Source organism: Myripristis murdjan, chromosome 8 (assembly GCF_902150065.1).
Source record: "Myripristis murdjan chromosome 8, fMyrMur1.1, whole genome shotgun sequence".
NCBI lineage: Eukaryota > Metazoa > Chordata > Actinopteri > Holocentriformes > Holocentridae > Myripristis > Myripristis murdjan.
The window spans coordinates 18,963,057-19,035,145 of record NC_043987.1 but is presented as its reverse complement, the minus strand read 5'-3'; the positions used below and the strand labels follow the sequence as shown (position 1 = coordinate 19,035,145).

The 72,089-nt window shown below is 40.3% G+C and overlaps 3 protein-coding genes across 5 annotated transcripts in view; 2 read left to right on the top strand and 1 right to left on the bottom strand.

Annotated features, from left to right (window-relative positions):
- The window catches only part of LOC115364488 (guanine nucleotide-binding protein G(o) subunit alpha-like), a 13,676-nt gene extending 10,313 nt beyond the window's left edge, over positions 1-3,363 (top strand). For 2 of the 3 annotated variants that reach the window (XM_030059079.1, XM_030059080.1), the window contains exons 9-10: positions 992-1,079; positions 2,956-3,363. In XM_030059079.1, the coding sequence (XP_029914939.1) occupies positions 992-1,079; positions 2,956-3,146 (279 nt within the window). In that variant the 3' untranslated portion in view covers positions 3,147-3,363. Of the gene's footprint in view, positions 1-969; positions 1,080-2,955 lie in introns of all 3 variants that reach the window. The other variant, XM_030059081.1, reaches the window with a different exon arrangement.
- Positions 3,364-4,702: 1,339 nt separating this feature from the next.
- LOC115364143 (neuropeptide B-like) lies at positions 4,703-6,048 on the bottom strand. Its single transcript, XM_030058589.1, has 2 exons — positions 5,754-6,048; positions 4,703-4,856 (listed from the first exon to the last, which is right to left on the bottom strand). Exons 1-2 carry the CDS (start codon positions 6,009-6,011, stop codon positions 4,728-4,730), a joined length of 387 nt encoding a protein of 128 aa, XP_029914449.1. The 5' UTR covers positions 6,012-6,048; the 3' UTR covers positions 4,703-4,727.
- Positions 6,049-14,156: 8,108 nt separating this feature from the next.
- LOC115363079 (E3 ubiquitin-protein ligase rnf213-alpha-like) lies at positions 14,157-51,982 on the top strand. Its single transcript, XM_030057153.1, has 67 exons — positions 14,157-14,301; positions 16,336-16,454; positions 17,322-17,482; positions 17,990-18,709; positions 19,000-19,181; positions 19,279-19,449; positions 20,452-20,654; positions 20,799-21,088; positions 21,190-21,449; positions 21,624-21,836; positions 22,001-22,193; positions 22,278-22,333; positions 23,456-23,630; positions 23,722-23,892; positions 24,042-24,140; positions 24,228-24,350; positions 24,724-24,907; positions 25,768-25,941; positions 26,070-26,222; positions 26,318-26,934; positions 27,295-27,454; positions 28,060-28,277; positions 28,371-28,508; positions 28,585-28,749; positions 29,391-30,660; positions 30,768-30,949; positions 31,066-31,221; positions 31,314-34,922; positions 35,012-35,136; positions 36,592-36,693; positions 36,773-36,888; positions 36,981-37,103; positions 37,231-37,295; positions 37,611-37,764; positions 37,853-37,994; positions 38,114-38,305; positions 38,435-38,565; positions 39,123-39,280; positions 39,408-39,617; positions 39,819-40,006; positions 40,131-40,251; positions 40,350-40,450; positions 40,536-40,718; positions 41,974-42,140; positions 42,835-42,937; positions 43,040-43,154; positions 43,329-43,536; positions 43,704-43,900; positions 44,029-44,151; positions 44,301-44,411; positions 45,041-45,283; positions 45,373-45,448; positions 45,542-45,576; positions 45,903-46,003; positions 46,096-46,252; positions 47,240-47,414; positions 47,873-47,967; positions 48,062-48,313; positions 48,576-48,708; positions 49,003-49,086; positions 49,177-49,357; positions 49,652-49,853; positions 49,956-50,033; positions 50,175-50,372; positions 50,556-50,645; positions 50,876-51,054; positions 51,829-51,982. The coding sequence occupies exons 2-67, from the start codon at positions 16,355-16,357 to the stop codon at positions 51,980-51,982; spliced, it is 15,711 nt and encodes a 5,236-aa protein (XP_029913013.1). The 5' UTR covers positions 14,157-14,301; positions 16,336-16,354.
- The last annotated feature ends 20,107 nt before the right edge of the window (positions 51,983-72,089 follow it).

Genomic DNA, 72,089 nt, shown 5'->3' with positions numbered 1-72,089 from the left:
TCAGTGAAAGGTCTCCCATGATATCCATTAGGAAACAATAGTAAAATGTCATATTTAATGCTTTCATGCTGAGTCCGCCTGTCACTGTTTTAGTGCCAGGTAGTCTATGTTTCAATCAACTCCAAACCATTGCAAAGTCTGAAACACAAGCAGTAAGCCTGATGAAAGAGACGAGTGGTGGTTCTTTACTGTCTGTGTTTTGGCACTTTTCTAATAGTAGATTATAACTGATGTGTCTCTGCATAGCAGGTAATGGGTTGTATTTTGTCCTGTGTGAGCGAACAGATGCTGAGGAGAACAGGTTCTTACAGAGGGGGTTCTCAGTGCTAGTGCTCTCAGATGGACCAGGATGAATGAGTTTAGATTCAGTCTCTGTCTGGAGATGCACAAAAAAATAGCATTTGTTTATGATATTATTTCTGTTATTTAAATTCAGTATATTGATGATGGTACCTGCAAACATGAGTAAGTCACAACTTTGCAAAACATAAAATTTCACATGATCGTAGATGGAAAAGATCAAATAGCGCCAGTATTGTTAGTGGAATAGCATAATATGACTAATGTTGCTGGGCAACAGTCACAGAAATCTAGTGATTTAGTTGAAATAGCATAAATCCTTAATGTTTGAATTAGAATATAATAGAATGGCTTTGTAATTGTACATATTCATTGTACAACGAAATTTAAAGTGCAATCCTTTCCAAAGTGCCCCAGAAGATAAAATCAGTATGCTACTTAGTATACTAATTATATTATATACAGTATACTAATTACTTAATACTTAACAAAAACACAAAAGGAATCTTGTATGTTTGCTGTTATTTTGTATTTTTATGTGTTTATTGATATTTTAAGTGTAGACTTGATGCATTTTAGAGTCATAATTCATGCTGTGACAAACTGCAACTGAAAGGCATTGACAGGTGGTTGATTTGAATGTTGTCTCTGTCTGATTGTTGTTCAAAGTGTTCATGGTATCTTTCTCAAGATTCTGTTCATGAACAAAACCGACCTTTTCCGGGAGAAGATCCTATACTCTGGGAGACACTTGCGATTTTACCTTCCCAGTTACAAAGGTATGCTTGTGTGACTTTTTCTGCATTGATTTTCTTGTATATGTACATACAGAGTTGAGTGGGGTCCAAAAGCCAGGATCTCTTTTGTATCATCATTTCTAGAAAGCTAATTTGCAACAATATAACATCATTTTTCATTAAGTAAAAAGTTTTTATTAAAAGTCAGCATTTCTCCACATTTAAGCTTGCCACCCAGAATTTGAGACTTTGCATTATTTAAGCTGTCTTTTAAAACATCCCAGAGATTACCTTTTGATGTTTCAGTATGCTTCCCATTTCTTTTCTCAGATGTTCCCAAAGTGGTTTAGCATGGTTGGGAAAGTCATAAAAGCCACTAGTCCTTCCTTTCCCTTCAGACAAGCCTAGCACAGCTTCAGTGCGTGTTTAGGATCATTATCCTGCTGAAAACATCTTCCTCCTCACAACTTTGAGCCAGAACGGATCACCTCCCTGTAGAATAAAGAACTGTTCCTTTTTAATCAGTGTGTAATTGATCGCAAACTTCACATAAGGTGAAACGACCCCACATCTGAATATTCCCACCACTTTGTTTTGCTTTATGCACTGTTCCTTTAAACTCTCATGCAGCTCCTAACATAAATTCTCCAGCTGCAACTGTAAAGCTCCAGCTTTGATTAATCTATAAACAAATATTCCCTCTAGTCTTGAACAGTTCAACAGTTGGTCCTCTCCCACTAAGGGTGCACTTTGCCTTTTGTCTTTGGACTGTATTCTCTTTATTCACTAGGCTTTATACCTTGAAGATGCTGTTCAGTGTTGTAACGATGTTGGCTTTATTCGCTGGTGTCTAGATGATTTGGTCACTTTAGATCTGCCCAGTCTTGCTCTGGATGAAAATGACTTGGTTTGTGAAAATGTCTCCAGTGTGTGTTGAACTGCCCCTTTAGAAACTCTCAATTTAACTGCATTTTACTGCTGTGATCGTTTTCAGGGCTCAAGAGAGCAATTTGATCACAAACTGCTGAGCTCACTAAGCTTTGAAATTGTTAGGAACAACTGGAAGATATTTTTCACTGGGAGTCCTCCAATCACAGTTACTTCCAGTGCCGACAATGATGCATATTAATTTGGATCATATTTATGTGGTGTGTTAGTGTCTTATATTGGTTGTCAAAAGACTAAAACAGTTTATACAGTGTATTAGGAGCAGACATTCATTGATACTTGAATGAAATGTATGGTGTGAAAACAGTCTGAGAATCCTTGCCAAGGAACTTAGCAAGTGTTTTTTTTTTTTTTTTTTTTAACTGGCATTTTTGGTTTGTAACAACCGTAAATAACGTTCTTGAGTGGACTCAAACTTTTGGACCCCGGTTTATGTTGAATGTGATTCTGATGTAGGATTCTCCAGTGAGAACTGCTTTCCCAGAGTAAACAGTAAACTAGGGGAAGTGTTTCCTAGAGCCTTGGCTTCCACAAGGAATTATTCATATCACTGTTTCTTCTTGTTTAGACTGACATGGTCACTCTATCCTCTCTTTTCACCAGGGAATCAAAATTCCCTCCTGCCAGACTTTTCACAGTATTCATACAAGGTCCCTCAGTGGCCAGATCATGCTCATGCATAATTCAGTCTCTTTTGTAGCATCATGTTTTTGATGTGTGTGGGTGGGGGGTGATGACAATGTGGAAGCCAAAGCCTTGTTTCATTAATATTGGATGAATTTGCTAATTAAATTGTCTTGATGTAATTAGGACTGGAAAGTTACTGTGAAAATGTTTCACTGGTGTCCACCTATTTAGCTCATGCAAGTATCATTCAGAGATTGCCGCCCAGTTAATTGAGTGTTTATATCACTGAACTTATTGGACCCTCTGCAGATGTTATGATCTCATCTTCCTTCGTCCCATACAGGAGCAGATGGTGAGGTGGATACTGCGGCACGTCACATCGCTGCCATGTTCGTGGCGTGTAACAGCAGGCCAGACCGGCCTGTGTACCAGCACTTCACCACTGCCACAGACACCTCTGACGTCCGGTTGGTCTTCCAGGTGGTCATGGATCAGATTATCGGGGATAATTTAGCGGCTGTCCCTCTGCTGTGAAGGTGTCCTGAAGACTTCAGCTTGTGTAAAGTGTTTTTACTCATGGACCACTGTAATTCAGTATTACTCAAAGCTATTTTTCCATGTGACACCCTCCCTTCTCCAGTTTAAAATAGCAAACTTTGAGAATACTTAAAGGTTTGGTTTAGGCACTTTCAGCTGCAGTGCAGTTTCGCCATTGTATTTTAAAGCATTCTTATTTATTTATTTTTTTAAATAAAATAATTACTGATAAATTTATCTGGTCATTTTGTTTTATATTGTTAAGTGAACACGTTTCTTCCCACCTTTAAGATCAGCTCCTGAATGATTATTATTTTCTCTGATCAGAAAAAAATAACTCGCTCAGCAGACAAATTGCAGTAACTCCTCAGTGAGATGTTGGCACACTCAGTGGCCACTTTATTAGGCCCACCTGTACAATTGAAAACAATCAAGTACAACTGTCCTGCCATAAAGTTTACTTTTATGATGCCTGTAATGTGCAGGTTTTCTTTTTGTCACAGTAATAGAGGTGTTCATTCAATTCTGTGTTTGGCATTCAGCTCATAGTTACTGCTGCTGTTGTACAGGACTGCGTTTTATTGAGAGCTGTTTCTAATATTCTGTCCCCCTTGTGTATATAAATAGGGAGGACAAAAAAATTAGAAACACCTCATTATAATGTAGTCTAGTACAAGACCTCTGCAAAATACAACCTCTGTAATAAACATGGGAATTAAATTAAATTTTTCTCCACAGTGTCAGCATAAACTGAACATTATAAACTTTCTTAAAACTTAGAATTCATGGCAGAGCTGTTGCTTTGAATTGCATTAGATTGTACAGATGGACCTAAGAAAGTGGCCACCGAGTGTATAATTGCTATATCTTTAGAGAAGTGCATCCATTTGCAACTTGAAAGTGATTTTTATGATGGAAATCCTTTCTTGAAATATAAAATGCCTATGCATTACCAACTACTGAGTTATCCAGATATTCCTGCTCAGTGACTGAAATGTATGTATGCTGAAAAATGCAGTAATAAATAGCACATTAGATTTGTTACTTCCAGCTGTTAGTGCAAAATGTGCTGGAGAAAACTGGAGATTTCTTGTTTCATAAACTTGTGTTAAGGTGCACAGGGGGTAACACTTGATATGTGATATTGTCATAGTGTTTGTTGTCATTTGCTCATTTTTATGGATTTTATTGAAGTCAGATATTCAAGTACATTGAAAGTCATGTCTGACTGTTAAAAACTGCATTTGTCTTTCCTGCGACACCTGATCTTGAAGCCAACTTAGGCAAAAAATGCTGTTTTGTGTATGACAAAGAAGTAATTTGTTTTGCAGAATTTCAACATCAGGCTGCAGTGTGATTAATTTATTAATGAAATCTCAGATCAAATATGTACATTGTTTTACATTACTTATAAGACAAATATGATAAACGATTATTCTGGTAAAATGGAACATGAAAAACAGCACATCTTTCATCCAGTGCAACAAAAGTGTGTAGAAATATAAACACACAACTTGAAAGGTCACATGCCTTCATCAGATAGACCACATCATCCAGTCCAGATTTTGACTACACCGGTCAGTCTTCCGTACAGTCAGAGGAGTCCAGAGAGAGTAAAACATCTGCCTTACACTTAAATAATCCCTTGATGTCCTGGAAGAGTTCACAGCTCTGCAGGTTCGGTGTAATGTCTTTGAAACAAATGATCTGTTGGAGAAGTGAGAGAGAAAAAAAATAACTGAGAAATGTGATGCATCACGTTAGAAATTTCTACTTATTTGTCTAATGGCTAATACTTGTGTTAATACTTGTACTAATTATGAAGGTAATTCTGCATTCCATACAAAAACACTCCACCTATAGTCCTTTTAGTCCACTGGTACTACCTATGGTCCTATGGTACCACTACAGCATTTAGATAGGGACTTGCACTTTTAGTATTTTATTTTATTTTATTTATTTATTATTTTTTATTTTTGCTTAGGTTATTCAATCTTTCATGATTTCTTGTGGTCTCATGCTGAAGTGGTGCTGATTGGACAGCTCCCTTGTGGCTTAGGGAAAGCTAATCAGCCTTTTCGGGTTTCATTTATTTTATTTTACGCTATTTTATCTAACTATTTCATTAGCCAAACGATGAAAAAAAACTTTTTAAATACCAATGTCACAATAACACCATAAGCTGAAAGAAGTATCATATAACATGAGGTAAAAGGTTTGTGGAGTATAACACTATAACTCATTTTTGGATTAGTATGGTGATGCTATAATAGATACCAAAATAGATAAACACAGATACAAATCTCCACACTGCAGAAGGTATTAAACTTATATCTTGTAGCACTTTTTAGTGAAATAATCTGTCTGATGATTTCAGCAGCTTCCAGCGAGTGAACCGCTTTACTTCAGGAGAACCCACTATTATCTTACGTTTGAGGAAACTTTCCAAAACGGATCAAAGTTTATTGGAAAGCTACTTGTTTTAAGAAAAAAATAAATAAGCCTGTCAAGGTGGACATTTTTGCAGAGTATATTATAGTCTTTGTAGATCTCCAAGCTACCAGGCAGCGTGCGTAATGCGTAATGGCAAACCTTTCCACTGACCATTGTCTTCAGGATGAAATTATGGGCATTTGAATCAGAAACAACGTTGTTGGCCGCAGATTCTCCGCTGTCAGAAGATTCCGGGTCGGCTCTCCTCATGGACGACGACCTCCGGATACCGGACAGCAAACCAGACGCCCTGCCCACCGAGTAGTAGCTGGGACCGGCCACTTGCTTGTACCAAGCCTCCGTCGGGCTGCAGGAGATCAGCATGGAGATCACCACGATGAGGGAAACAAGTCTGGCAGGCATCTCCATATCGAGCACTGGGGCTTGTTCTTGCACACAAGTTCAGCTGGTCCTGCTTGTCGGCGGTGCTCACTACTGGCCACCTGGCTTCCACTGCCTACTTATAGGAACCCCGTGATCATACTCAGAATTTCGTCAACGAAAACTGCCTCGGACTGGGTGATGCACATTTCCACCACGGAGAAGTCACGTGTACGGAGTCTGTTGGTTGTACGTATTAGTGCCTATGTAATTCAGTGGAGAGGCAGAAATGGCTAAGGACACCTAAGCTACTTAGTCTCAAAATTAAACTCTTATTTTCCATTAAGTAAGTTAAAATCAATGTTATAGTTCAATGCATATATTGAACATGAAGCAAAATATGGCATTTGGCAATATGGCATGAAAGTCTGGCATGAAGATAATGACCAACTTGATCTTAAGTTCAGGTTCAGTTCAACAGCTGGAATTATCACCACATTGGCTAGCCACAATTAATGGCTGAAGATGTTTAAGATAACGTAATTTGTGATTTTAAGACTTTTAAGAAGTGGATGTGTGTTTTATCTTCCTAATAGCCCAACTTTTGGTTCTTTCTCCATTTTGCTGCAGATGGGGAAAATGTGACAGTAGTAAATATGTGTGTTGCTGAAAAGCTGCATGACACCATTACCATTCTCTAACAGGCCTCTGTCAACTAAATCACTTTGAAGAAAATCATTGTATTTGTTTTCAGGATGTGTGTGGTGCAGTTCTCTAAAGAACTGACAAGCGAAGAAAACCAAACTGTATGGTGGATTTCAGTTGTTTTTTTTTTTTTTCTTTTTTTCTAGAGGATTGTGTGGTGGACGTATTGGACCAATCGGGGTCCTGCCTAGATGGTAACCCTAGATCTGAAAAACTCGCTAATCCAGTTTGGAAGTCTTGCAAATGCAGGTAGGGTTACAGTTGGGGTTATGCAGAGCTCTGGGGTCATGGTTAGGGCAGAGTCAAGCACCACTGTGCTGAATCAAGTGTGCATATCCAGAGTTACTGTCTAGACATGACCTCAACTTGGTTCTGTCAGTCCATTACTTGACTAACTTCCTTATTTTCATGCTACTTAGCCACAAAAGCTCACAGTGTTGTAAAGTTGTTAAAATTGTTTTTGGGAAGCCTTTGGCAAAATGGCCAGCTACGACATGGGATCCCCAGTAGAAGATATGACAGACTGAAGTGCAAAGTCGGCGCATTCTTTTGCCTCATAAAACACAATATCCTTTTTGAATTTGGCCCAAAAACTGCTGAAATCCAAACTCCTCCTATCTCAGACATCTTCCCTGCTCACTGTCAGCTTATAAAAATAATAATGCATAATATACAAAACACACAAACTACTTAAACAGCTGCCAAAAATGTGCCCATTACTGAATACCATGACCACATTTCTTTTTATGTTAGTGGGATCCAAGAGCTGACTTCTTTCTACAAGAAGCTGTGTAAAGAGAAGACACATTTACCAGATATTTGTTTAGGGAAACCATAAATTTGGCTTAAAGGCCCTCTCTTAAATTCTTTGTCACCTGTAATCAAGATGGAAAAGGAGCTTTACTTCACTGTAACTGTCAAAAAAATACCAAGATGGATGATGAGCACACAAACTTCACATGGGCACTAATTGTCCTTTGTCTCTCTGGTTAGAATGATTCTTAAATCTTATTTAAGGTAACAGTAATACAAAGATTAAATCATATATGCATGAATCCATCTCTTTCTGGTGTTTTTGCAGCAACTTGAAAGTGGAATATCAGCAACAAGTGAAAGGGTCATCTGTTGTCATTCTTTGTTCATATTTCTATTTGAAGTCTCGCGAGGGCAAAGTGAGTGTGATAATGTTCTTGTGGTTGAGGATGAAAGGCATCATCCTCGTAATGGACCTTTCTTTTTTTGACAGCAACTTGATAACTGCCGCCACAAAATTCCAGTATATTGGCAACAAATACCACAATTGTTCTTTTAAAATACACCCTGTGGAGCACAGTGACACTGGAAAATACACCTTCAGATTTATCACCAACTCTAAGAAAGAAAAATGGACTGGTACCACTGGCTCAACATTAAAAGTTGTTGGAAAGTTATATCTTTTCATTTATTTATTTTTTCATAAACAAAAGAATTGTGAAAGTTGCACTTAATAACAAAATATTTAACATAACTCTTTGCACTTTTAGATTTGACTGTTTTGGTGACAGCACCTACTTTCAGAGGTGGTACATTTCGATGTTGAGTGTAAGTACAGTACACAATCTTAATATTGGTCTTCACAAATGGTCTTTGTGGTAAATTGCAACATAATCATGTATAGTGCTGCAGATAACAGATAACGAGTTCTCCAAATGAATCATCTGGTAAATAACAACTACACTGTTATTTCAGATGGTGCTAAGCACACACCATTCTCTGTCAGGCCACCAGCAGATGTAGGCACTGGAAATAACGTCACTCTGATTTGCAGCAGCCATGCAAACCCACCAATGGAGGACTACACTTGGCTTGCAGTAAATGTTGACAATGTTGTAACGGTTGGACACCAACATGCATTACACTTAAGTGGCTTTGTCTCTGGTGATAGTGGCCTGTACCTATGCACAGCCACCAACAGACATGGAAGTTAAAATTCTGCTCTTGTGACTTTGAAGATCAAAAGTGAGTAGAGCGGGAAAAGGCAGGATGCTTATTACACAATTTACAATTTCATGAGATTTCTTTGTACTGTAGGGGCGGCGTGGCTCAGGAGGTAGAGTGGTCGTCCGGTAACCGGAGGGTTCCCGGTTCGATCCCCGGCTCCTCCAGAGTGTGTCGAAGTGTCCTTGAGCAAGACACTGAACCCCTCACCGCTCCTGATGGACAGCTAGGCGCCTTGCATGGCAGCCTCTGCCATCAGTGTGTGAATGTGTGTGTGAATGGGTGAATGTGAGGCAAACCATTGTACAGCGCTTTGAGTGGTCAGTAGACTAGAAAAGCGCTATAGAAATGCAGTCCAATTTTTTTTTTTTTTTTCTAAAATTGCGAGACTAACAGGCTAAATACTGTGTAACCAAAATTTTGACTACAATAAGAAACCACTGTTATCTGTATTATTAGAATTAAATCTGTTCTGCTTTGGTCAGTGCACATAGCGTTGTTGTAGCAGAGATCCTGAGGTTTCCCAAGATACCAAATATGTCCTGCTGAATTACAGGAAAATGTGTATAAAATGATGCACAGGATTTTTGTCTAACTTTGAAGCTAAGTAGGGGGACGTTTGAAGCAAAATCAGAATTCAGTGGTTTAAAAGTAATAGTCTAGTGTTAAATCCAAGTTGTTTTCAGTGACTCATCTGAAGTAAGTGTTGAACGATAACAAAATAAGTTGATGTCATTTAACAAAATACTATCAATTTATTGCCTCTAAAAATCTGTTTGCATCCTTCCATCATTTTTAGGTGTCAATGTTTCTTGAAATCATCAATTACCTTTTTCTGAGTAAACTGCTGTAAAAGAATACTTTCCATGATTCTGTCATGCTCACAAAACCAAAGTGCTCTTTTGTCTTGTGATGCAGGAACTGAAGGAACAATTACCAGGAATGTACTTGTTGCTGCTATTCTCATGCTTTTGACTGTGACCATTGGTATTGCTATCAAAAGGTACAATGAATTCACAACCCACTGTATTATTTATAATATAAAAGTCAAACTAATGATCATGTGATTTCAGACACCACAAAAAGAGGATAGAGACACCAGTGACAGACTCTGAGGAAAATGTTCAGGTGCCAGTATTATTACTTACCAAATGAAAACAATGGTTTGCTCATTTTTCAAGGTTACACTGTATTCTGTGTTTGCCAGTAACTTAGAAGTGGGTGTTGTGTGTGGGGCTATGCATGCTGCCGATTTTGTTTTTCAGATTTTGTATATTTCTGTGTTCATATGTTTTGTATGGTTCAGCGATGTATTCCACTAATCTTTGAACTTCACATTGTTTTCTGTGGTTATGCCACACAGGTCATAACAATACTTAAACTGTGTCAGGAGGAGAAGAGTTGTCTAAAAAAACGACCTGATTACTTTGTGGTACATGGAAGAAACACAACCTGATTACTTTGTGGTAAATGGAAGAAATGCAGCCACGCTATGTTGGTTATCACAGAACAAAGGAAATCTAAAGTAAGAATTAAAGCACACATTGTACCCAGAATACAGCAATCCACATTAACTGTCCCATGTTTGACAATAAACAGTTCCATGAGGGAGCTCAGAGAGATGATGGAGAACCACCAGAAGTCACATATGCAGTTGTGCAAATCAACAGCAATAGAAAGACAAACATGTGAGATGTTTTCATGACTTGACATTCATTTTTAAATGATTTATATTGTATGAGAGGTAAAACACATTGACTATACTTCTTTTACTTGTAGAGAGCAACAGATGGTTGCCCATAATTATGTTGGTCATCCAGTTATTTACAGCACACTATACAGGTAAAATTCCATGACTTTGCAACAATAAATTTCATGATTTATATTTTGCCAGTGCTCTTATTTTTGGTCATGGAGTAGCTCAGTTGTGTGAGAGATGCTACATCTTTAAGTTAAGCACTGGCAAAGCAAGATTTTAATTACGTTAGGGTTTCTAAAGGTGAAACAGATCTTGATTGAAAGAAAAGAAGGTTGCCAAATGGGAACATCGGTCCTAAAGGGAAACCATCCTTACAAACAGAGACGGACCCAGTGCCTGTAATAATGCCTATTACAAGCATGTCATACCTGCACAGTAACCAGGCTGATGCTTTACCTCACACAAAGTCTAGACAGAATGTATTACATTTTTATCTGCTATTAAACACAAGGCAGTTAGACAGCTTGCCACAACTGTATTGTGTTTCTCCCCTGGAAAAATAAATCTGGATGCAACAGTCCAGTTTTCTCAATAATTTCTTCCAGTACAACTGACAAACTGAAAACTTTGGTGATTTTTACTTTATCGGCTGTAATAATGCATTACTGAAGAACTTCCTTATCACAGTAGCTGTCCGAAGGATAGTGGCTACCTTGTTACATTACTTTCATCACGCAGGATACAGGTAGAGGGCATCCACATTTTCTTGTCAAAACTGGGTTTTATCTGGGGAAGACTAAAACTTTTTGCACTTTTTTCTAATCTGTTAAGAACTTTTTTCATAGTGTGCTCTTTTTGAGATAGCAGTGTAGCAGAACGTGCTATTCTATTTTGTCCTCATCTCTAATTCAATGCAAAGAAATGGTTGTGAGGCTCAGACCCGTCTGGTCCATTTTTAGATGGACCAGATCACCCTCCACCATCTGGCTCCCAATGCATCACAAAAGGGTCAAAGGAGCTTGCAAAGTCAAATCATCAAGCATGCTTGTGGGCTCCACAAAGAGAAATAAAAGTCTGGCATGTTTTTTTCTTCTTTTTATTGTGATGCCATGCGTTTGGGTCCACATGCATGGACATTCATGCACTACTTTGCTGTTTGTGGTAACAGTTACCCATTGTTGCTCAGTGATTTGCACATGTACTTGTTTTGTGGTTGTGACATTGTGTATGCTAGTTTTTTCCATAGTGACTAGTGCAATAGATGTGCAAATTCTTATTATGGAAATATGGTTGCAATATTTCTACATGGAAAGTATGCCCTCTGTGCCATAGGAGGGTTAGAGTTAGCGTTAAAATAACCCTTTGCTGAAGGAAAATTGTGGATACTGTAAATTCATAATACATACCTAAATTACTGCCCTGTCATAAAAGAACACTGGGTCTACTTTCTTTTCACTAATACAAAGAAACTGTGTTGTTAAAACATTAAGCATCTGAAAAGACCTTACATTCACAAAGTCTGCCCCATTGTCCACCAGGGCTGATGAATTTGTGTCCAATCTGTTGCACCAATCACTTTTAGGAATCCTATTGAAGAATTTCTTTGTATTGTACTTAATATGCAACAGTAAATTTCAGTCATTATTGATAGTGTATAAGGCTGTCTGCTCTTTAAGATTTCAGTGTAGCAGTATGCCAAACTGTTTTGTCCTCATCCCTAATTGAGTGCAAACAAAATAATGCCTGTGAGGCTCAGATAGATGTACTTGACATTCATAAAATACATATAATACTGCTTCACTTGAAGACAGTTATCACATACATTTACAAACTGTCGAGGATTAAATGACACAAGGCTTATATCCACTGTGATCCTTATCTGCTATTTGATGGACGCCCTCTTTTGTAGCTAGTGAGTAGACACTGGCCTACCCTGGTCTCTAATCACTACCATCCTGCAGAGACTCCTTACCCTTAGATAATTCAACACAATCCCACTGTACAGTTGTTTGTGTTACTTGCCTCATTCATTTAAATGTAATGCTTTTGTTCATATATCATATGGTATTGTAAACAGACCTTCTGCAGTAAAGATTGTTTTAACAAAGACTATTGGATCATGTGGGAATTTCGTGCCTTGCAGAGAGTCAAAGACATGCACTTTGAAGTTTGGATCTGAAAGTTTCAAATTAAAATCTACTTTTCCTTCAGCACACCATCACACATGATTGTCCATTTCTGCTAATTTATTGGTTATTCTGCCCTCCAGTGTCGATATGGGAGCATAGCATCCCAAGATCCCAGAGCAGAGCCTCTTCTCCTCCTACACATGCAACAAGTAACACAGTGGATGAGCGGGTGACGTGAGAACTGAAAGAGACACTGCTTGTAAAGAGATAAAAGGTCAGCTCACAGACATCACAGGAAATGAAACGAGGACATTCAGTATAGCCATAAACTTGAGCATTTATGGGAAGAGGATCATTCAGGGCTGCTTTGTGTGGAAAATTCTTTGTGGCAATGCCACATAACATTATACAGTCTTATGACAAGTTATGACACTGCAGGCAATACATACACATCTACATAAAATTTTGGAAGCACAAGGCCTATGGCATCAGAGCAAGAGCTGCTAGACGAGTCAGGGCTTGATTTCTCTAGTGACACAGGGTGGTGACTTGATGAGCACCAAAGCGTGAAAGAAGGAGAAGAGAGAAAGTGGTGCACCACAGGCAAATCATGTGATAGAGAGCATCTGCCATACTACACATAACAAAACTGTCAGTGACAGAGTTCTTGCAGGATCTCTGTCAGAAAAAATGCCCCCGATATTAGGAAATGATGCACATTCATCTTGGGCTGGGCCTGCCCCTTACAGAGGTTGGACTTAAACGCAACCGAGTATAATTGGCCAGTTACCCGGACATGGACAGGTCAACCACTGTCCATGCCTTGTTTCTAGAAACGTGTGATGCTATGTGTGTGAATGTTGACTGGGCGTGTATCTAATGCAACAGACCTAACTAACAAGATAGAGAAAGTACATCTGGCTCCTGCTTTATCTGTCCTCTGCTAGAGGTCAAGCTGTCCTGAACTATGTCGAACTGTAAGGCCAATTGTAACACTATGTAGGCTATACAAGCTAGAAATGCCGGTTAATTTAACTTGACTTTACTTGATATGCCATTCTCAAGGGAATACTGTAGTACACAGTAGTATCTTCTCAGGTTGACTCCCTCCATCGTGCCCTTCGTCATATCAACACCTGACCTAACACCTGCCTAACTTCCTATAGCTGCCCCACAGTCACTGTAATTTAATGTAAGTTCTAAAAGTTGAATTTGTTTTCTGTTTTGAAGAAAAAAATCACTCCTGTGCTAAGGTTATAGTATGAAATAAATACATAGAAAATAAATTTTAAAAAATTTAAAAAAGGGGGAATATATCTACTTATACACTACATTTTGCTTGTATGTGCTTGTAGCACTCCTATCTAGACTGAGAAGGTTCATCATGTTAAGTTTGCCCAGGGTTTTAACGACCATAGGGTTTGCAGTTTATGAAACAATCCAATGGAATTTCTCATGAGTCATAGGGAGAGAACCATATCTCTTTTTAACTACCATTTCTTACAAAACGAAACTTTTGGATGGCAGGCGGAAATGACGGGAGTGGCCTGTCTGCAGGCTGCACGAAACACAACACAGCACCCCTCTCTCGCTCGGCCCGTACACACTGGATCACACCCCTCACCTCAGCGGCGTGGGCGTGTCTTGCCCTGATGTAAGTGGATGTGTCGTGTACCGGCGCAGGCGTTTCTTGTACTGATGCGAGCGTGTTGCTGACAGTTTCAGTGTAATCTCCCGGCATTTTTCTTTTGCAGGAAAGCTGCAAGACAGAGATGGCACTGTGAGCTTCACATGTAGCACCAGTCTGAAGCGCTGCGACGCAACTCAGGTACGACTGTTTACTTTCTTTTGTAAAGCTTTAAGTGCTGTCAGGATCACACACATCCAGGTGGAGGAGCTCCGCTTGACAGACATCACTTATAAGTGGGCCCGGCTCTCCAGTCAAGTCGGGAACTGTGACGCCTTTACCTTTTCAATGTACTGACATTTTTTGGATGTTACACTGCCTGACTGGGCCTTTGGTAGAAACATACACACACCGCACAGAGTTAGTAGGAGCAGCGGTTCCTTTGTGACATCATGTAATTGTTTTGCTTTGTCGTGGAAAGTATGGGTCACTCGGGCAGGTGGACCTGGCTAGCTGCAACTAACGTCTATTAACGGCTATTAGAGGTTTTAAGCTAGGTAAATCATAGCCCAAAGCGCTCGAGCAATGGGGAGAAAAGATTTTTTTTTTTTTTTTTTTTTTTTTTTTGGCGTGACATGGGTTTATAACTGTAGTAACCGCGCCGTGATAGTGGAGTAATATTAAAATTTCTCTGTGTGTGCGTGTTTACTCAGCAGTCGTATCTCTGTGTTAGATTTGGCGTACATTCGTTGCTGGAATCGAAACAGGAAGAGACTTTGAGCCCGTGTTTTTGCGGGCTACCCACGTGAACGTTGAAGTCGAAGATCGCCTATTTTATGGAAGAGGAATCACTCAGTGGTAAAAGAGCGAGCCACCTGCTTTTCAAATGCTAAAGTCTACCTCTTCCTTCCTGCCGCACTCTTTGAAACTGTATCTATCTATCTTTGTTTTGTATATGTTACACTTAATAAAATGCAGCACAAGATACTAACAAGGTTATACTCAGTTTGACTTATGGCACTACAAGGACATTTTTATTTATGTTGCAGCCTGCTAGTAGTTTACCTCATTTCTAAGATTATTTCTACCTTACATCAAAATCATACTTGAAAAATTGTCATAATTCCCCTGGAGAGACATGGCTGACAAGAGCTGTCAAGATCAGTGTAGCGACTATGGAGGGCAGCAGATCTCAAACCATCCTCCCTCACTCCTCTGCCCTCTCTCCACAAATTGTAATATTAACCAGAACCCCAGCTGACCAAACTCCGATCTAAAAGTAGCATTCTTGAGAGAGACAGTGCGGCCTTCAGTCAATTCCATGTGTTTGTTTAATTACTAGTTGTGTTTGAAATTAGTTTTTAGTGTGTATTATGACAATTATAGCTTCTTAATTTCAGCTCAGGCTGAAATTAAGATCTTTGTGTCATGAGTGATATCTTGTCTTAGTGTACATCATGATTGTTTTAAAGGAAAATCTCTAAACTGTGTCCAATATCTGTACCTGTACCAGATTTTTTTTTTTTATTAGCCTACAATAAAAGAGGTGGCCCCAAAATTTGGCACTTTATTGAAAGGACCAGCTTCCTAGAATGCCCATTTCCAGAAGATTCTTCATCTAGTCCAGCAGGGGCACTTAATCTAGATAGAGGACCTTGATTTTGAATGCATGATAAACATACTTTGCATTAAAGAAGTTGTTTATCTCTTGTGTGTATTAGTTTTAGTATCACTGAAAGGCCCTAGGAATCAAAAGGTGGAAAATTGTGATAACACAAATTCCCAAATATATATTTGCGACATCAGACTCAGTTCTGCTAGTCTGCCACTACCAAGATGATGTTTGTGGTAATGGAAACTGGTGCTTAGTGAGACATCTTGCATCTTTGTGTTCTCTTTGTCTTAACCCCTTCACTTGTTATTGGATGTTGAGAGGGCATGTCAAGGCATAGACTGGAAGGAGATCAATATTATACTGGCACAGAGGAGGTGAGCAGCTTGTTGTCTCCCAATTTTTAGCGATTTTGTCACTTTATGATGTTTCTGCAGGTCAATTTGTCAGGCAAGACTATTCAAAATACAAATTACAACAACAGAAATTTTGTTCTGTAAGGCATGCAAAGCCAGATACAGTGCTTTGAGTTGGACGGCTATGGCAGAATTGAAAGTGAAAGGAATCTTCCAGGCTAGGATGTTTAAGGTACCCTCCAGTGATCGTATTTTCCTCCACTACAGAGACTCCTGAGGCCTGAAGATGAAGTGCCCAGTATGCAACCAACCTGTGGAAAACACAGCCAACTCATGCAGTCACTGTGGACACAAACTGGTCATTCAGCCTGCAAACAAAACACCTGGTCAGTGGTTTTTACACTTACAGCCTAAAGGAAGTTCTCTTTTCAGATGTGATCTTTTATCTCATTTATTCATTTGTAGATGTGTCTATTCAAAGGCTAAAAGAGAGTTTAAGCTTCTAATATTTGTTGAAATACCTTTTACATCAGCATAACCATATGTGCTCAGAGACTGTCATTGATTAAACACAATCTAATTCATTTTGGTTTGTAATATTACACATAACTAATGAAGATGAGATGTGATGTAAATTTCCCCCTCTTTTCAAAATGTTCGTATTGTTTTCTACATAGTAATGAGTAGTTGAACTTACTTATCTAATACCACATTTTGAATAGTTTATTCCTCAAGATGGTGCTGTCCCTGCATTATTAGGCCTCCTTTGGTGGGGATCCTAAGAATGGTTGGGATTACGCAAACAGCCTATTCATACACTGATTGAGATTATTTTAAGATCCAGTTAAGAATCACAGCTTGGTTTTTAACAATGTACAATTATAGTTTGTAAAAAATGAATTGATTGATAATTACACCAGAAAAGATTTAAAATATATATATATATATATATATATATATATTGAGATGCTTGTTTTCTTAATTACAGAAGCTGTATTAGATGTATTTATTTTTTCAAGCCTCTTATTGAGTTGGTAATAATTAGGTGAATTCCATTTTCACCTGAGGTTTTAATACAGAATGCCTTTCCATTCAAATCTTTCAGTGGCTGTGAGGTATTGTCTGGATTTGGCTGGAATGCAAATCAGACTAAGGCAGTTTGCACTACCGCACTGATAAGGGTTTCACTGACAGTGGTTTATAGGTGATTGCTTTGGTTTTTGGGGGCTGATTTGTATACCAAATGTTTCCAGAAACAGGAAGTCAGCCTATTTCCAACTCCTTGGTACCAGCCTCGGAATTTACGACAGAAAAGTCAGAGTCACAGAGTCACCCTATGTCTGTGGACAGCCATGAATCCAATATATCCACTAAACGGCCTGGTGAAGACACCAACAACAATCCAAAGAAAAAGGTGTGTTGTAGTCGCAAATCTCACTTAACTGACCCCCCTTTTTTTATTTTTATTTTTTTAAATTGTATTTTAGCATGCACAGCTCCATGAGTTCATGAATTGGTGCTGGGATCTGTAGTCAGATCTAGGTTTTTGTCTCACTGTCATATTCCATTTGGAATATATTTTGATAACCTCTTCTAAAAATCATTGCATTTGTGTATGTATGTACTTATTTTTAATTCCCTTCAGCCAGCAACTGCTAGCTTCAGCTTGCAAAAATATTCGTAACTGTAAAAATCCAGAAAAAAAGAAAATATTCTAACCTTAGTTTATCGGTTCTGCAGATTTTACATCTTGACAGTATTGAAGTGTGTTTTTCATTAATTGAAAGTCTGGATGTATGTATTGAAATGTTAATGTTATGCTAAGTCACATCATTTGAAATAGGTGTTAGAATAGTTTTTAGAGTATAAAATTTTATTCATTCGGTTGAAACTGATGTTATATTACTTCTGGTCTTTATAGAAAAGAAAGAAGAAGAAGGGCAAAAAGAAGAAAGATGGTCGTTTGCCGTCAAACCAAGAACAGATTAACTCTGACCTGTCTGTCTTGTCACTGGGAGACAACCAGGAGAGGAAGACACAGGAAGGAGGAGACTCTTCCGACAGTGAAAATTCAGATAATGCAATGGATGTAACACCAGACTGTTCGCTGCAAGATGAATGTTCCTCACTGGAGAGCCAGCCTCGTTCCTTAATTGCTGACAATGCAACTGGACCATCTGAGAGCGCACCTGTCACTCAGAGTGAAACTGCTTCCACAACAGAGCAAAGCACAGAGAGTCAGACTGCTGTAGCCCCAGATAGCCAGGCCACAGGGGACAACAATAACCTAAAATCAGCACCAACTCAGACATCCACTCCAGCTACCACCAACACTCCTACATCCCACTCCAAGTCAGAGGACAGTAACAATACAGCTCCTCAGGCAGGTGCAGGTAAAGGGGCAAAGGTGGTCAACCAAAAAGACCAAAAGACTGAAGGAAAAAGCCCCAAGACCAAGAGTGACCCACCGACAAAACAGACCAAACAAACTAAACTGGACCAGAATGCCAACGTGGGTCCAAATGCAAATCAGACCGAACAACCCAAGCAGAAAGGGAAAACTGGTCAGCAGAGCCAGAAACCGAAGCAAACAGCCGCTGTCGAACAAAGAATGGTTTTTGGTCCCCAGAGTTTATCAAAGGTAATTATGAAAATGATATATATATATGTGTGTGTGTGTGTGTGTGTGTGTGTGTATATATCTATCTATCTATCTATCTATCTATCTATCTATCTATCTATATCTATAGATAGATAGATAGGTAGATCGATGTATGTGTGTGTGTTTGTGTGTGTGTGTGTGTGTGTGTGTGTGTGTGTGGAGAGAGATTTTTTTTTTATTGTCACTAGTAGGTAAAGCAGTAGGATTAATTTCTTTTGCGTGAATGAGTTAGAGGTGTACATTTAACCTTATTGAATATTACTTTACAGGCTGAAAGCACAGGCTCCAGTGTCGACCCACCAGTGAAGACAGAGCACATGGAGGTTCAGCAGTCCGCACAAGCAGCAGGACAGACCTCTTCTGTACCCCAAACCAAGGATGCTACGAAAGAGAACAAAAATAGCAATATGGAGTCAGAACCCAAGATGCAGACTGATCCTCCACCAAAAAAGTAATCAGTTTTTCTGGCTGTGTCATGCATTTGCACTGAAACATCATCTTCACCAGTTTCAATCGTGTAAACATTTTTTTTTTTTACTGCATTTTAGGCCAGTCAACAGGAACAAGACCATTGCTGCAAGTGAGAGACTCACAATTTACTTCCATGCGGTTCTATCAAAGGACTTCAAATTTGACCCAAAGGAAGATGTCATACTCATAAGGGCTGGAGATCACATTGGGAAATGGGATGAAACAGCAGTGGAGCTGTCCGTGACGAGGTGAATTATTCCTTAATAAATTTTGACTTGAACACACCTTTATTAACTCTAGATTAATCAGGCTATCTGGCTTTTTGAGATAATCGTTTGATGCCTGTGATCACAAGACCAATGCTATTATTAAGTGCACTAAAAATGTATTTATTTTTGATTCATACTTTTTTTTATAGTTTAGTTTTTTGAGTACCTGTGGACATTTATTTAGTTGATTTTTTTTTTTTTTTTTATTTAAACTAAGTGCTCTGCAGTGAGTGTAGATCTGCTTAAGCAAACAAGACTAATGTTATTGTCTGCATTGTCTAAGTGTTCATTCAAGTTCAGCAATTTTGTGTCTCATTATTATTAAATTGTTGTATTTTATCAGATGCAAAGCAACAACAACATGATATTGGCATCATACAGTATATCAGCTATCAGCCACCCTGCTTTCTTATATATTGGCGTTGGCCATTGAAAAACGCATTTCGGTCGACCACTTTAAACAACCCATTGCTTATTGTGTTTTAAAGTGTAGCCCAACCAAGTTCTATGTAGTACAAATGTGATAAGCATGGTAGTCTTTCCACAGAAAGTATCATCTTCAAATGTTATGGAGTTTTCTCCATATTTAGGGCACATATTTTTTTGACCTAAAGTTTAGCACCCCTTACTTTTTTGTGCAAAATATCCAATTTGGATGCAGTGAATAGGGGCGGTCATACATGTTAATGAAATGTTATGTCAACGTTGTACATTATAATTAGTGCCTGGGTTTATGCTTTAAACAGTATGGAATCATGAGTGGTCATATTAGACAAATAAAAACAAATGACAGATGGCAGAATACTGCAGTGAAGGCTTAGTCACAAAAAACATTCACAAGCCTTCCCTAAATCTTTACTGTGTAATATATTTACTGCTTCTGATCTGTGAAGGTTAATGTGCCTTTAGTTTAATAATTGGAAAACAATCACAAATATCTATCTATCTGTCTATCTGTCTGCCTGTCTGTCTGTGTCACAGAGATCTTGAAGAGCATGGGTTTCTGGTTGAGGGCAGCCTGACTACAACAAAAGCTGTCGCTGAAGCTGTGTCAATACCATACAAGTATGTTGTCTACAAGAGAAAAAAGCAGAAATATGAGTTTGAATACATCTACAAACTGGACTCTGAGCAGCATACTAATAGGTGTTTGTTTGTGAAGCCTGGCCTCCTCACTCAGGAAGGTAAGTACAAGCTCCATTTTGGTCAGTCAGTATGTCACGAAATTTGTAAAAACAAACAAACTAAAAAAACAACAACAAGAAAACATGTTTGACCTATATGCATTTTAATGTGTTATAACCTAGTTTTTTTTCTATATATTTCAGGGGACTGGCATCAATATGATGACATCATCTGTGCAGAGCCATCAAAGGGTATGCTCAAACGCATAAAAGAGACCCTTTGGCCTGAGCAGAGGAAGAATGTGGTCCAAGGCAGAGATATTGCAGGGAAAATCATGCTGGACACCATATTTGATCTTCTCAGGAGCTGGTCTGATACCAATCTGAAGAGTTTTCTGGTCCAGTTGAATCAGTTCTTTGACATTTACTCGCACCCCTCTGTGTATGAGGACATAATAAAGAAGTGGACCTCTTTAGGCTACGGAGAAGACAATGTAAATAAGCAAGTTTAACAAAATTTCATTGTGTATGGTCTTGAAACACTTGGGTATTAAAATATTTATGTTTTTTTTGTTTGTTGTTGTTGTTATTTTAGGTGAGGATGATCTTAAAGGAGTTCATGCTGGAAAACGTGATCCCTCAGTTGCTGAAGGAAGGAGACAGGAAGAGCCACTATGTTCAGGATCCCATGAGGGCAGCTGTAATCATGCTTTATGTGTGGAAACAGTATGGTATCAAACTGGATCATCAGGAGCTCAATCGACTCTGCAATGCATTCTGCCTGCCAAAGCTGAGCAAGGATGATTTCCTTCAGTACTGGACAGATTTTTCAAATACTGTGTCTAGTCTAAAAAAGTAGGTTCTTAACATTTTGTGTCCTCTAAGTAAAATCCTCCAGCAGTCATTTTTAGTAATCTTTTCAATTATGGTGACCTGCTGGCTAATGACTGCTGGCCTATGAAAGCACTTTTGTTTTCTTTTTGCTGGTGTTTTTTCTTATCAGAAACTAACAGATTTCTATTTTTCTAGTCTGCCAGACATGTTGGAATCCCTGATAAACAATGTGAAAGTGGGAGGGATGCCACGATGGATTTTGGTGATTCCACTTCTTCACCTCCTCAAAGGCACCACGAAGCCATTCCAGGCACCTTCCTCAGGCAGCTCCAAGTACAACTTATCTTGGGCAGGTTTGCAAGGTCTTAAAGTTGGTAACTCGGCATCCTTGAACAGTCAAGATAGGAGGTAAGAGTTTTGATAAATTAGTTTGCTGTTTAAAAAAAAAATTGTGAAAACTACCCATACAAAATTATAGTTGACAAATGTGACACAATACATTGTTTTGCAAATGGCTCTTCATTTTTTTTCTGTATACTTGGTTACTTATTATCTATCTAATGTATTTTCAGGGCACTTTTGAATTTGATGAAAAATCACAATCATTTGGTGGAAGTGGACCCACTTACAGTCCGATCCTGGATGTGCTTGATGACACTTGATGAACTGGTTGCATGTAGCACCATCATTAACACTGAGCTTTTGGACATGCTTCATGTCTTCAATATTAAGGCTCCACTGGATGTTACCTACAGCAACTTTGAGGTAAAGTGGATAAACTAGTTGAATAAGAAATTGACAGTATGACAGTAAATAATTATTTAATGTTCTTTGCTCTCTCTTTTACAGATCATATCTCAGACTCTCTCATATATTCAAGGGTGTCTCATTGAACAAAAATACAGGTGATTTACTTCCATGATCCTTAAATATTTTTTTGTCAGTAAATGTTGTGGCATTTGACATTCAGCCAATTCAATTTGTGTTTGTAGTTTCAATTGTCTTTGCATATCTTAAGTGCTAAATGTATTCATGCCCATTTACATCTAGTGGTTCAGTGGGTTTTGAGCATTTGGATAGGGTTTATTGTAGGGCTGGGCAATGTGGCCAAAAATTGTATCACACTAAAATATATCACATCAGTGAATATCAATAATTATTTTGATACAGATCAAATAACTATTATGTCAAATTGAAAGGCTTCCTTTGGATTCTGAGTGAAATTCTAAGAAACCAGAAGGCTCATTATGTTAATGTGCTTTAGCTCACCAAAACAACAAACAGCTAGCAGCATGTGTCTGATTTGTGTCTCATCACTTGTAACTGGCAGTGCAGCTGGACGTCTCTCTGTTCTTGCCTCATGGTGAACATTTTCTTATATTTATATTGAGGAAAATTACATTGTGATTTTACTGGTTATCTGTGGTTTCTGTATCTTTCATCTTTTATTTCTCACTTTTTCATCTTATTATGACTGAAGCACATTTACTTAGTTACTTAGTAAGGGACAGGAGGCATAATTACACATTTAACGGAAAGGTAAAGTTCAACAGTAACAATAAAGGACCGTGTGTCTACCCAGGCTGAGTAGGACGAACTAGTAATCACAGGCAAATCATATGTAAATAAGGCACACTGTTCTATGTCTTTTTTTTTTTTTTTTAACAAGAAATAAAACTTATTCAGATCTTCCAAGCTGAATAGATCTTAAGAGTGATATTTGTAGTTTATAGATTTAATTCAAAGTTTTAATTATGTTACTGTCTGTGTCTGGCAAAAAGAAATTATAAATAAACTATGAACCCAGTCTTAGTTTATCAGCAATACAATGCTATTGCTAATGCACTCAAGACACATATAAAAGACTCCACCCTTGTGATACAGTCCTTTGCTGTTTCTCTGCATTCATGTGCGACTGTTCTTTAGCCATGTGCAGATTGTGACATAAAATGCTCTCTTTAAAGAGCAATAGCATCTACCCAGTGGATGCTCTAATCACTCACTCCTGTTTCTTTTGTTCACGACAGTGGTTTCAGCATAGTTTACAGGAGAGAGTGCCTGGCAACAGCAGTGACACTGTTAGAGAAGATCTGCAAAGGAGCCAAATATGGAGTGATTACCCAGAGCTTTACAGAAATTCCTGTGGCTTGCATGAATCTTGTTGCATCGGTGTCCGACTTTGTTCACTGTAATGAGACTGAGGTATGCGAAGTGAAATATTTTAATTTATTTTTTTTTTATATTTCCCAATAGTTAAGTTTATCTTTCTCAAATGACAATAATACTCATTAAGGTGCCCCAAAAAGTGGAACAAGACCAACTCTATGCGAAAGACTTGGAGATGATGAGCAAGGCAATGGACGTTATGAGAGAGTGGATCAGTCAGACCTTCAAAGACAGATTGCTTAATAGGGGTATGACTTCCATGTACCTCAGGGTCAGTGTCACATCTGAAGAAATCGAAGTGAGTGGTATCAATATACTGTATACAGAGTTAAATAAAAGACTTCCTTTATATTCATAAGTACAGTCTTTTATTTATTTTTACAAATTACTGGTGAAGAACATTTGAACATATTGCTCATGGTTCTTTTTCTTGGTTGTGTTTTGTAGATGTGGAACAATATAATCTCACTTCGTTTCAAAAATGAAGATTGGACAAAGCAATGGAGACAGAGATTTACAATGGATTTTGAAGGCAAGCTTAAAAAGGTAAATAATACCTCCGTCACTAATTTTAGTACATTTTTCCACCCGGTAAATACATTTTTTTTTAAATTTGTGTCTATGTCTGTTTAGGAATCGGTGTTGGATCAGATTGAATTCTACTGCTCAAAGATTGAAGAACTCAGTAATTCCCATCCAAATGTTGCTTCTAGTATTGAGAAATGTGCTCTTGAGGCTGTTACACACTTGTGCCAGGTAAGGGGACGTCTTGACATAGTTTAGGATTGTCCAGTCCACATTTGTGAACAGTTAACACCTCTCTCTGACTGAAACAGGAGAATTATAAATTTAACCTCTTTTTGGATACATTTCGAATATATTTTTGATCTCATGTATCAGATTGTACAGTTTAAGATTTATACGTCTTTGGGAGAGATTTTTTCTTACCCAAGTATTGATTGAACTGTCTTAGACCATTACAACAATTATTTCTTGAACTGAGTAATGGTACACTTTTTAATGGGTGAACAAATATAAGGTAATGTGTGAGTCAGTCATTTACAGCTTTGCTTCATGTATTTGAAATAGAAAGAATGATGCTCATTCATTGACTTCTTTTCATGTACAGACCAAGTCTGAGGGCAAATTGTTTGAGAGGCTTAAGATAAGCTGGAAATTTGGGACGCTCATCTCAGCCATTATCCAGAAATCATGGCCAAAGGACAGTCAAGGAAATTATCAAGAAGAGGAAGCGGTGGTCCTCCAGCATCTGCTCTCCTGGACTGCTGCCAAAGACATTTTTCAACTACATGGTATCTCCTCACAACAACACAGTGAAAAGTAGAACATATTCAGTCAAGCGCACACCTCTGCCAATAATATGCAATTGTCAAGATATGCTAATCCCACATGTTGGATATTCTCCAAACATTAATTGCACCGCGTGCCATATCCCCTTTGGCCAGCTGGAGTGAAAAGTAAATCGGTTCTTCATTGCCCCATGACTGACCTTTCCTCAGAGTTTCAGGGTGTTGCGTGAATCCATTCAAAAGTCATATGCATTTTTATGGGAAGCCACACCTATTACTGTACCCCATGACCAGCCTTCCACCAAGTTTCATACAAATCCAAACACAACTTTTTGAGATATCCCATTAAGGTGGTACAGAAAAGACCAACTATATGAAAAAAAGCCAAAAAACAGAACAATGATAGTTGGTTTTGCGTTGTCCTTTATTGACTGTATTGTTCAGTATTGTAGAGGTCCAACTTGATCTCCAATGCCATGTGACCCTGCTTTTTTTAAGAATGTGACACTTGTCTGTTGTTAGACCTGGAGAAGATCCTTATAGGATTGAAATGTTGCCTCCTGTAATAACCCAAACTAAGCCAGCGTGAGGGATTTTTCTCTATTGCCTTTGTGGTTTTCCTCTGCCACACCTGCTTAAAGACTCATTTTTTGATACAAGTGTGCAGAAATATTTTCTGACTTCTGCTCTGAGATATCCCATTAACAAACAAACAGACAGGGGTTATGCTTTCACCCCACTCTGTTGGGTTCATAACTTAATATTCATAAAAAAAAAAAAAAAAAATCAGGTGATCGTTGATTGTAATCATTGATGTGTTTTCACATAAAGCACTTTATAACATTCAGTGTCTGCCACTACAGGTACAGAAGATAAGTTGATTGAGAAGCTCTCATTAGAAGCCAGGGAAAGGATGGCTATAGCAATATCATCTTTCACCACCATCACCAACCAGCTGGTCGATGGAAACATTAGGATCAGCCTGCTCAACTTCATTTTGGAGAGGAGGAATGCTTTCTTAGAACTCCTAAAGATAGGTAAGAAAAAGGCTTTTGGTTTTGTTAAATATGTCTCCAGGGATCTATAGCTTCATTTCTTTATATTTGGTATATGAAGTGGTCTCATGGAAGTATTAAGAGGACAGTATGTTTTTTGACATTCACAGACTGTCTCTCTGAGAATGGCAAATACAAGGTTAATACCAAAATGAGAGAGCTGTTAGACCGGAGACAGGCTGAAGTGAAAGCTGTGTACCATGAGAAGGAGCTTGTGGATGTTTTCCTGACAATGAGCCACAAACTTGAGGAACATATAACAGGTATGTTGGTGGTGCCAGTAGCATCAGTCAGTTCAGTTTGATTAAGTATTCAGTTTTACCACATTTAACAATTACATGTTTAATTTTGATTATAGTTTATGTTGATGACATGGAAGCAAAGCAACAGATCAACATTGAGAACATGACCCTGAATGATTTCATGGAGGTTCATCCATTAGGCCAACCGCCATCCGACATGGCTGGTGTGGTTACGTTCTTTGATCTTGATGAAGACATCAGAAAAATGGCAGAAGTTCTGAACACCTTCAAAGACAGTTATATATTCAAAATGTGCTGGGAGAAACAAGCAAAAGACCTGGCCACCAGTGAACGAGATGATGAAGACCCTGACGAATCTGGAGTAGTTGATATCATGGCATCACCAGAAATGATACACAATGACATTTTTCAGCCTTGCTATGCTGATTATACAGAGATCTACAGTTGCCTGAAGAATGGGAACATTAGGCTTGGGGAGGTTGACAAACTCTTCAAAGCTTACAAGGGCAAGTACCAAGAGCTTACACAGGACTTGGAGATCATGTGCAGGGTTGATCATTCAAAAGAAAATTGGATCCCGATGCGAGTCCAGCAGATTGAGCAGTATCATGAACTTCATCTAGCTGTGGCAGCAGCTAAAATTATCATGATGGTCAAGAGGATACTTTGCCCTCAAGGTGACTTCAAGGTTCTGCAGACGCTGCTAGCAGCTGTAAGTGGTGATGTTCTCACTTATATTACATTACACCATTAATACAATTATACTTCATGTTTAGATGTTTAGACTTTTGAAATGTCAGGGTCAATAAAAGTGAGTCTCCATGATTTAATAATAATTTAATAATTTGGATATTCTACACTTAGATTATATATGAATGTTAGATTATGGATGAATAATGCATTGAAAGACAGTGCATTCACTTAACACTCTAGTATCCTATCAACACAAAATAGGTATCTGTTTTTCTTCATCTGTTAATTGTCAATTACACAGAACAATATAACTTTATTCCAAAATATCTGGAAACATTAACATTAGCTGAGAATAAACATGGATTTCTTCTCTCTTCAGACACATGCAGAGTTTCAGGAAGAACACCTCAATCGGATTGACAATGATTTGATGCAGGCCAAGATGGCTTTGGTGGATATCACTGAGTCTCGCAGACTGTGCCTACAGGAGCTGGGACTTAGAAAACACTTTGTCCAATGGGTAAAGGAAGCCCTTGAAGGTGAGATTTGTTAATTCAACTCAATTCAGTTCAGTGTCATTGAATTATACTATGTCAGAGCACATGTAAAACAAAAACTGGCTTGTGACCTCAGGAAAAACCATACAGAAACAGTACAAGATAAGGAGATAGAAAAACTAGGAAAAGAGAAGAAAAACATGGGCAGGCCCCATGGGAAGTGTAGAAGGGGCACAACATCATATCAAACAAACAACAAATCACAGTCGTATCCACTCACTAAAGTGACGTGAACTGCGAAAAGGAATGTAAGCAAATGTTCACATAGGAGCAAGGGAGAATAGTGATGCACACATCAGACAATATAATGTATATGTGAGGTCAGAGTGATCGGAGATGGTTAAAGATATATACTGGATGTAATGACAATACAAATTGGTGGTGCTGATAGGTTGTTAGTGCAGAGACACTGCAGTGAATCCATAGAAGGGGGGTGAAGGGTGTAGGTGGTGAATAACTTAATGTGTTTGTAATGTATGTTTTTGTGGAGTGTAAGAAAGTATTATTCTGTGCACTCAGCAGTAACAACTGTTGTAATGCTCATTCTGGCAAATTCATACGTGAAAGTGCTACATCTTTTATTTCAGATATCAATGAGCTGAAAGTGTTTGTTGACCTGGCCTCCATCTCTGCTGGAGAGAATGACCTTGATGTGGATCGTGTTGCGTGTTTCCATGATGCTGTGCTTGGCTACTCCTCGGTGCTTTATGAACTAAAACCGGACTCAGGTTTTCAGGCCTTCAGGGAGGTGCTGAAAAAGCTCTGGAGAGCTCTAGAGAATGACTGCAACCTACCAAACAAGCTGGTGAGAGCATGCCAACAGTACTATATACAACTAGCAATTCTTAAAGTCTTGATTACATTTCAACACCTTTGATTACGTTATCTTATATTGCAGCGCGACTCTGCACGCCATCTGGAATGGCTTAAGACTGTGAAGGACAGTCATGGGTCAGTGGAGCTGTCATCTCTCTCCTTAGCATCAACTATCAACAACAAGGGCATCTACCTGATCAGTGCAAAGAATGTAAAAAAGGTAAATAAGATTTTATTATGGTGCTCATATGTCTCTTCAGAATTAAGATTGAGTGTATTTCTACTTTTCAATGCAGCTGAGTCTTGACACAGCATTGAAGCTGCAGATTTTAGAGGAACATGATGATGGCCAGGAGGTGCGCTGCTACTCTCTTGAGGACCTGCGAGAACTACAGAACAAACTCATGCTCATGTCTGGGAAAGGAGATCAGGGGCAGAATGAGGTGGATCACTTTGCAGAGGTATATCTAAGTGTTATTTTTATTGTACTGCAGTTATGTCTTTTTTTTTATCTTGAATTATTTATTACCTTGTCAAAAGCATATACTTCCAAGTTACAGCAATCCATTTTCTTTAAGACATTCACCTTATTCACCTCAGCACCATGTTTGGTTAATTGACATGTTGAGTATTTTTATAGCAGAGTTTTAACATTGGAGTCTGTGGCACTTCACTGTCTAATCACCCACATGATGTTGCTTAACTAAACAAGGTGATGTAAATAAGGTGAATTAAGAGTGTGAATAATAAGCTCAACTCAATAAAAAGATTTTTGCACAGGTTCAAGAACATCCAAAACCTATATTGTAAACAGTCTGCATACCCTGTCTTATAATCAGATGGTATTATATGCACATATTTTTCAGGCAGAGCCCCTCTTCAGCATGCTACAAGTCAACCAACAACCAGCGTGCTGCATGCTGACAAGTAGCTCACTGAAAAGGGTTCTTCCTGAAATGTCCTTGCATATAAATATTGTCTGATTATAAGGCACAATATGCAGACCTTTGTTTTCAGTAGCACAAGTTGTTTTGGTATGTTTTCGACTGGAAGAATGTTCCCTCAGTTGTAACTGACTCTTAGTTTGCATTTATTTTTTCAGGTTTTTGCCAATGTTCAAAGATTATCTGAGGCATTCATCGCTCTGTACACAGCTGGGAATCCACTGTTCAGACATTGGGAAGCCCACATCAGCTGCAGCCTAAGTAGCAAAGAACCAAGCATTACTATGGACTTCAACCTTGGCAGTGTGCTCAGTGAAGTCATTGTGGAGGGAAATGTTGAAGAGCAGCTTCCTGAACTTTGCAGGAAAATGGACAAGTGTCTGGACTATTGGATGGATTTTGTGGACAAACAGAGATCCCATCATTACTATCTGAACTACTTCACAGCAGAACAAATTGTCTACCTATGTAGTGAGCTGACTCAGCAAAAAGTGACCAATCTAGAGGACCAAGTTCTGATGATGCTGTCCTTTGTCAAGTCAAATTGTACAGCCTCAGATTTGAGGCAGGTGTGGCATGTGCTCCAGTATGAAATTCTCAAAAAACCACAAGAACACAATGAAGATGTTGAATTTCAGACTTTTATAGTGCCAAGAAGTATACAGGGAATCCCAGATTTCACTGAGAAGTTGGATCCTCTGCCAAGTCTAATGGAACAAGCAACTGGTCCTCAAAAATTTGAATTGATATGGAATGCATACATGAAAGACATGAAGCATTTTCTTCCACACATTATTGATATGACAAGCCTTGGAAGACTGCTAGAAATACTGGCCAACAAAGATTATCAGAGTGAGGAAGACATTTCTGAAGAGAATGAAGAAAAATGCATAACAAGGGAGATGCCTCAAGGCTTGGCCACTGGCAGTCCAAACCTTATTGTCTGCCCACATGATGATGTCCTTACGTCTTGCATCTCTATTTACATGAACAGTGAACGTCAGCTACTGCCTACTTATGATGAAGTCCTCTTGTGCAACTCCTCAACACCATATGAGCAAGTGGAGCTGTTCCTCAGACGCTGTCTCACTGTGGGCTATAGAGGGCAGAAGATATACTCTCTACTGTATGGGGATTTGCTGACTTATGATGTGAGCTGCAAAGTTGAAAGCTTTTTTCAACGGATGAAAATGCAGAGCAGAAAGGACTACAGACTTGTCATCATCTGTAGTTCAGACAGAGAACATGCCTACCTTCCCTCAGCCTTTAGCCAGTATAGGCTGCACATGGTTCCCCGGGAGCCATTGACTGCAGTACAGAACTACCTCCGCCACCACTACATTGTCCCAAGAGATCAGGGCAGTGCTGCAGCTGTGTTCAAAGACAGACTGTGCGTTGGAGTGGTGTCATCCAAAAGAGCTGGTGTTGGTGCGTGTATTTAAAGTTGTATGCTTCAGATTATTACCAGCAGTGAGGGTCTAAAATGCCAAATTGTTTTATACTTGGTATAATGACTACAGTTGTCAAAATTCCAGGTAAATCTCTCTACATGAAGAGGCTCTATGAAAAACTGAAGCACTCAACCAAAAAGCCCTCAGTGATGAAATGCATTCGTTTGACTGAAACAAATGTTGATGAGAATGTCATCCTGCAGTCTCTTCTTAACAGCCCTAAGAAGAATGAACTCACAATTTTTCATTTCGATGTCACATCATCGGTAATAAATAAATCTCTAATACAGATGATTGCCTTTTTAATTGATGAGTTATGATAATACATATTAAGACTCATTCTGGCTGTTTTTAATGCATTTGTTTCACGGTCATTGTACAGGTGCAGAAAGGCCTCCATGAATTTCTTTTCAAACTGCTGATTCTGCGTTTCCTGATGGACTCTGAGGGGAAAATGTGGAAGTGCAGCAACAGACAGCTGTATGTTACTGAGATTTTGCAATCAACTCTGAAGCCATCTAGAATTTCTTCGTTGCAGGTAAGGCTAACAAGTTATGAAATTTTATAAATTATTTAATTTCAAACATTTTTTGCCTTGTACTGAATTCTCAAAATCTGTTCTCTTCCTAGGCTCAAACTGTGAACAGCTCATTCATAGATTTGTTCCCAAACATTTTCTGCCGACCGCCTAAAGAGGTCTTAATGCTAGAGATGAGGAGGCAAGAAGATCCCACAGTTGTGGGCCCTGATGATCCACTGATGGATGATCAAGAATTCAGGAGTGAAGCCTTCCAAAGACCATACCAATATCTCACACGGTTCCATAACCACCAAGACCTTGACACCTTCCAGTATAATGGTGTTGAAGGGTCACATGTGGAATGTCTACAGATGCTTCTCATGAACTGTGGCATGATGGACCCATCCTGGGCAGAATTGAGAAATTTTGCATGGTTCCTAAACCTTCAGCTGAAAGACTGTGAGTCATCTGTTTTTTGTGATGCTACTTTCACTGGAGACACACTCAAAGGATTCAAGACTTTTGTGGTAGACTTCATGATTCTGATGGCTAAGGACTTTGCAACTCCATCACTCAGCATCTCTGACCAGAGTCCTGGAAGACTGCAGATGGACCTGACTGGTGTCCGTGATGAAGACTTGGCCCCATTTCTGATTAGAAAGAGATGGGAATCAGAACCACATCCATACATCTTCTTCAATGAGGATCATGTGTCCATGACCTTTATTGGTTTTCATCTTCAACCTAATGAACAGAACTTTGTGGATGCTATTGATCCTGCTTCTGGAAATGTGATAAAAAGAAACATCATGACAAAGGAACTGTATGAAGGTCTGAAGCTTCAGAGAGTTCCCTTCAACATTGACTTTGATCACCTACCAAGAGGGGAGAAAATAGAACGAATTTGCAACGTCCTTGGAATCCAGTGGCCTCTTGACCCTGATGAAACCTATGAGCTTACCACTGACAACATATTGAAGATGCTGGCAATCCATATGCGGTTCAGGTGTGGTATTCCTGTCATCATCATGGGAGAGACAGGTTGTGGTAAGACCAGGCTCATCAAATACCTTTGTGAACTGCAGAGGAGTGGAGTGGCCACTGAGAACATGAAACTGGTTAAAGTGCATGGAGGAACAACTTCAGATATAATTTACAACAAAGTCAGAGAAGCAGAAGCCGTTGCCTTTATTAACAAACAAGACTATGGATTTGACTCTGTCCTCTTCTTTGATGAGGCCAACACTACAGAGGCCATCAGCAGTATTAAAGAGGTTCTCTGTGACAAGACAGTTCAAGGAGAAAGTTTGGCATCCCACTCTGGATTACAGATCATTGCAGCATGCAACCCTTACCGAAAGCACACAGATGAGATGATTCAGAGATTAGAATCTGCTGGCCTTGGGTATAGAGTTCGAGCTGAAGACACAGATGAAAAGCTTGGGTCCATACCCCTCCGCCAGTTAGTGTACAGAGTTCAGGCATTGCCTCCAAGCATGATCCCTCTTGTGTGGGACTTTGGACAATTAAATGATCACACAGAGAAAATATACATCCAGCAGATTGTGCAGAGAGTAATTGTGATCAAAGCAATCTGTGCAGATTACATCACAGTTATCACAAATGTTCTTTCAGCCTCACAAAAGTATATGCGAACACGAAAAGATGAGTGCAGTTTTGTCAGCCTGAGGGATGTGGAGCGCTGCATGCAGACGTTTGTGTGGTTTTATGAAAACCATTCAATGCTTTTTGAGGAGCTTGAAAAGTTTGAAAGCAATCAAAATGTTGACAAGTCTGAAAGACACCAGAGATACCAAGAAGTTCGAGACCCTGTTCTGTGGTCTCTGGTCATGGCCATAGGCGTGTGCTACCATGCTTGCCTAGAAGACAAGGAAAAATACAGACAGAAAATCTGCAAAAGCCTACCAGAAGGATACAGCCCAGTGAAAGTGATGCAGGAAATCTCACTCATGCAGGATCTCCTTTTGAGTGGTGTGCCATTGGGGGACACTATTGCAAGAAACGGTGCACTTAAAGAGAATGTCTTCATGATGGTGCTCTGCATTGAGCTACGGATCCCCCTTTTCTTGGTTGGAAAACCTGGAAGCTCAAAATCTCTGTCTAAAACTCTGGTGGCAGATGCAATGCAGGGTCAGGCTTCTCATGCTGATCTCTACAAAAGACTTAAGCAGATTCATTTGGTGTCCTTCCAGTGTAGCCCTCACTCAACACCAGAAGGCATCATAAACACATTCAAACAGTGTGGTCGCTTCCAAGAAGGAAAGAATCTGAATGAGTACATCTCTGTTGTGGTCCTAGATGAGATTGGGTTGGCTGAGGACTCCCCCAAAATGCCACTGAAAACCCTGCACCCACTGTTGGAAGAGGGGTGTATTGATGATGAGCCACTACCACACAAAAAAGTTGGATTCATTGGCATCTCCAACTGGGCCTTAGACCCTGCAAAGATGAACAGAGGTATTTTCGTCTCCCGTGGTGATCCTGATGAGAAAGAACTCATTGAGAGTGCTAAAGGTATATGTTCATCTGATGCAATGGTATTGGAGAAGGTCAGGGATTTTTTCAAACCCTTTGCCAAGGCCTACTTGAAAATCTGCCGTAAACAAGGGAAAGGGTTTTTTGGCCTGCGTGACTATTACAGCTTGGTGAAGATGATATTTGCAATGGCCAGGTCCTCTCAGCAGAGGCCAAGTGCAGAGAAGATTGCAGAGGCAGTGCTGAGAAACTTCAGTGGCAGAGATGATGTAGACGCAGTTCATGTCTTCATCAAGAGGTTGCACATGACACCCAACCTAGAGGGCATCAGTGCCACTGAGTTGGTGAGACAAAACATTTTGGCAATCGGACAGGAAGAAGAGTGCCGGTACTTGCTGGTTCTAACTAAAAATTATGCAGCTCTGCAGATCCTGCAGCAAACCTTCTTCTCAGAAATTGGTCAGCCTGAAATCATTTTTGGCTCCAGTTTCCCCAAAGACCAAGAGTATACTCAAATATGCCGTAACATCAACAGAGTAAAGATCTGCATGGAAACGGGTCAAACTATTGTGCTTCTAAACTTGCAAAACCTTTACGAAAGTCTCTACGATGCTCTCAACCAATACTATGTCAGCTTGGGAGGACAAAAGTACGTGGATCTTGGACTGGGAACTCATCGTGTCAAATGCAGAGTGCACAAAGACTTCAGGCTGATTGTCATTGAGGAAAAAGAAGTGGTCTACAAACAGTTCCCAATACCTCTCATCAACAGGCTGGAGAAACACTACTTGGACATCCACACCGTCCTTACAGCTGGACAGAAGACAATTGTGGATGAGTTGGAGAGATGGGTGAAACAGTTTGTGTCATCCAACAGTCAGCATGCAGTTGTGCCTCACACACACAAGTACTTACCTCCTGATGTCTTCATTGGCTACCACTCAGACACATGTGCTTCTGTGGTTCTTCAAGTAATAGAGAAGCAAAAAGAGGACATGGAAATCTCAGATCCTGAAAGGAGAGTGCTGGATGAGGCTAAACTGATACTACTGAACTGCGCTACACCAGACTCAGTGGTGCGCCTGGACTGCACAGGTCTTCCCATAGTGGAGAGTAAACATCTGGCCAAGGTCTACTTTGAGGAGCTGAATAACAGTTGTTTGGCTGACTTCATACTTGCTCACACAAAGCAAGATGTCCACTGCTGGTCGTCCTTCACAGAGGTGAATTTTAAGTTGTTAAACACAATCAACCTCAAATATAGCCCTCTGTCACTTACTAATTCCTTAATAATTCTAATTTTAATACACAGGTGACAACATTCTCCAGACTTCTGACGGCATCTGACTTGGAACCATTGGAACTGGGGCTGCACTGTGTGGAGCTTCTCTCACTCCAGCAGTTTGACACAGAAAACTCCTTTCTCAAGAAGATCAGGTATGTTGGTATTAATTGGATATTGGTTATTAATTTAATGATCTAATGCCACGGTTCTCAAAGTGGGGTCCGCAGACCCATGGTCCGCAAAAAAATTCCTGGAAATGTATTTTTTTTATTATTAATTTTTTGGGGGGGGAGGGGCATTAAACTGTGAAAAAAACACTGTTCGTTTTTAAGTGTCTCCCATGATTGATTTGGGGAGCTTACTCATGTGATTACACATCAGGCAATCTGGTATGACACCTCACAGGTGCTCGCACAGCTTCACAAATAACAGCAACAACAAACACTCAAGTCCGTCAGTGTCTAGTCAATTCTTCTGGTACACAAAGGGTTAACAGCCGGTCTCCGCTAGAAGTCCCGCCTCTAACCTAATATCGCTCATCGATTGGCTCTGCCATTTCTTGCTAATGCGTGATTGGCCGTCCCCACTGTCACTCCATGTGGTTGTAAAAAGCGCCGGAGGACGCGCACAGCGGAGTTTGTTTTTGGTTGGCCAGCAGCTACGCACACGGACTGATTACTTCACTGTTTATTTTGTCAGGTTGCAGTTAGAGCAATAGTTCAGCATGCTTCTTTGACATGAGAGCTTTTATCAGGCACATTGGCCTGTTGTCTCTAGGGAAGCAGGAATTATCCATTTTTACTAACCATGTTTTAAAATGTCAAGCTTATAGAACTCTAGAGCCTCAACAACAGAGATTTTTTTTTTCCAAATAAGAGCAAGGCAGTGGACACTAATCTGTTTGTATTTAGGTATTTAGTGTCAAACATTTATTTTATTTATGTTTCTGTATGGTGTTGTTGATGTACAGTATGATGCACAGTTGCACTAAAGACAAGAACTCAGTTAAATTGCCTGCTTTCTTTAGTTGCCTTTAACTTACAACATTACAGAATTATTAAAAACTTGTAGTCAGTATAGATATTCATATATGCAGTATAAACATTAATGTCAATCCCTTACTAGTTTTTATTTTTTCTGATTATGATCGTTTGCTTGTTTATTTGATCACATGACATGAAATTGCAGTCATAAATGCAAAAAACATCAACTTTCAGGGGCGCCGCCTTGGAGCGCTTTTACGTCCCCACCCAACCAAACCTACGCCCTTGGATGAGGCTATGTGCTAATGCTGCTAATCAACTAGCTAAGTGTACAAATGTGGTTATAAGTGTTATGCTTATCGGTGTTGCGAGTGTCAGGGGGTCCCCAGAAAATTCTGACCCCTCCAGGGGGTCCGTGGGCCAAAAAAGTTTGAGAACCCCTGATCTAATGATTACAATCATCAGAATATCATTACATGTAAACGTTTAATGTTAATGATCAGTTGGGTTAATGAGTGTAACAGTACAATGGTAGTGTGAATTTATACATTCCTATTTATTGCTTTCATTTTACTTTATATTTTATTATTTCCATCTGACATCATCAAATCTTTTGTCTTCTAGGAATTTCCTTGCCAGAAGTAGTGCCTCCTGCAACAACATCCTCATCATTCAATGTGATTTTGACGAAGGCACTCACAGTGCCAATCTTATTGCATCTGCAAAGTAGGTCCAATATTTCCTGTCTAATAAGTATGTGCAGCAGTGTAGTTTTGCCATATTGAATTTTGCCGTTTGTTGTTAGGTATTCATCCATAAATGAAGTCAACAAGATGAACACAGAAAACAAAGTGTTTGTCTACTTCATCACAAAACTGCCAAGAATGGAAGGAGGGACTTCCTATGTTGGGTTTCATGGAGGTACGATGAACAGAACTTGTGAATCTAAATTTGGAGTCACACTTTTTTGAGGGGTTTGACAACAATAATCTGAGCCATTTTAACATTTACAGGCCCCTGGAGATCAGTTCATATCGATGACCTCAGAAGGTCAAAAGATATTGTTTCAGACATCAAAGCCTTGCGAAACATGACCATCAGTCAGATGTTTGAAAAAAAGAGGTGCAAGCCTGAAGGTAATTTATTGATAATTAATTCATAATGATTGACAATTGCATCTTTTATTGTTTCTGACAAAATATATTTTTTTGCAATAAAATTCTTTTGTTGTGGCACTGAATTTCAAAAATTGTTTATGTACAGCCATGGAGGTAGATGACATGTACACTGAGAACGAGCAAGGTGAAACAGAGCTTGAAGAAGAAACAGTGAGTAGACCCAAAAATGTTTCAGAGAGTTGTGGTAGAAACTTTTTTTAGCCTCACCTGAATTGTAATATAGAAAATGATCATGAATATGTAGAGAGAGTTTAATGACCCAAGGGCATTTTCAGCCTGTTTGTTTCATTGTGTAATTTCAAAAATACATGAAAGTCAGGCACAGAAAAGGTTTTGAGTTTTTTGTTGTTTTCCTCCACAAAAATATGCTTTTTGTAATGAAGCAGTTTTGTGTGTGCGCTGTGTTGTATTTTTTGTCCTGGCTCATTTGTGTCACTGATTCATAATGTGCTTGTCCTGCTGCAGGGCTGGGAGAATGTTATGGACACCACAGCACTAGTGCGCAGCTGTGTGCAGAATGCTGTCAGCATGCTGAGAGATCAGGTAGACAGTGGCCTACGCAGTACCAGAAGAGTGGAGATCCTACTGACCCTCCTCAGTAACAATGACAGCATAAAAGGTAATATGATCAATTCTTTATTACTGTCAGTTCTTTTTTGCTCTAACACATTATATCACTCCTCCTGTTGTTTTCTGTTCCTTATCAGGTGAATTTCTGCAATCTGTCAAGATGCACCTTCACTCCTTGTTGGTGACTCATGATGGAAACACCTTTTCTTCCATCAAAAGCAACTGGGTCATTAAGGAGGCCTCCAACATCGATGCCTTGCAAGAAGGAGGAACATTCAGGTGTAGACTACTTTCATGTAATACCTAATTTTCTACATTTTCACCACAGCAGTGAAAGGATTTATGTCATGAAGGCAAGCAGTGCAGCCATGTTAACATTTGTTTTCTGGTCATAACAGGCATACCCTATGGAAGCGTGTTCAAGCTGTGGTCATTCCCTTCCTGGCACAACTTGTCTCAGTCATAGACCGTGACCGAAACTTGGACATCTTGCTAGATAGCAACTGTAGTGAAGCTGTTAAACAGCTGTGGTTGGATATCTTTAGTAATGATAAACTCTTGGATGTTCCATACATGAGACCGGACCACAAGTAAGTGGTGTTAGAGGTGCAATTTCAATAAAGGGGACCATTTGTGTTTACTATTTTGCACACTGCATACTTCTGTATTCTTTGTTTTTTTCATTATTGTCTCCCTTTATATCTCGTTCTCTATCACAGCTCTGAGACGAGGACCATCCTTGTGCAGAACTACATTTCCCTGCACAGCAACCTTGGCTGCACCATGCCTTTTAGTTGGAGGATCAAAGACTACCTGGAAGAACTCTGGGTTTATGCCCTTCAACGTGAAGGTAATGGCCCATGGAACAGGGGTTTTCATGGATAGGTATTGAATCATTATCAGTTCTGTATTTTTTAGAGCCCGACTGATACTGGATTTTAGGGAGTAAAAAAAATATTCCAATATCAATATATTGGACAATATATACGTAAACAAGCATTTTTTGCAGTGATCCCCAGAATGTCTTTATCAAACACTTGTGACAAAGATATGTTATGGAGACAGGATATGTTATAGTTTAACAATAAACTTTATTGTGCAAAATGACATCAGTGCACTGATGTCAAATAAACTTCACCGGGAATTTAATAATTACAAATGAATATAAATAAAAAAAACACACACAAGGATCATATATTCATTTCTAAATTACCCAAAGCATCTTTTTCTCCAATATGTTCTATAAATAAATAAATTCAAGTTTCCATATCAGCGTGTATTGGTCAGCATATCTGTGATAGACCAGCATCATCTGATAAAATCGGCAGACTGATATATCGATCCGGCTCTAGTATTGTTTGTCATGCCTTTTCCTCTTAATTAGTGAGCTTATTTGTTTGCTGATAGGCCAAACCCAAAGTCAGTTCGAGGAGTTCTTTTGGAAGACACCACTGGGCAGATACATTGCAAAAGCAGACGTGGAGATGCAGACAGAGTTTTTCCACCGATACCTGCAGGACTTCATCTCCATGACAATGACTGTGTCTTCCCAGGAAGATCTTCAGGTTTTATTTATTAATGGCTTTTTTCTATGATTCCCTTAGGTTTTATGTTTTCAAGTCCTGTTTGTGAAATCTTTACAGTAAAAAGGCTGCATGTGCTAGGCCTAATTCATATCATCTCTCTCTGTAGCTCCTGTGTGCAGCTTTGAACTGTTGTGTCAATGAGCTGCGATTGCGCCACAATGCCATGGATAAGGAGGTGACATCACTTCCATGGGTCCATGCTGCTTACCATGAGTTCAAGAACCGACTTCAAAACCTCTCCAGAATGATCTGCATGGAGCCCCAGGTGACCCAGGTCCTCTTGAGGAACACTCATGCTAGAGATGGGACAGAACTGGTGAGCCTCTGCAACAGAAATTTAAATGCTTTTCTGTTTTCCCACTTCATTTTCAAAAATGTTTGTTATTTTGGAATGCACTGTATTTTAATATGTTGAATTAATTTATTTTTGGCAAGATGTTTTATGTTTTATTTCATGTTTTTACTTGATGTTTGTCTAGGCTTGAAGGTGTAGTGATCATATTCCTCTGTCTCCAAGGTTTTAGATGTGTATGCTGGTTTAGCATGTGTGGAGTACCTAGAGCCCCGGGTCCTGGACACCGATGCCAACAGACAAGCTTGGCTCAGACAAGTCAAAAAACTCCAGGTTGCCATTGAGCTGATCTGCTCCGAAGACAGCGTGAGGCGCTACGGAGAGAGGAGCAAGGCAATGGTCTGTCGAGTCCAGTAAGTCAACCTTCATCAGAGATATTCTGTTGCTGAAGTGGTACACCTGTACACACTGATCTTTTTAGCGGCTGCTTTAGTTTTTAGTTTGATGGTGACCTTATTATTTTGTGGTTTTGCTTAGGACTGGATGGAACCGAATCTTTTCCCTCTCTCTATTTGTTGAGCACATGTTGCTGGGCATTGAGGAGGTCGAAAAGAAGCTGACGCCTGTAGTTTTAGAGCACACACGAAGGCTTAGCCAGGTTGGTGTGGTCTGATGATAAAAGATTTTCTTTCTATGGGATTAATAATCTTAAAATTTCATCCACAATAACATGTGCTACCTTTCTTCTCACATCAGGTATTGGAGAAGAATTCAGATCTCAAGACACAGAAGTCATTTGAAGCAGTGATCAGTGTACTCAAAGCCTGCAAGGATGGAGCCGTCGAACATATCTTCAGGTACAGATTCGTCTATATCCCCTCTGCCATGTTACATGCTCTCCTTAGTGGATGTTAGCCTCTAATCCATATATCATCTATGTAGGTTTGGTCTCCAGCTGTGTCCTGTGTGTATGGGAGACCCCCAAGATCCCCTGTGCCTGCCATGTGAACACATCTACTGTGTGGCCTGCATCAAACAGTGGTTGGCCCCTGGTCAGATGTACTGCCCCCTCTGCATGCAGCCAGTGCCTGATGACTTCCACATGGGTCCTTCAGAGGACATAAGGTAGGGCACTGCATCAAAATATGCATCAAATAAAAAGGAAACATATCTTTGATGAACTTTGAGTTAAAAACACAGATTAAGCCCAATGCAAGAGAGGAATTAATGCCATATATGTGTGCATTCTTTTTTTCTGTAGGAAAATTGTGATTGATTAAAGATGAACTTGCTATGTGTTTTGTATATATCAATTATGAGGTCCCTAAGTAGACAACATATTATCTGTATCATTACCAGCGTTTCATTTGGGAAGCCTGTTATCTTTGATCTGGCACTATAGTCTCTAATTTTATCAAATTTAGCTTATTAATGTATATACTTGGTTTGAACAATGTCTTACTGCATCACAAACCTGAAATAAATCTAAAACAAAAATATACTTGATTATCTGTTGATTTCGGATGTAGGGCCTGATTTATGCCACACAGTGGTGCTCACATCAAGTCAGCCTTGACACAGATGGCCTCCTGCAAGATGTGTAGTAAGGTGGTGAATATGAAAACAAAAGTGTGTCCACACTCACAGTATTATATGACAGTTCTGACAATACTCCCTTTTTAGGTTTGGGTCTTCATACCCAAAATCCCACAATATACTTGCCATCAGTTTCCTATGTAAAACAAGGGCTGCATACAAATAAAATCAGTTAGGTATGAATTGTTGAGGCTCACCGCACAAAAAATCAACAGTGACAAAAAAAGGAAACAAACAAGCATCAAATCCAATCTGTCACTGAATGCTTGGAATGACTGGCCTTGTTTCTGCTCATACGTGTTCAAACATAACACAAACAAAACCATTTTTGAGACATCATCATAGTAGATGACACTTGCTGAGAAATATTTCAAATGTCAATTCAGCAGATTTACATCCAGACTTTTAGCATAGAGAGAGTTCAGATCATCAGGATGCGTTGTTTTTAGATGCCAACAGTTTTCATCAAACTCATCTTTTGATATAAAACTCCTAATGATAGAACAAATTATGTCCGTGATCTTTTGTTTTTGATAGAAAAGCAGAACAGTCTAAGTCATTTTAGATTTTGTTGAGTATATTTTAAGATGTTTTTCAATTGATGCCATACAGGCATGGTGCCAATTCAGTCTTTGTATGCTGTTTTAGCTACAGCTGAATTAAAAATGCAGGGTAAATGTCATATCTGTGGCTTTCACTCCCTGTAATTACCAGTGTGAATGTGTCTTTTGATCAATATGAGGGAAGCCCTGTGTAACCTTGTTGTCACTGTTGTTTTGTGTAGGATGCTCATCATCCAGCACGCTCGGTTCAGGAAGCAGTGCAATGCTTTCTTCATTGAGCTGGTGTCTACTGTGTGCTTCAAGGACAACTCTCCCCCCTGTCCAGCCGTCATACTTCATTTGCTGTCCTTCCTCATGGTTGAGGCCAGCGCTGTCCCCATTCTCAGAGGTGTGTTTGCCTCCTAAAGGCTGAATTATGCTTCAGCGTTAGAAGAGTGTACGGGGGTTGTGCGAAGCACGCATTTCCTACGCAGCGCGTGTGTCCAACATACCTCTGCGAAACACGCTGAGCAATTCTCCGCCCACCAACGTCGCTGCTCTTCTGTACGTCTTTGTAATGGCGAGAGGACGAGTCGTATAGGTGCGGGTACTTGCGCACCTCCTCGGCCAGGCGTTCTTCCGCGAGATCCAGCACTCTCCAAAGTTTTCAAACACAACCGACGAGTCGAGACACAACAGTTATTTTAAAAACGGCGCTGCCAGCCGGCACAACAACAGGATGTGATGCCGGTTGCAACGAAATGCCGGAAATGATGTACTTCGGCGGACCAATCACAGCTCTTGTGGGGCTGCGTAGGGTCCGCGTAGTTACAATTTTTGGGAGGCGCGCGGCAAGGCTCTGCAACGGTCGCACAACCCCCGTAAGCTTCGCACAACCTCCGTACGCTCCTCCTACGCGGAAGCATAATTCAGCCTTAACCCTGTCCACTTGTGTATGTGCACACACATTTCTGCATATACAAATTTTGCTGTTGGTTTGTTGCTTCTTAATTGTTTTTTTTTTTTTTTTTTTTTTTTTTTTTTTTTGGTGTGTGTGTGTGTGTGTGTGTGTGTGTGTGTGTGTGTGTGTGTTTTTTTGGCAGTTAATCGCCAAATTCTGACAAAGGTGCTGTCTCCATTTGATGACTCCGTGGATAAAAATCCAGTGGTTCGGTCAGTAGTGCTCAAACTCCTGCTGAAATACAGGTGAGGAGCTAGGGCTGCACATTGGTGATGGCCTCCTTGTTGGCAGTATTTATGTTTTTAGCAGTTTTACAAGTGCCTGTAATCTTTCTTTTATTTTTGAAGCTTCGATGACGTTAAAGGGTACCTACAGCAGCATCTCACCGCAGTTGAGCAGACCAACATCTTGGAGGAGACTGACAAAACTGAACTTTACTCATTGTACATTAACTGTCTGGAGGTATGCATGGATGCAAACTTAGCATTTTGAGTAGTGCCTTTGCATTATTCAGTTAAATGTTCCAGCTTAAAATTCAAATATGCCAGTCACATATTTACATTGTAGGATCTTGCATAATCATTCAGCCTGTTTCCATAGTATGAATTTCTGTTTGCCACTCTTTTATAAATGTAGGATTCCATGTTTGAGAGGTTGCAGTTTCGAACTGCAGCAGAGCAGCAGGCTTGTCTTCAGGATGAAACGGCCTTCCTGACTGATTACCTGCAATCAGATGCTGTTTCTGCAAACAGAGCCACTGTAGAGTATCTGCAGCAGGTGGCCAGGGTGCGTATGGACTTGGATATGGCTGCTAGCCTGCTTGTGGAAAAACTGACTGGTGCAGGTATGTAATCCTAATCAAATACTGTATGCATTTTTCACAGCTAACACTTCTTTAATAGTCAACATATTATCACACTAATTTCAGTAAGTCTTTTTTATCGAAAAATATCAAACCAAATCAGTGATTTCATTTGACAGAGACTTCATTTTCTGTCATTGCTGTTCCAGGAGCTCAGCAGGGCGGGCAAAATGGATTGACAGCCTTCTTCACAAGTGTGGTGGAGTTGTGTAGGCACAGTGGGAATAACTGGTATCGTGTCTACCTGATCCGCAAGATCTGCAGCCTGCATGGAGTAGAGTTTGTCCATAAACTCCTCAAAGTGAAAGATGTGCACTGGCTTTTCCCTGAAGAAGTTCTGCAACAGGTACTCTTATCCACATTTTTGTTCTCAGAGTGTTCATATGAAGGAAAAGCACTGTTACTGTGTAATACTTGCATGTATCAATCTGTTTTGATTTTATCACCTACACTTTGATAACGTGTTACCTCAAGAATGAAGAAGGCAGCCCCATAGACCAGTATCTTGTGTGTGGAGAAGACTACAAAACTATCAGAGATGCTGTCGCAAAGGCAGTGATAGAGGGCAAAGTGGTTGGACTGGATGAGACTTGCGAGGTAATGTTGTGCCACTTTTTTCTTTATAACTCATTGGCTAATGTCAGATCACATGACATCGCATTTGTGTCATACTTTTTGTTATTGTGCATGCTAATTTGGGAATCCTGTTTTCAGTTTACAAGCTCTTATTTGTTCTCTGTCTGTAGGGTCGTAAGTGCTTGCCACAGAGGACAACAGTTTACCTTCTCTTGGCACTGTTCAGAGAAGTCACCACTCTCCACAGAGCAGCCAATGCTAACTTCCATCCCAAGCCTGAGGTAGATCCTTACTCCACTACCTAATCTCATATAATCTCATATAATCTGTAAAATGTTAACACAAGCATGTTTGTGGCAGTCTAATCCTTCAGTTTGGCCCTTTTAGGCAGGTGAGGGCAATAGATTTCAGGTATGCACCACCATAATCTCGCCAAACCTGCCTCAAAAAGAAGATCCTATTCTCTTCCAAGCAAAAAGGGTTTTAAATTTAGTGAGGACAAACCAGAGCTTTGACGGATGCTACCTATTTCTTCACGTGTTTTTCAAAAACAACCAGAAAAGAGAAACTACTGCAAAAGGGCTTTCAGTCTTGAAGGTTTTCATCTTTAATGTTTTCTTGAGTGAGAGAGGTAGATACCAGTGTTTCTCTGCTGCAGTCTGAGGCAGAGCAACATCTTGTGACCAAAATGGTTTGTACCTTTGTTCAAACCACCAATTTACATATCTTCAATCGCCAGTATTTGTAATAACACTTGTTTTGTCAGTGAATGAATGAATGCAACTGTCAATGAAGTTATTTCCCCAATGATGGCTGGCAGGTGGACAATTAGAAACTGTAGAATCCCCTACACAGTGTTGATTCTACTAATTTATTGTACTGTTTTTTTTATCCATCTTTTCCACTACAGCAGTTGCAAGCCTTCATGGCATACATCCAGGCTTCCAGGGTCCTTGCCAGGCCAGAGCTGAAGGCCTTCGCCACAGCCTTAGTGACCAACCAGCTGGGGCCACTGACTGTTCATCCTGGGGCCTCTGATGCCCAGTGTGTGATAGTGGAGCTAGCTGTTCATCTGGCTGCTGTTTTGCTTTGTGGAAACCAGGGGATCCTAGCTCCCCTGCAGCAACTGGCACTGGCACCCGCCAACATGCAGGTAGGTTAATTGTCATTGACTTTCAGTGTTGGCAGCTCGGCCCCACCTTCACTTCACTAAATTGAACTTTTTTACTTTTGTTGGTGCAGAGAGCCTTCTTGCCCACCATGCCAGAGGACATGTTAGCTGTGGCTCAGCAAGCTCTGGGACATTTGCAGTGGTACCGTAAGTAACAGACAAGCTTTCAAATTTAAGTGTTTCAATCAGAGGTAGAATGCAGTTTTCATAATCAATTTTTTTTTTTTACACTTCCCGTAGATTGTCCAAATGGTCATCCCTGCACCATTGGCGAGGTATGTAACATTTAGTCTAGTTCACAATGAGTCTGCCAGTAGTCTGTTTACATCGTCCCGACTAACAAGTTGTTTGATACATTGTTACTTTTTAAAATTTGGTTCAGCTGGCTTTCAGACAGCTCAAATAAAAGCAATAGGGTGTTCTCACTGACTGAATGAACCGCACCACGGGCATAACGCACCTCCGTTAGATTCAACTGGACTAAACACAGCTGCTGTGAAAGTGACTTAATACTATTGGATAACTATCTACATAGTTTATCCTTTTTAAATTCGCAACTGTTTTCTTTTTTTTTTTTTTTTTCTTTTTTTTTTTTCTCTAGTGTGGCCAGCCCATGGAAAGAAGCCGTTGTTTGGATTGTGGTGCTGTGATCGGTGGAGACAACCACAGACCTGTCCAAGGATTTCATGCTGTACAGCTGCAGTAAGTGGCTATTTAAATCACTAATTCAGAAAGAAAACTGGAACATAGAACTAAGTTAATTTGTATTTAATTGTTTTGCTGCCTTCCCACAGGGGTGACCGCACTCAGTCAGGTCACATCCTTGGTGACCCCAGCCGCAGGGACAATCCAGACATGCTGGACACAAAGAACATTTCTCCTGTAGCCTTTAACATTGTCCGCATGCTCACCCACATGGCCATGTTGATTGGGGTCAGCAGCAATGCACAGGTAGCTTGTTCTTATGACAAAATAGGCAAATAGGAATATAGCAGAGGGTCAGTTTCCCAATCTCAATGTCCGCCCTAAGTCCTGAGCACTGAGCCCTCTCAGACCTTAAGTGATGTCACCTGCATAATCAGCTCAAACGCCTGAGTGTGTGAGAGTGTAAGGGATTAAAGGGGCGTAAATATGAGGAACGTGGGGCAGCACACTGTGAAATCACTTTACTTTTAAGACAACAGCAGCTGTTCCTTTCCAATGTAATTATTAGTACTTTGTTTCTATCCTTGTAACTTATTCCCTCTAACATAATCGTGTTAAGTCAACTCCTCGATAAAATCTCAATAAGCCTGAAAGTATTGGTTCAAATGCAGGACAATCAGACGTTAATTTATAGGCATTAAAATTCTACTTATGTTTTTGAAGATATTCTGTGAAGCTGATTGAATGTCTGTTTTGATTTAATAATTGTGTTACCCCAATTTCTTCAAGTGGCATCAAGTCATGTTTATAGAGTGAGTAATAACCAGAAAAATAACACTGGGAGGAAATCAGATAATATCACTTAGTAAGAATTTTACTGGCATCAAAATTACTGAAGAAGGAATACTATACTACCGATTTTCTCAAAAAAAAACATTTTTGGACTGAAACACTACACATTTCGTAATCCATATAACTATGACTATATCGGGACTTCCAGTCCCAGTCATCCCGGTTTAACATCACAACAAGATGGATTGTTGGGGATTCCCTAATGTAAATTCCAGTTTCCCAGTGGGACGGCCTGAACCCTCACAGACTCATCGGGAATGTGCACCAAAGTGTGTGGGTGCGTAAGGGCAGACATTGAGATTGAGCAAATCAGTTTCAACTGCTTGAAGTATCCGTAGAAATGCCCGACCTTTGCAGCAATGCCAACATACTGATATTCTGGTATTAACACCAAATAGATGGCCAGGATGAGTCACTGATCTGCAGTATCTTTGTTTCTAGCCCATCAGCACCATAATCAAGCCTCCGGTCACTGACCCTGGAGCATTCCTGTTTGCTCACCTGCTAAAGGACATGGATCATCTGACCAGGTCGCTGGGCAAGGGGACAGATGACACGGTCAACGCTGTTCACCTGCTCATCAGCAGCCTCCTGGAAGTCCACCAGCCCCAACAGTGTAAGGAACAAATTCAGTTACAGACTTCAAAGCAGAATATCCCTTTGTAGTTTATGTTCAGTGGGGAAGCGTTAATTATATTACATTAAATGGTATGGTATTAGGATGTGGAAGTTTCTAAAAGCTGGGCAGTTTGTCTGGCACAGTTTTTTCATAGCTTTACAAATGGTCCAGGGTGATGAAATGAAACCTTTACTTCAGACACTTAAAATTATTGAAGTTGCATTGATGAATCAGTACATTTCTTTTGTTAATAACAAGTTTGGGAAGTTACAGAAGGGACTATGTCCTTTCTTTAAATGTGCTTCATATGCTGTTATCAATGTACAGCTTTTTCGCTGAGGCCAGCTGCCTCAGTTACATTTTGTCTGTCCGTGCCAACATTTTTGAGCACCCTAAGGTCCACAGTACCTCAAGTTCTACTTTTTGAACACAATATGTTTTGTTTTTCCTCACAGGGCCTATTCCATATGACAATCTGCTCTCCACCAAAGAGGCCAGAAATGGATGGGAGCTGAGCATAAGCAACACCATCATCACACCTCAGCTGAAGGTAAAATCATCGTGCTGTGTATTTGTTCCACCTCTGATTGTTCCTATTTGAAAGAGTTACAATTTATTTTCCCCTGTCATCGTCTCCTCCTCAGCAATTGGACAGGCGACTAAAGGAAGTGAACACATATATCCGGACTGACTCTCGTGTCTCTGCCAACCCCATCATCAAGCTCATATCTGGGGATCCTTGTCTGTTCTTGGCCTCTCTTCCCAAAGACTCTCTGATTCATGGCTCAGCTGTGTGGAGTTGCAGAGAGAAAGTGTCTCTGCTGAGTCTCACCCACATTTTAGAGCAGCATGATGGCAAAGACATCCTGCCTGTGCTGTGGAAGTTTTTGCATAGGGTAAGAAATAGGTGATGAAACAAAGATTGCCACCATCTCTTAATGAGTCATAACAGTCTTCCTTCTCAGGGCAGTTTTTTAAGAATATATTGTAAATGAATGTGTCCTAGGCATATTTTGGCGCACACTGTGCCTTGTCTGTGACAGTCTTTTAGAGAGCTATTTGTAGTCTATTCTACTAGGCTAAGCTCTGTCATCGCTGCTACTTACATACTAAGAGAGACTGATGATTGATCTAATTAGTGGCTGTTATTTCTATCAGGAGGCAGAGCTGCGCTTGGTGAAGTTCCTTCCTGACATCCTGGCACTCCAGAGAGATCTGGTTAAAAAGTTTCAAAATGTCTCTGACCTGAGCTATGGCACCATTGCGGAGTTCCTCAACAGTCAGAAATCTGGTACTGGAAATAGCTTATTATCTGAACAGCTTGTTCTTAAATTTTCTCAGTGGCATGATCCCATATGTAAAATGCCACCAAGGTCCAAACTGTCAATAATTAGTGCTTGTTCAGAACATTTTACATTTTTTCATCAGTTTTGTTACAATGTGACCAAAAATGTTTCTTAAAATCTCCTCCATACATGGGTTGAGAACCCCTGATTATGTAAAACGCCTCACATAGTAAATGTATTATGGAGCTGAATTCTGTACTCTTTTGGATTAAATACTTTGTTTCTGCATTTCCATCTAGTTTCACTGAGAGCCTGGTATGAGAAATTCATCAAAATATTCCTGACAACATGGAATCAGCTCAGGGTGTCTTTGGCTAACAATGGTAAATACAAATACAAATCCCACATCACATTTATCACATTATAGACTGACCTATGCAAACCCCACACTAATGTAAAATGTTGTCATTCAGGAGAGATTAAGATCCCAGATGAGCTCTCCCAGGAGGATCTCAGCTTCACCAGTGACTTTAAGGTGCTTCTACCACGGCGACAAGGCCCTGGCCTGTGTTCCACAGCCCTGGTCAGCTATCTCATCGCCCTGCACAATGACCTGGTCTACTGTGTGGAGAAACACACCGGAGAGGAGACCAGGTGGGGGCGCTGATGTCACATTTTACTCACTTGCACATGTTTGGCAGGAGGCACACTGTCATTAACTTTTGTAGAAGTAAGTTGGGTTAGACTGACTGTACTTAACTCAGATGTATTCTAGTTTTTTATACAAGTTCACAAGGATTGATTGATTTGGAGACCAACAACATGATAGAAGGAAAACATTTTGATTTTTAAGTCATGGCTGCATAGGGAGTGACACACAAAACAAAAACATACCAGCTACACGCCCAGTACTACAGAGCATATATTGACTGTTTCTTCTATCCCCAGCTACAAAGTGAGCCCTGCAGATCTGACTGACCTGCATGTGATCAGATATGAGGTGGAGAGGGACCTTATGCCCCTGGTTCTCTCAAACAGTCAGTACAGCATAGAGAGAGGCCAGGAGACCCTACATGAGTATGACTTGCCCAAGATCCAGCAGCAGATCCTCACCCGCTTCCTTCTGGGAAAACCTCTCATTACCCTCAATGTGAGCAAATGAAACATACCATATCCAATATATGACCCGGAGTAATCGACTGTATCATCATTAAGATTATGTATTGTTCATGTCCGTGTCTCATCACCACAGGGCATCCCCACACTAGTGAACAGACATGACCGGAACTATGAGATTATTTTCAAGGATGTCAAAGGGAAAGTCAAGCAAGTAAGTTGTGATGTTGGTAAATACGTCATGGGCTGTATTAAAAAATGATTACAGTTGTACACTGCATTCTAACTTACATGAAGCATGCTGCTGTTGAAGTTCCCTTACGGTAATATGCGGCCTGTGTTTGTGTGCCAACAGGAGCCTCTTCAGACTCTGACCCGGTTTACCCTGGCTGGGGAGCTGCAGTCCTACAGTGAGGTATGCGAGGCCCTGTCCACAGTGGAAGTGGCTCTGGGCTTCCTTGCCATGACCGGAGGAGAGCCCCACATGCAGCTGGCTTGCTACCTGGAGGAGGTGCTGCAGATGGGAAACCAGATGGCTCCACATATCCTCAAGGTCAACCTGTCTGAGATTGTTGCCAACGTGTACACAGACACACTGGTTATCTTAGCCTCTTGCACTTTGCCTCCTTTGGCATGAGCACAGTGGCTAGATTGGACAGTTTTTGAAAAATGTTGTGTGTGCATATTGTTTTTATCTGCATAACATGAGATAACATTTCATGTCTCTTGCCCACAGGCCTTGAGTATGTGCAGTCTGAAGCACTGTGTGGCCCTGTGGCAGCTCCTGTCTTCGCTCAAATCAGAAAACATGCTGCATCTAAAGAGGGTAGGGGAACACATAATACTACTGTAAAATGGACAAAGGAGGTGAAAAGTTGTATGAATAGCAGTAAATCTGTATTTTATTGTCAAATCATTATGGGGTGGCATATAGACAGTTATAAATGTCTAGATAACTGAATAAACTAAGAAACATATACAGGTGAACCACCACATCATTTATACACTTGAAAATGTAATAACATCTTCTTTCTCTGCATTCCTTGTGTGCATCAGGATCCATTTGTGGGAATTTCGGAGAGGTACAAGGAGGCTCTGGGCGAGGAGGAGCGCCGGCTTCTGACTGTGTTTTTTTCCAAGAGCAGTGCTGACACCTTCCTGCTGGAGATGCACGAGTTCCTGCTGTTGGTTCTCAAGAACCCTCACGCACCTGATACCTACAAACCTGAGTGGGGGTAAGACAAAGATCCATGACATGGCAATTTTTATGTGAATTGTTCTCATACCGGTCTTAAAAAGTCTTTTAAAAAGTATGATAAAGAATTTTCTTAAGTTAAAGAAAAGTGAAAAGGTTTTGACATTGACAAGAAAACTGTTATATTAAGAAACATACATTAACGCATATTAACTTATGCTATACACTTTCATATGGGAAAGACAAAAACCATCTCCATACTTTTTTTTTAATTTTAAAGAGCAGTGATTGGTTGGCTGAGATAGTACCAACCATTCACTTGAAGTGTTTGTGTGTGCATGGTTTTGTTTTGAGTGGGGGCAAAGCAGGCAAAGTCCTTCCATTTCCACCGACCAAGCTTGCTGTAGTTTGTCAAACTGCATACTCACAGATTTGAATTTAACCTCTAAATGTTTAAGTTGGTCGTACATCTACAGACAAAAGGATGTGGTGTAAATCTGCAAATCATGTGGTGTAAATTATGGAGTTGAAATATGATGCCTCTGTTAATAACATCGTCAGTCAATAACTGTTACTTTTTTTTATTATTATTATTTTCAACATTAAATTAGAATCCAACCATCCAACCCTCAACATGAGTAAATTGATACATTCTAGTGTTAGGTGGGGAGAAGAATTCCAACTCTGAAAAAAAAAAAATGTTTTGAAGTGCATGACACAACACAGACACGCACACACACACAATGTGTGTGTGTGCGTGTCTGTGACAATCTGAGGTCACAAACTGAAAAGTGGATGTTTTTTCTCTTTAAAGCTTGAAAGACACACTGGTGTCTTACATGGAGCGTAAGGATCTGGACGTTCCCCCAGATGTGGAGGAGTGTTTCCCGGAGCAGATCTACCTGTCCCAGTATATTGAAGCCTGGAAGTGTGTTGTGGCCTTAAAGCAGGAGCTCAGTCAGAGATAATGAAGATGAGTCGGTGATGGAGAAGATTTTTTTTTTTCTGCCTTTTTCCATATCATACTTTGCCATATTACATATCATTCAGTGGCCTCAGATAATGTTTACAGCCATGAATACAATCTATTTGCAGTGAAGTGTTAGAAGTGTTATATCGGGTGTTTTACCTTCATGTGCTTTTTTAAAGAGCACTGATGTTAAGCTTCAGAGTGCCACAGTGTAACTATGCATGCACAGTTCACATTACAGCTCTTTCCCGTTCAAAAAAGTGAACTTTTATGTCTGTAGACAATACAATGCACTCTCTTTTGAAGTTGAAAGAATTAGTATCTGTTCTTGTTTTGCATTATTATCTATTTTTCTAGGCAATTAATACTGTGTGCACAGTGTTTCCTTACTTCTGAAAGTCTTTCAGCTTGCACTTTATTGCAATGTGAATTTCTCAGCAGCCATGGCAGCAGAGAAAAGGCACAATTCAGATTGAATTAGGCCTTAGACTCAGGTAAAAAAGTTGGTGTGTGGAGTTGTAATTCTGGGGACTGAAAATAACATAAATCTCAGTCACTCAACACTTACAAAAACTGTTGAGTGTTTGGCTTATTTTAACTTGAAAGAATTGATATCCTTGATATTTTTTTGTTTTCTTTGAGATATAAAAGCTGCTGATCGCCTTTCTTTCACTTTTTAAAGTCTTTGTCTTAGAGATTACAAGGCATTTTGTGTTTTGTGTTTTTTTCCATTCCATATGTATTTAGTGATATATGCAGACTTTGTTGAACAAAAAAAAAATCTATATATATATATCATGAGTACTTCTTACAGTTATTGCCTCAATTGTCTATTTGATGCCATTTGGTCGATGTCTCCACTCAGTGTATCTGAGATCCAGGGCTGCGGCCATAACCAAATAGCTCATCCCCATTGAGAATAAAATAATAGATACATCTGGCAGTTTTGCCTTGGCTCCTCTTGATCTTTGTTGGTTGTGTCACCAACTTAGCATGAATGCTAAGAATCTTTGTACATGGTAAATGTGCAATTGGTGGGCTTTGGTAAGATATTTCTTTCTATTAAATCATTTAGATTCACAGACAAAACAGACAGAAACTAGGCTAGTTTTAATCTAATAAATTGGCAGTGCACACCGCACCTTTTTTATGTTGGCTATTGTACAAGAAAAAAGGAAGGGATATCCAAAATTTGTTCATCTCAGGTTGGGTGTATCTTAAATTAAATTTTATCTAAACTAGCAGCATCTCTTTATGTACTTTTTATGAGAAGTGTGTTACAGATGCTTCACACTCACAGTAACAGCATAATTGGGTCACTTAAATTCATTCATTAATGTATGGACCTGTTGCATCACAGCCAAAAGGCAAGAGACCTAATTCATGATGGAGTGCTCAGGAAATGCCTGTCTGCTTCAGGTTAGGTGACTTTCTGACCCTCTGTTGGTGGGAGCTCAATGTGTTTCTGATCAGGGTGATGGACATGATAAGGACAAGAGACCTACATTGCTGGGCAGCTCTTAAATTCAATTTCCTCAATACCAAAGCAGTGTTTAGCATAACAATGTCAAATGGAAGTAAATGGAAGACCTTCAAAAGTAAACCACGCCAGCGACCACCTCCTGGGTTGTCAGCTAGGCAGCTGTTACTGGGGCGGGTAGTCGCTGGAAGTGATATTCAAGAGTGAAGATGCAGGCCAGAAACAGTTTTCACTCAAATGTTATCAGAACTTTGTTTCTGTGTCATAATGACAATATTCAACAAGGAAACTAATCATGAGTAAATAAATAGTGGCCCTCCTGAGCACGAAGTGATCACACAGCTGAAATCCATCAATCACAGGGATGTAGTGTTTCATCTTCCTTTCTCTTGGTGTAAAGTTTACCCGCAAGGATGGCAGGCTGAAAACCATGGCTGTCATCGGCAGATTCCATTCTTTTGTCCCTGAGGCTGACACCTTGGCCTTTCAAGCCTCATCCCACTGCTCATTAGCAAACCCCACTGTGGGAGTACTGTACATGGGGTAAAACTTACCCACAAATGGGCCATGAGGCGTGATTTACACAGCTCAGGCCTGCAGAACAAGCCTCACTGAGCAAGCTCAATCACTCTCGCTTCCACTTCTTTAGGCTTCAAAACCAGCATGCCGGTGGCACAAAGACAGAATACAAAGACGCTAAATTGGTGCTCTGCTCGCTATTGTCTTTGTGCCCTTGATGAGGAGAAATTGGGGGCAAAAATGCAATGCAGCATGGGGCATATCTAATGATATTCATGGTTGATGGACAATTGGGATTGGGTCATGAGCATGAAGGTCCTCTGATGGACAAAGCCGGATGATGGCCTGCAGCATTCTACAGAAATAAGCATTTTTATTTGCAGCAGTCGTGCAGCATGTGATGGTCACGCAGTCTCAGTTTTTAAAAAGCTGCTGCGCTTGGTTGAAAATCAGGTCTCTTATTAGTCGGATTACAGATTAGATTAAGACCCCTCTTCCTTCTAAAACCTGTTGTACAGAGATCAGCATGTTGTTGTGGAGCCACTTTGGCTCCACATCATCGTCACTTCAGTGAGGAGCAACAGTAACAGCCGTGCCAGGTCATCATTGTAATTAGGAATTCATTCTCTGACATGTCACATTATTTAACTCTCTTGGTTAATAAAAGGAGCAAGTGAACCAACCAGATATAAGCATTAAGGACTACAATGTGAAAATTACTTTCCTGAGACCGTAACCACCAACATTTAACACCAAATCAGCTTTACTAAGTTTTACCAAGGTTAAACCTATTGTTAAACCTCACTCCTCCACCTCCATGCTTCTCTTGACTCTTGTAGATCAACTTCTGTCTTTCGCAGATAAGCTCTTCAAGCCAGTAAAATTAAAGCGAAGTTCAGCTTTGAATTGTCACTGTTCCTTGATCTGCTGCGGCGCTTCCAGCTTAACCCTTTGCAAACACCCTCAGATATTCATCACGTTTACACCTTGGGGATCCAATATCATACTCTGGAACTGACGCCAGCCAGGCGCTCTCAGCCGCAAGGGAGCTAAGATTTTAATGATTGTGGTATGAAATCAGTACCCTGAAATACCCCCGAGACCCCAGAAAGCACACACAGGCTACTGTATTTTCTATGGGGAATTACATGTGCTTTACTGGCAGTCTGGGAAAATGTTTTCTTTAAATTAGCCCTTCAGGGTGCTGCTGTTATTGCATTATTATCAAATTAGTGTATTTTAATTACTACGTCATAAGAAATGTATGTGGCAATAGGTCACGGTGGGATGAGAGCACAGACTGAGTCCAAATTCTCAGGTTGCCCAGACTGCTCTGCAACGCTGAGATGAAAAAAAAAAAAAAGCTAGTCATTGAGCCAATGCAGCACATCTGTGAATTATATTAGCTAATTGTATGCACTTCTTGCACTCAACACTTGGGTTGTCCTCCAAGCACAAGGAAAAAATTAAGAGCACTGCCGCCATGTTGTTCTATTAAATATGTGAAGAGAAAATACAATTACTAGTTAAGTGGGAACATACCACATGGGATTATGGGGGGCACGGCGTTTCAAGTTTTCAGAGTTAATTTTTCACCATGCAGATCGAGGAGAAAACATGATGAAGCTTTACCTTGGTTTAATCAATATGGTTAACATTTGCTTTGAAATTTTACTCTCTTTGAGATTAGATTTTCTGACTGATTTAGTTTACCGTGGCATTTAACACCATCCAACTGTATGAACAGTCCAGAGCAGAATAACCCGCCATCATATTCTGTAATTCATATCTTATCATTTTAAGATTTAGCATGTAGCTGTGATATTCCCTTTTTAAATGTACAAGTAGGTTAAACAAGCCTTTCTGGCATCTCAGCTGTGAAATGTTTCACAATAGTCTCTCTTTTGGTTTTGCTTGCTCATTTAAAACTAGCAACTCCTATCTCTGTTTGCCGTAAAACCTTGATTAAAGTATTTTGTATGTATCAAAAATCAAGGATTTTTCTTGATTAAGACAAATGGCTGTTTGTGCATAATGCCAAACTGTCTGGGTGGAGCCTGCTGCTCAATCCTCACCCTGGGCCAAGAAATCTGAACTCAACTTTAGCAGTTGCATTACTGCAGCTTGAATTTCAATACCAAACTGTCTGCAAGAGGCAGACAGCTTTGCCCGTGTGCTCCACAGCAATAATACCACATACTGAACTGGACTGTTATGGTAAAATGAGAGGGTGTTTGAGAAGCCCAGAAATATGTCTAGCATTTCCCAAATAACAATAAGAAATGGGGCAAGATAGGGTTGTGGTGTCAGGTACCGTGTTACATTTACAAAGTAAGAAGCCCCTGCTGCTCTCACTGACTCTTGTTTTGGGAAAGCTACAGACACTGGATACAATTATTGGGGCCAGAAGTCCTCCCCCCTCATTGCTCATCTGTCAGAATTGTATTTAGCTTGAAGGGAAACAGTTTGGCATACTGCGTCTCAAGGCTGGAGAGAAATATTTTTATAAGGTGATGAAACAGAAATGCTTTCTGCTGAGCCCAAATGCTGGTTCACCAGTGGACACGCAGAGCGAACCCTGCAACTTGATATGGCCCATGACTAGGATGATAGTTTTCATGGCTTCACACAGTTTACCACAAATCATAAATCAAACTCATGCTTCTATTCTATTCTGTTCTATTCTATTCTATTCTATTCTCTCTCTATATGTGAAAAAAAAAAATGTAATAATAAATACAGAAAGCTGGAGAGCTAAACGTGCTCAGAATATGCCTGTGGAGACATATGGGGGAAAATATGGATTAAAGCTTTAACAGAATGTCCAAAACAAATGCAATGGGACTGAGGCAAAGAAGAAATTAGTGCATAATATTTAACATCCGAACAAAATCTAAAGTATATGGCATCTGCATAATTATAAAAATAGATGTACATCTAAATATAACATGAATGAATATCAGTGCCTGTATGTATGAAGCATTAAATAGGTGGAACCTTTATGGCAGTGTCAGTGTTCATGCAGCGTGTGACAGTGAGGGATATGGAAATCTGAAGGAATCTGCAAATCTGCCATATTCCCGTTAACAAGTCTTGAAAGCCCCACCAGGACAGAGAGTGTCCTGCAGTGTAGACACACATTGTGAAAACATTACATTCACTCACTTAGATAATATATGTACAGAATGTGCTGATTTGGATATATACATTACTGGCTATTTCCTTTTGGAAACTCCAGATGGACGATGGTAGGGGCTGTATGTGCAGAAAAAGTGGGAATGTGCAAAAGACGCATGTTAATGGATATCCACCTTACCTAGGGGTATATCTATCATGTCAGCCGTGCTCAGAACTTCTTCATGTTGTATTCTTCCACTGGGGCCTCTCGTCACTTCCCAGCCACCCATCCCCGACCCCCCCGCACAGTGTTTTCACCCTGCACCACGGGCTACAGCACTGCAAGGCAGGTAGGCAGGCAGCTGCTCCTCATTCCCCAGCTCTCCAGCGGATCCTCAGCAGTTCCCATTTTCCCAGAGGTTCCTGTGTGAAGAATTAGCACTTTAGTTCTGCTGCTTTGGGGCTTCACTCGGTGCACCACAGACCACACAGAGGAAAGGCAGAGGTGGTGCTGGGAGCCAAATAGGGTCAAATTTGGACAAAAGATTGCTCAAATTTAACTGAAGAGGACTTAGGAGACGTATATGTAAGAGGAGTTCATTTGCAAAAACAGATCAGTTCCATTTCTGAGAAAAAAATGAACTGATTTTGGCATATAATAATTCATAATAACATACTTTCTGAGTGCAAAATGCAAAATGTTGCCTGCAAAAGCCAGGGCAGCCTCACCTTTAGCCTACTTTTAATATATTTTAGTTGATATTATCTGGACAAACTATGGTTTATAAAGATGAATACAAATAGAAATATCTCTTTTTTGCATATTAGCTCTTGTTAGGCTCCCAGATTTCTGTCACCTTTCTCACCTCAAAAATCTTTGCTTTTAGTGACTTGAAAATGTCACTGAATTACAGTTCAGGGAATATTGTAAAGTTTCTATTCTTTTATTTTGGTGTGGTGGGGGTCTAGGTGCGAGAACCATAATAATGTGTTACATAAATCAAACAACAGAGAAATATTAGTATCTGTTTACATCAGAGTGAAAAATGCCAGCGCGTCTGGAACTCTCACAACAGAAAACTCTCCTTTGAAAGAGAGAGAAAAAAAAAAGAGTTGCTGCCTGGCACAAAGCAAAGAGTGTTATATAATGCAATTACAGACTGTTCTCTCTCTCTCTCTCTCTCTCCATCTTTGTCCCCCGTCTGTTTCCCTGTTTGTTTTCTCTCATACGCTTCTTTCTTTCTTTCTTTCTCTTTTCTCTGTCTTTCTTCTTCCTTACATTCTTTGTTATCTGACGACCCATTGGCTGTGAATAGATAATGACTGTGCAAGAGGTTTTGTTTACCATGGATACCAAAGAATTAGGGTGATTACTATTGGTGCCAGTGTTGTAACAAGCCAGGACGGCCTGTCACAGACTATGGAGGTGCTGACAGTTATCCTGTACAAGATTAGAGAACTTGGATTATAGGTTGTTTTTCCCCACCTGGGTGATGAGAGGCTAACTAGAAGAAAACGCTGAATGTCACAATGCCAGGACCCTGAGAGAGAGAGAGAGAGAGAGAGAGAGAGAGAGAGAGGTGGGCGAAGGGTCCTGGCCGAAAGAGGGAAAAAGCAACATTGGCTCGTTTGTGTACAATGGCTAATTCACTCATCTATTTTGTGTATTACGGTGGCCCAGTATACACAGCCTTGAGTGTGGAAATGAAATCACCATCTACCTTGACCCTTCACCTTTGTATTCCCATGATGCCGATGGAGCCCCATAGAGGGAGATGGTTTCTTCTCCGTCTCCTGTTAAGCTCTCCTGTGGTCAAGGGCCGACGCGGTGTTCAGTTTCACAGCACCTCTCTCCTTGGCCCCAGCACAAATACACAACACCCTCTCCTGTTGCACTTGATAATATTTATCCTCAATTATAATTCCACAGATATGGATTCTTGAGTGGAGTACAGTGGCAGCAGGCGAAGCAGAGTGGCCTTGAGCTCCCGACTAGGCCTTGCCAAGTTGGGCTGCAGCACGATCCCTGGAGGATTCATCAGTTGTGCTGTGCAGCACTGAGGCAAAATAAGCAATGTAGCCATTAAGAGCTCCAATGCAATGGGGAAACACTTGCCTGTATATTTGTCCATGCGATGGGTGCATGTGTTACCATGGTGAAACCTGAACCCAGCTTAAATACACACGTAAGTGTCGCATGTGTGCTTGTCACTGTTCAAATAAATGAATACAGCTCTGACAGAGCCCCAGCCCTGTTGGTCCTTGTTTGTGTTAGCCCCAATAACTGAGCTCTGTCAGAGATAAGTGTATTAATGACTTAAGTTGAACAAAACGCCATAATCCATGAGGCCATAAATCGGTCAAGCGCATGCACAGTATACAGGTATGAGAAATGACGGCGTTCCATGCGGTGGAGACCTCGCTTAAAGACTCCCATGGCTAGACTCCCCTTAATGGAGAGGCTGTCCTAGGTAAGAATGAATAATAGCCGGCGCGGAAACACCACTGTCAGATTGTCGGTTTTGCGTGCAGATGAGGGTTCTAAGGATTTCAGGGGGCAGAGACGAATCTCAACTGCTGGGAAAACAAGCTTTCAGCACTTTTTCGTTTCGCTGCGCTGCAAACCTGTGCTGTGGTGGGTTAGGCGGGACGAGGGGGTTTGGGTGAGTAAGGGATCGTTCCCAGGACTATATCTGGCCTTGTGCGTCCAAACAGTCAGACTAGCTAATAACACAGGCTGTTGACATATGAGGTTAAAGGTCATTTAAAATCCTTATGTATGTTTTTCAGCCTGGTGAATTTCTAGAACCAAATAAGTACAAATGTGCTACGTTTGAACTCAGTGACCCCAACTATATCACCATTAGTCTTTACTACATGTCGTGAGGCGTATGCATCAGTATGTATTGAAGGGAGACTTACATGACTGCATGTATTTTTGGGAAGAATCCAATCCAGTATTACCTCGGCTGATCGGAAATCATACCTATAGCTCTATGGCCTCAAACTGTGGCACCCCATACGTCCTGAGATCATCTGTCTCACTTGGCCCTGCTTGCCAACATCCACTATAAGCCAGTGCTCTTATTGTGGATCAGCTTGTGATTTGTTGGTTGTCTTGGCTATTAGAGATGGCATCAGTGAATTGAGGATTTTCTAACAGGGGAAGTAGATGGAAATAATGAGGGGAAGGAAAGGCTGCCAGTCCCTGCTTCTTTAACCTGCAAACACATAGAGAGAGATCTGTGTGCAATATTGTTATTACTGGCACGGCCTGTTTTGGGCAAGTCAGCACTACACTGAGATGCCCAGGAACGACATGCGTGTCATTTCCTGCCAGTGGCAATCATTTGGTTATTACTGCTGCTCACTGGCAGCCCACTCATGTTCTGTCTCTGATTTCCAAAATGAAACATGTATATTTTTCTTTTGTCGACAGCGGCAATATTTCCAGGCAAATCAAGATTGCAGTCCAAGACGTTTCGGGGTCTTTGAAAATTTCAGTTTATAATGAACTGTATGAAATGTCTGAAACAGGCCATTTATAAATATGCTCAAGAGTGCCCTCCTTGGCTTTGAAAAATAGCCTATTTACTCTACCTTGTAATGCCCCGTCGGATGGATTTCCAAACTGTATACATAAAGCTTGCACAAACAATACAGACTAATTACAAGGTATCTTGAATTACATGATATCTGGCTTGTTATGCACCAAGTGATAACAGGAAGGTCACATGTAATTAAATGTTATTAATGATCGCACTGACTAAAATGGATGATGTTTGAATGTTGTATCTAAATTAAATCTGTTCCTTCTTGCTGCAGTCAACAAAATAGCTTACTTTTTTTAAATAGTCAGAGTATATTTTTAAGATTGAATAAAATTCCTGAGCTGCTTTGTAGGGAGAATGTTGAAAACAGAGTTACAAGAAGTGGGCAAACATGAGGATTTAATTCCCAAAAACTAGTAGTGGTCACTGGCCTGATGGGGCCACTGTCTGCTCAGATATTCTGGAAAGACTCTTTTTAAACTTTTGCATCACCACTTTAGAATTAGAGGGCTAGATTGGCAAATAATTGTTTATGGGGGTATAGCAAAGCTTACAATAAATTCTTAGCTATTATTATTATTTATTACTCGAGTGTGTAAAATGCATAGTGACAAATTGATTCGTCAAAATATAAGACAGTAACCTTTAATAGTTTGATGTCAGTGACATTTTTACCGAGTTTAATAGGTTATGACTACTGGATTCTTACGGCCAACTTGAGTCATGTAATGTTTTAATCTGCCATGTCAAAACAAAGTATTTCAAACAGATCAAACACAGAGATCGAGAAGACTTCCATGAACTACACAGTTTCCTAGCCCAGCCTCACCCTGCCACCCCCCTCTAATTTACTGGCAACTTATGTCACTAGCCTAAGCCTCTCTTTCTAAAAAAGCAAAACAAAAGTTGAAACAAAAACGTGAAAACAAAAGAAAGGGTCTGGCGCAAAAAAGAAGAGCCTTGAAGTTTTTGGGAGGAAAGAGCTTCTCTCTCACAGGGGCCCCGCAGCTGAGCATCAGTATTCCAGAGCCATCAGATTGTTGGCTTGGCCGACAGCACAGCCGGTGGTGTGGGCGGCTTGCCAGCAAAGCACTAATGGCTGAATTATTGGCCAGAAGCAGCTGGGCCCATCAACCAATAGACCAGATCATGGGAGGGTATCTGTCTTTTCACTCTCCACACTTTTAAAGAAGATAATGAGCATGATGATGGAGGAAATGAGTCAGTGAAAATGGAGGTGCCACTCTGTGTGCCTTTACAGTACAGCTGTGTGTGCACGCATGACTTTGTGTGAAAGGCGATGTTGGGAAACTGTCCTAGCTGTGTGATGTAGCATGAGAACAGCCCTGAGATGTCAGAACACACTCGGGCCGCTCGTACAGGGGAGTGAGGATGATACTAAGCTCTTGACCTCAGGGTCTCTCTCCAGGCGCTCCCTCTCCTGCTCTCAGGCATTCACACTTAGCCAGGGGGCTCTGCCATGGATAACAAGGATGACATCATGACAGCATTGGATGCCACATACAGCGGCAGAAAGTTTCAGCATATAGAATAAGGCTTACAGAGTAGTAAACACCACGAGGAGTTTCTGGACAAAACAAGAAAGAAATTTATCGTGCTCCTGAAAACTATCGTTTTCATAATTTGTAAATTCTAGTGGAGATCCTATGGTTTTCAAAAATACCAAATATGTCCCATTGAATTCCATGAAAATATGTATAAAATAATGACAAGACATCTTGATATTTTGATATATTTGATGTAATGGTGTAGCCTTAAAACAATCGGATTTGAATGTTTCGCCCAGTGTAAGCTTCAAAGATGCGGTACAACCAGCAGAAACAGAATATGTATGTAACACTGTTGAACAACATATTTCCCTTAAATAACTTTAGAAAAAACATTTTTTCCAACTTTGAAGCTAATTAATTTTAGGTAAAATTGGAATTCATGGGATTAAAGGTTGAAAATCTAGCCACTAAAATATTGTATTTTCAGTACAAAAGCTACAAAAACAACACATTCACCCGAGCCCGGATGTACAGTGGTTCAGCAGCCTGTCCCAGAGCTGCAGATTATCTGGAAGCAGCCGGAAACACAGGCGATATTCTAGTTTGTGTCTTCACGCGCCCTGGCTAATTTACTGTGACTTTATCAGTCGAGAAGGCTCTCCCTGGCAGTGGCTGTAGGTAAACTGTCAAACTTTTCTGGGCTGAGCCGGAGGAACAGCGGCAGGACTGATAAAAGCCCAAGATGGCCTCCAGCCCACACAGATAGCAGCAAAATGTTGTCTCCTACCAGTATGCACTGTGAGATATTCAAAATCAGCTCACTTTAGCAAACACAAAACTAACTATTATAGACTAAATGAGTATAAATGGGCTACCATGAATGGGTGTTTGACACAGTTCATAATAGACAGGATTGATAAATGACTCAAACACATGCACAAGGGTACAAAAACACACTGAAGCACTTGCCTGCCTGCACGCACACACATAAACACACTTTATTTTTGTGCCTTTGAAAACAAGTTTGAGATTCCACAGAGAGGAAAGAGCCAGTATATCATTATAAGGATGCTTGGGCACATCAGTAGATCCCTCTCAATCCTCTGGGTCAATCTAAGGACTCAGCAGCTCTCTGAATCAGGCTTACTATGTCAAACCCTGACACGGGACCAAAATCGGGTCAGCCGCGTAAATCTCTGACATATATTATACAGATGATCTCAAGAATAACATTAATAAATCTGGTAATGGACTGTTGGGCAGGATGGAAGGGAAGGAGGGTGCACAAAAAAAAAGCAAAATGAAAAATCAAATAAGTATTTCATTTCCTTTTGAACTTGCGGAGAAGCCCCGGCATGCGCCTGCTTTACATCACGGCATGATGACTTTACCACACAGCCTCCATTCCCCCTTTGGACTCATCCATCTGTTAAATCCTGGGCCCAGATAAGCAGACAATGAGGGATCAGAGTGCATGCCAGAGAGGTGTTTAACATACTCACTCCCTCACTCCAGAGCAAGAGCTGCCTTTTAATCACCTGTCATCAGGACGGAGAGAAAGAGAGAGATGGGGACAGTGTGTTCGATTTTGGTCTTTTCATCCTGCTGTCATAGAAACTATAATGTTTACCACATTAACAGATAGCGCAAAAATGCAAATCTCTGTTTAAAATAAAGAACGATCAAATCTCAACACGTGGCAGAACGTCCCCATTTTGACATCAAGTCAGGACAGTCATACAACATGAAACTGAACCACTCTGAGTTCAGATGAGCTCTCAGATATTTGTTTTCTTTGACTGACTGGCCCCATCCCAGCCGTGCCCATACATCTCCTTCCTCCACTCCTTATGATCTTGTTATATGATAACAGGCATCATTTCTCTCCCCTTGTCTTATCACTGACAGGACCCATTCCTTTCAGCTGTAGCTGTCATGATACATGACTCAACAGATTAAATAAATACAGCTCCCACAGCTCTTAGGCTAGTTTCTGAAAACAAACAAAGTGATATATGGTTCTGTCAAAGGCAGCAAATAATGCCGTGGCTATAGTCTGAGCCACTGCAGGACTCATATATAAAGATTTTGTGATCATAGTGACACTAAATCTAATTTCTGTATTTTAATGTTTTATTACAATTATCACAATGATACAGTTATGTTTCACTAAGTCTAATCTGAAATCTGACCACAAAGCTGAAATATTATAAGAAATCTCCTTTAATCATTGGCTTTCACTCAGTCTCTTTGAGAGAAACCATTTCACGTCAATAAACATCCCGGGAAAACAATAACAACGCATTGTGTCGCAGCAAATGTAATATATTTATATAGCCCTGTGTTTATATGTCAATATAAAAGACTGGACAAATAGGATAACACTCATCCTTCATTTCATGGTCGTGGTCAAAAAACAGGCACAGATACCTCCATGGGCCCTGTGCTCGTCCTATTGGTCCATCCACGTTATCATCGCACCAGTGACGTGTTCAAACAAAATATTGTCTTCAAACAAATGCATGCCCTTACAGTCTCTATTACTTTTTACAGTGGAAAGACTAATAGCGATTTATAGTGATCAGGTCCATCCAATATGAATTGATCACTATAAATGGATGATTATTACAACTGATTTCTTTTTTAAAAAAAAAAAAATAATAATATTTCTCTTGCTGATGATCATCTAACTGATGTTTGTATATTTATTATTATATGAATATAAAATATGGAACAGACAACTTTGCAACTGACTGAATGTTTCAAAATAAAAAAAACAGCAGTCTCAATCACTTTTCAAATTAAAAACTGAATTACCTAATTCAAATACAGTACAGCACAGTATATAACACATACTGTAAAACACTAACTCTAAAAACCTCTTGAGTTTTTTTTTTTCTTCTTATGTATCTAATTTCACTTTATTACAGATACTAGACCCACGCTCTGGAAGTGTGTAATTGCAGTGTTGCGTGTGACCTCGACTGCCTGCTGTCTGCAGCTCAGAGCACAACCCTTCATCACCCACCTGCTGGAATAATTACACAGTCAGCCTGATGGGACTCTGATTGAGAATTATAAACTCTAAAACATACTGGCACATACTGGCTGGCCCCTGCTCCAAGATTTGCCAACAAGCAGTGGGTTAAACAGCCACGATAGTTTTTAGTTTTGATTTGAATGTTTGATGTAACCTGGCTTCCAAAGGGCACCGGCGTTTATTTGTTAAATATGTAGCCATACCCAGCCAATAAATTTAAAAAAGACCTCAAAATGAACACCGTAGGAATGCTTGAAAAACTTAAAACAAGCTTTTTGATCATTTTAAGCATTTTCCACTGTATTAATGTTTGTGGGGTGGGGGTTTTTGTCTGGTGAAAATGTTGAATGGCTAGTGATTTTGGAAAACCACTCACCAATAGTGGCTGGTGAGCCAAAAAGTTATTTTCAAGCCCTGAAGATAACCCACTGGTTCTCCCACTCACACACACTCACACTCTGTAAGCCAAATTATCTTACAGACAGCATACACACACATAAAATCAGATATCTCCAACTGGTGGCTCATATTGCAATAACCGAATAAATGAGCCTCCATTAACAAACAAGAGGACATTTTCTCTCGTGTTTTGTCACGGCCTCTCTCCCATAATCAGCAGAGATGTGGAGCGCTTGTTGATCCTAATGCTGTAAGGCAGAACCTTCCGGCACATTGCTGATGGACTGTTTGCTTGGACAGTGCTCTTGCGATTGAGAGGTGATGATGGCTGGAGGGAAGTTGTCAGTCAGAGTTGGCTGGTGCTGCCGGTGCTAACAGGTGTGAACGTGTCACCGTCTCCATTTCTTCAGCCGAGCCGCATGGAAATTCACGTGTTGAACAGCTGCAGCTCATATTTTGTGTGTTTGCGTGCATGTGTGTCTGTGTGTGTGCGTGCGGGTATGCATCCTAATTGTCGGATGAAGGGTTAATCTCTGAGGGAGGAAGTCATGTATCCCTCCCTATATTTTGTGTGTGTCTGTCAGCGCCACAGCTCCTCAGGGTCTTGCTGCTCCAATATAGTGAGCAGATATGTCAGCTAGCCTCTGGTCCAGAAATATGTGGTTTATTAGGGTATAAAGGGTACGAGGGGCTGAAGATCTGGCTTGAGGGGGGCAGAAGGCCACAGGATGACTGAGGTCAGAGTGCTGAGCCCTCAACCCTCATGCCATCATGTACATCCCATATAAAGCCGCCTTTGAAAGTCAGTAAGCCATGACAGCGGATATGTCGCTGGCTATAAGGCAAGCCAGCTCTCTTTCCTCTGTGTCAGCCACAAGGAGCTCTGGGCTTTCAGCACATTTTTCTAATATGGCTAAAACTTGTGGTTTTGGAGGGGCTGGCCATATTATCTGCTGCATTGGCTTGGCGCACAGGAACAGCAGTTTTAGCCTTAGCCTTAAGTCTGCGTATATTGAGCTCTGTGGCCCTTAGCTTATTATTCCAACATTCATTTCAGTAATATTTATGACAGGACATTAACTGTAGCACATGTGTATGGTGCTTTTTGACTGACCATGAAATGTAGTGAAAGGTAATATCCCTGGTGAAGCAATGTTTGAGAAAAGAGGTCAGAAGGTTTTTGTCACAATCTAAGTTTTACACGCATGATATGAGAATAAATAATCAGAATCCAGTCGCAGAAAGCATTGCTTGTCTATGAGCAAAAATGCTTACATTAAATTGTTACATACACATACAGTATACAGTTGCATAACATTTACTCCGTACTGCGCTCATAGGGTGATTTCAGGCCATTGGGTTTGACACTCAGTCTGGACACAGTAATATGTGCTGTAATAGGATATGTGCTATGTTTGCCATGGAGACTAGCAGTAGTATATTGACACAGCGCCACACGTTCCTCACTTACCCAGCGGTCTACGGCGTGGTTCTGGATGCCTGTCTGGTCCCAGAGACGTCAGCCTCCCAAATCATCACATCCTGAGGAAGATGGAGGACGCCAAAGCATGATGACATGTTTGCTGTCACAGCATGAGACAGCATGAGGTAAGCCGTGCTCTGGGGACCTCCTCCCTGTGCCCTGCCCTGGGACTTGGTAAGGACTAAAAAGTCGACAACGCCACAGACTGACTGAGATCTTATTTTTGTCTGTTCTGCTCATGTTTGCGCCGCTTTCTTTGCTGACCAAGCATTAATGCTGGGCATCGGTCAGTTTTTGCATTTTGACGTCAGGGTTTGGTTTTTCTCTTTGCTACTATATATGGTAACTTCGGTCGGTGCCAGGACTGTTGACATTCAAACATTTTTCTTGGCCAAATCCAAAGCAGACAATTTAGGACACAAGAAGTATATAGTTATGGGTGTTTTAAATATAAATGTTTGACAGAAAAAGACATTGGAATAGTTTCATAACATATTGGCCAGCCAAAAGCATGATCAGCAAATTGTATGGTGGATAGATTGACTTCCCTAACTCCCTTAAGACTGGATCTACCAACTCAATCCCTATAGCACTGCCTGTACTTTCTAAGCACAGAATAAGACACAGGTACTTACAGACCAAAACTATATTTGTCTTTCTTATGTTTTAATCTTAATTTTCCATGGACCTTGAAATTCCTAAGACTCTCCGACAGAGAATATTCAGCTCTTTTCCAAACATCTGTTAAAATTTACCTTGGCAAAAGTGCTGGCTGGACATTTTGCCATTGTTATTTTTCTTTCTCACTTTATTTTAGCTTTACTGTAGAGGAAAATAATGATCTGTGTAAGCAAACACCGTATATGACCATTAAGATCTAATGGTGACTGAGCATCAATGAAACACTGAACAGACAATTGTGGAGAACATTTCCTATGTGATTTCTATGGGGAATTAAACTTTTCTGAGTCATGCTGTTCCACTTAACAGAAAGTATGAAATGGGCAGAAAGTACTGGGAAATTTGGGGGTTTTGGCCAACCTGACGCTCCCCTTTAGCCTAATTCGATCACTGCAGACTCACCACCCAACCTTGACCTTGGAAATGGCAAAACAAAAGAAGTATTTGAGTAGATTTTTGAAAATATTGATTTTACATATTGCAGTGTTTGTGTAGTAGTGAAAACAACATACTTGGGGAAGTGTGGCTCAGTATGTAGAGTGGTTGTCTGGTTCCTGGTTCAATCCCTGGCTCCTCCAGAGAACGTGTCCAAGTGTCCTTTAACACTGAACCCCTAAGCGCTGCTGATGGGCAGCTTGGCACCTGGCATGGTAGCCTCTGCCGTCAGTGTGTGAGGCCATTTCATGCAGAATGAAAAAAGTTCAGATCCTTGGCCTGGCAGCATCTCGTCCATTGTGATACTCCCGTGGCTTGTATTTCTGCTGAGACTTGGCCTAGCCTGACTGAGATGTGATGCAACATAGTGCTTTTATGAGACATGTTTTTTGCAACTGATGACAGGATGTGGAATATTTGATCCAAGAAAAGGACTGATTTCATAAAATCAGAACCTCAAGGGACAGATAAACTACCTGTTTTCTCTGCTGCAGTACCCTTGTTGAGCCGATGATGGCAATCTGACTCCATTCAAACAGGCATACACTCATGACACTTGACAAGTCTTTGAATGGGCCTCTGTCTCAGCATGTTCAGTCCAGGAAAAGGAGAAATACAATAAGTTATTAAAATGTATTGACACCAGATGTGCCCTGCCCCTTTTCTAGCAAAAGGTTCTAGCACTAATTGGCCATCTGACCAGCTAACACATGCACATGTAAGCAGGCATGCATGTGTGCAGCCTCAAACTTTCAGGCTGCACTTCCATACGCGTGTCTGCACACCAGTTTTGAATTCATGAAGTAGCCTACCAGCCTACCAGCAACAATCTAGACCATCATACATGCAAATATGGTTTCTATCAACACATTTCTGAATAATGGGTATGCAGTTTTCTGATATGTTAGTGCTGCATGTTTCAGTTTGAATGTTGGTGGTTGACTGCACACTCCTTTCTGAACATGAGCTCTCTTTGTAACCGACAGCGGTGTGGGGTCAGAGGTTATCAGGGAGAGCTGTCTCTGTACAGTGATCTCAGTAACAGCCTCTACCTGAAGGGCGGGTGTGTGAGTGAAGTCCATTTAAAGTAAACACAACCAGAACACAAATTTGCTTGTCATGACAGATACTTAAACTTTTATCAGGCTGTTTATGTAAATTTTCAACATACTTTGTGTTTTATGATGCATTAACACTGCCTGCTGCAATCACTGATCACAGCATGACCCAGCGGTTATTGAGATCTTCCCCACCCTTACAGCACCTGGGCTTGATCCCCAGTCTTTAACACTTATTCCCTACATGCTACCTCATGAAAACATGAAAAATACAAATCATCATTGGGGACATGTAACTATGTGGCAATGGCTAGGCACCTAAATACAGGAAACACCAACATGAAGTCTCTCAGTGTTTTTAAAGATAAAAAAACATCATCCTCACCCGCTCTAACATCAAGTTAGGGTAGAGCAACCCTCAAGAGAGGGTGCATCCCAGGATCTGGTTGGTAGTGCTTCTGACTCAGAGCACCCTCATGTCAGCTAACTTTGTGAGTCAACAGGTAAAGCTGCGGTGAAGCAGAGGAGTCTCTCCTTGTTATCTCTCAGTATAAGACCCATCTGTGTGACGACTATGACGGATGAACTCTCCATAACCTCGATGAGAGGTGCTGACCTCACCATCCTGACCACCTGGCTTCTAAATTTAGCCGCTCTGCAGAACTGTCTGAAAGTTTGAAACTCTGATATGTCCACCATCTACACAGTGTGGACCTACTGGCTTGCAGTATTCTGCCTTTTAAAATCAAATCCTTTTACCGTCTCCGACATAATTATAGCCATAGTAATGCCTAAGTATTACTTTCACTTTTACTCAATTTGACTGAGAAGACACAAGGAAAGTGAGAACAAGGGTCATAAAATATTACCAATGAGTGAGTGACAATATAATTTACCATCACAAAGGCAGGACAATACACATGCTTTACATGTTTGTAAATGGGGCAAATTAAAGCATACTGAAATTGTCCTGTGATGTAATTATGCTGAAAAATTCCTCATTTTAATGCTGATAAGTAATGTTATTAAGAGTGTGTAGAGTTAATAGAACTCCCTTTTCCTGAACTTTTATCGTTCTTGTTCTCCTCACTTGTGGTTTTGTGTATGAGTGTGATAATATGGCACTGTGTTTGTGTTGTGTGTGTGTGTGTGGGCTGACTGACATGATTAAACCTACTGGAGCTGGTGCCTGGAGGTAGAGTAAGGGTCTTCAGTATTACAGCAAAACACATTTATACTTTTTCCTATAGTATTATCAGAAGCTTTGGTTGGAGAATTGCACATCTCCATGGATTTTCTTGAACCTAAATGGCACAGTATGAAAAGAAATTACTTCACCCGCTCTTAGCATAGCATCTGCTCTTGTGCACGAAACACAACATTCAGGACACTCAACAGGACGTCTTTTTATTGCTCATAATACGGGTTAAAATCATTTGTTCAACAGTAGTTGAAAACCTCCTTAGCTTCTAGCAGGCAGGAGGGGGCTGAGACTTGGCCAGTGTTAAAACAGCAATGTGGGCCCAAGGTGCCATTAGTGGCTGTAGAGCAGCTGGAAGTGATTCCAAAAACATGGCGAGGAGGAGATATTTTAAAAACACATGGTTTCAACTGGGTTTTCACACTGTTCTTGGCAATTTACCACTAATGGCTTCACGCAGCCTCAATGCAACTTTGTTTGTGACTGAGCTGAATGAGGGACGCAACAACAATGACCAAATCAAAGATGTCCACCATGGCCTTAATTTAGCACAGCAGCAAGGCTACTGTATTGTAGGTGTTAATGGGCTTATGGAGGGTATATGATCCCACATGGAGAGTGAAGGAAGGCCATCTGCTTCCTGTCTCTGACCTAGGGGAGAGTTTGTTTTGGGTGTTCGGAGGTGTTACCTTAATTTCATTATAGTTGCAGTCTGAATCCAGATTTTTTTTTTTTCCATATCCTTTATGAGTATACATCCTTGAAGGGAAGGGTTTGCTGATAGAACATGAAATAACTAAGCATTCAAGTGTTAAGACCAATTTAACAATAGATTATACTGTGGCTCTACTATGATGCTGAATTGTGTCTTTAAAATATCTGCAGTGAATACAGGTACAGGTTTTCAGAAGCAAAGGATAATTGTTGAAAAGCATATAATCAAACTGGTAACTGCAATGTTGTCGTGTGAATATACATTAAATTTTGTAGCCCAGTGTAACCGGGCAGTCAGATTTCAGCTGTACAACAACACATTTTCTCAGATTGGATTCCTGTGCATAATCTTACAGTTTTGTCCCGGTGGAAAGCACCTAAACAGTCTCTCATTTCCAGCCCTTTGTGTTGGGCTCTCCCTCATACAGTAGAGAAGGTAGACAGGCCTGTTTAAAAAACCCACCTGAATAAACTTCCTGTGCTATCTGCTCTAATTATGGGATTATCCCTCAGGAATTCTTATGAGTGCAGCAGTACACACAGAAACGCAGACACACTGCTAAAACACACATGCATGTACGCACAGAGACACGGACGCACAAGCACACACACTGTTGTATTAGTTTTGTATGGGATTTCCAAGATGTTGAAAAAGGATGTTGTCACAATAAGTAGGCAGCAAAACATCATGATATTAATAATAGGCCATTTCTGAAACTACACGGTGGAAAGGGAGTGTTCGAATGGAACAGCGTAATCTTTCTGTAACGCTACGCTCTTTTTTTTAAATTATGTTTTTTTAATCTAAATTGCAACCGTTCATGCAAAATTTAAATGTGCGCTATGCAATGGAAAAACGTGTTTGGGCTCAACAGCTCTTGAGTCATGTTTGAAACTACCAACAACAACCGCGGCA

Bases quoted from the DNA above. Each gene is read 5' to 3' on its own strand.
- LOC115363079 (XM_030057153.1), top strand. From the start codon at position 16,355: ATGAAGTGCCCAGTATGCAACCAACCTGTGGAAAACACAGCCAACTCA. The intron at 17,483-17,989 runs GTGTGTTGTAGT...TGGTCTTTATAG, and splicing joins ACAACAATCCAAAGAAAAAG to AAAAGAAAGAAGAAGAAGGG. The intron at 28,278-28,370 runs GTGAGAGCATGC...CTTATATTGCAG, and splicing joins GCAACCTACCAAACAAGCTG to CGCGACTCTGCACGCCATCT.
- LOC115364143 (XM_030058589.1), bottom strand. From the start codon at position 6,011: ATGGAGATGCCTGCCAGACTTGTTTCCCTCATCGTGGTGATCTCCATG. The intron at 4,857-5,753 runs GTCAGTGGAAAG...CTTCTCCAACAG, and splicing joins ATTTCATCCTGAAGACAATG to ATCATTTGTTTCAAAGACAT.